At 53.0% G+C, this 68,642-nt stretch overlaps 4 protein-coding genes across 10 annotated transcripts; 2 read left to right on the forward strand and 2 right to left on the reverse strand.

Moving 5' to 3' along the window:
- The first annotated feature begins 4,798 nt into the window (after positions 1–4,798).
- SMTN (smoothelin) lies at positions 4,799–27,572 on the forward strand. 7 transcript variants are annotated; one of them, XM_084797348.1, is made up of 21 exons: positions 4,800–4,973; positions 6,675–6,791; positions 11,436–11,584; positions 11,844–11,937; positions 12,044–12,122; positions 12,224–12,321; positions 13,291–13,614; positions 13,698–13,770; positions 14,376–14,444; positions 14,525–15,064; positions 15,221–15,393; positions 18,418–18,570; positions 18,658–18,733; positions 19,910–20,077; positions 20,174–20,236; positions 20,408–20,492; positions 22,213–22,386; positions 22,617–22,734; positions 23,156–23,307; positions 24,263–24,331; positions 27,265–27,572. In XM_084797348.1, the coding sequence occupies exons 2-21, from the start codon at positions 6,741–6,743 to the stop codon at positions 27,413–27,415; spliced, it is 2,859 nt and encodes a 952-aa protein (XP_084653474.1). In that variant the 5' UTR covers positions 4,800–4,973; positions 6,675–6,740; the 3' UTR covers positions 27,416–27,572. The 7 variants fall into 7 exon arrangements, with proteins under 7 accessions (XP_084653469.1, XP_084653471.1, XP_084653474.1 ...); XM_084797344.1 differs by having other exon boundaries at positions 4,802–4,973; positions 24,263–24,427; positions 27,265–27,404; XM_084797343.1 differs by lacking the exon at positions 24,263–24,331 and having other exon boundaries at positions 4,799–4,973; positions 22,620–22,734.
- SELENOM (selenoprotein M) lies at positions 27,546–30,714 on the reverse strand. The gene is made up of 5 exons (XM_084797350.1): positions 30,416–30,714; positions 29,079–29,114; positions 28,862–28,896; positions 28,159–28,237; positions 27,546–28,084 (listed from the first exon to the last, which is right to left on the reverse strand). Exons 1-5 carry the CDS (start codon positions 30,545–30,547, stop codon positions 27,926–27,928), a joined length of 441 nt encoding a protein of 146 aa, XP_084653476.1. The 5' UTR covers positions 30,548–30,714; the 3' UTR covers positions 27,546–27,925.
- Positions 30,715–40,935: 10,221 nt separating this feature from the next.
- INPP5J (inositol polyphosphate-5-phosphatase J) lies at positions 40,936–53,115 on the forward strand. Its single transcript, XM_084797651.1, has 13 exons — positions 40,936–41,099; positions 42,919–44,066; positions 44,416–44,529; positions 44,673–44,781; positions 44,989–45,105; positions 45,364–45,539; positions 45,933–46,044; positions 46,189–46,298; positions 46,417–46,600; positions 51,610–51,747; positions 51,837–51,914; positions 52,024–52,128; positions 52,302–53,115. Exons 1-13 carry the CDS (start codon positions 40,995–40,997, stop codon positions 52,806–52,808), a joined length of 3,003 nt encoding a protein of 1,000 aa, XP_084653777.1. The 5' UTR covers positions 40,936–40,994; the 3' UTR covers positions 52,809–53,115.
- A 103-nt stretch (positions 53,116–53,218) lies between these two features.
- Positions 53,219–59,590, reverse strand: PLA2G3 (phospholipase A2 group III). The gene is made up of 7 exons (XM_084797652.1): positions 58,934–59,590; positions 57,688–57,820; positions 57,131–57,265; positions 56,558–56,832; positions 55,698–55,827; positions 55,477–55,593; positions 53,219–54,584 (listed from the first exon to the last, which is right to left on the reverse strand). Exons 1-7 carry the CDS (start codon positions 59,445–59,447, stop codon positions 54,371–54,373), a joined length of 1,518 nt encoding a protein of 505 aa, XP_084653778.1. The 5' UTR covers positions 59,448–59,590; the 3' UTR covers positions 53,219–54,370.
- Between the last annotated feature and the right edge of the window lie 9,052 nt (positions 59,591–68,642).

Consider the following 68,642-nt stretch of genomic DNA (forward strand, 5'->3'; position numbering starts at 1 on the left):
TGCTGAGGGAGAAGGGCCCACACATCTGGGTTCAAATGCTAGCCCTACCATCAGCACCTTGTGTCAACTTGGATGAGGATCTCTTGATCTCTGAACTTCAGTTGTTTTTAATCCTGTAAAATGGATATATCCTAGTACCTACTTGACAGAGCTGTGTCCAGGCTTAAACAACTAAAGTATACACACAAGGTGCTCAGCATGTGTCATATACACTAGGTGTTCGATGTGTGCCAGGATTGATGCTATTTCATGCTTAGATGCACTGAACCCTGAAAAAAAAAAAAAGAAGGTATTTTGGGTTTGTGTGACTTGAGGCCTGTTCCTTGTCCTCTCTGGGACTCAGTTTTCCTGTCTGTACCATGAAGTAGACTTTAGAGTGGCAAGGACCAGGTCCTGAATTCATGAGTAGTAAAATAATTAGTTTAAACAATCTGACAAAGTGCTTTTAATCCCAGCACTCGGGAAGCAGAGGCAGGCAAATCTCCGTGAGTTCGAGGCCAGCCTGGTCTCCAAAGCAAGCCCAGAACAGCCAGGACTTCAAGAGAAACCCTGTGTGGAAAAACCAATCCAAACCAAACCAAACCAAACCAAACCAAACTCTGACAAAGTGTCAGGTGGACCAAGCTCCCAAAGGGCAGCAGCTTAGTTAGGAACAAGGGAACTGAGCTAAGTGCAGTGGTGGCACCACATACCTGTAATCCCAACACTTAGGGAGGCAGAGGCAGGCAGATCACTGTGAGTTTGAGGCCAGCCTGGTCTACAAAGTGAGTCCAGGACATCTCAGGCTACACTGAGAAACTCTTTCTCAAGAAAACAAAAAACAAACAAACAAACCAAAAACCCTAAAAAACATTTAAAAAAAAAAGGGGGGGCGCTGCAGGTGAGGAGTCAGGTGACTTAGCCTCACTGGGTTTGCCTTATCTCTGTAGAGGTGACATCTCACAGGATTCAAGCTTCAAGGATCCTTATGATGTAACTGCTACATGTGTATTGGGAACCACGGTCCAAATCGTCAGATGTATCCCCACGGGCCAGGCCTTCCTTCTCCCAGCACCAATAGCGCCTTAAAAGGCCCAGCTTGGCCTACATGGAGCCCTCCCCTTTGTCTCGGGGGCTGTTCTTCTGATGTCTCCTCTGTCCAGTAAGTATTCTTTCTCTCTCCTCCAAGAAATTTGTCAAGCACAATTGCCCAGAGACTCAACAGCTAGAGGACATGACATCACGGACGTGATAGCCTGGCCCAACTGGTTTGAGAAACAGGTCATTAATGCTGCTCCTCAAGCTGCTGGCTGTGACTATGGCGACCTCCAGCTCTGCCCATGAAGAGGAAGGGCCCAGCCGGCCCCATCAAGAACCAGTTCTCGCCGGGCGTGGTGACGCACGTCTTTAATCTCAGCTCTCGGGAGGCAGAGGCAGGCGGATCGCTGTGAGTTCGAGGCCAGCCTGGTCTACAAAAGTGAGTCCAGGACAGCCAAGGCTACACAGAGAAACTCTGTCTCAAAAAACTAAACAACAACAACAACAACAACAAAAAACCAGTTCTCTCTCAGAACCTTGGTGCATCCTTTTTTGCCTGACTGCTCCCTTTCAGTGCTGTTGCTTTCATCCACTACCTGCTGCTCTTGTTCTTCCTTTCCTGCGGCCTCTTGAACACCAATCTAAGCTTTCCAATCAGCAGCTGTTTTGTTTTGTTCTGTTTTTTTTGAGACAGCGTCTCTCTGTGTTAACCTTGGCTGTCCTGGACTCCCTTTGTAGACCAGGGTGGCCTTGAATACACAGCGATCCACCTGCCTCTGCCTCCCAAGTGCTGGGATTAAAGGCGTGCGCCACCACGCCTGGCTCAGCAGCTTTTATTTTTATTTTTTATTTATTTATTTATTTATTTATTTATTTATTTTGGTTTTTTGAGACAGTGTTTCTCTGTGTAGCCTTGGTTGTCCTGGACTCACTTTGTAAACCAGGCTGGCCTCGAACTCACAGCGATCCGCCTGCCTCTGCCTCCCGAGTGCTGAGATAACAGACGTGTGCCACCAAGCCCGGCTCTCAGCAGCTTTTAGAAGCTACATCTCTTCTCTCCTCCTGCTTCTGCTGCTCCATCAGCCCGCAAATCACCTCTCATTCCCCGATTCTTTCTGTTGCTCAACAGCCTCCTAGACCACATCACACTCCAAGGGTCAGACCTCGGCTAGCCTTGTAGCCACTCACAGGCAGGGCCTAAGGCTAAGATCTTTCTGAAAGGCTTATCGCTTTATGCTGTGCAGACAGGGTGAGATGCTTAGAAAAGCGCCTCCACTTTGCAGGGAAGGAAACTGAGGCTCTGAGAAGCCTTGCAAAGAATAGAACCAGGACCAAGAAAACATCACCTTTCTTGCCACTTGCTTGGCCCCAGGTGTGGGTTAGGACATAGCAGGGTGGGGGTGGGGGTGGGGGTAGGGGTGGGACGGAGGGGTGGAGGCAGGGTAGCCAGAGTGACTCAGGGAACCAATGCTGCCAGCTTGGTAAAAATCATCATTTTTGGACTTGAGCTTTGGAGCAAAATATTACCCTTGGCCCATGAGCTGCGTCAGCCACTCCTCCCTAACTCAGTCAGTACAGGGTTGGATGTGGACGAATCCAGAGCCTTCCTGTTTTAGCCCCTTGGAGGACTGGAAGCCAGTCAGTCAGTCCTGCAGTTTTTACAGATGAACAGATGGAAACTCAGGTTTCCAGGTGCCTTCAAAATTCATTCATCCTTCTAATCCGGCCCTCGGGGCTCTTCACAGATAGCACCACCCCCTGTTCCCTACTCTACCCACAATCCCTTCACCTCTTTTTCTCACTCATGAGCCTCCCAGGCCTTGGCTTACACACTCTCTCCCCATCTGATGAGTTTCTTTGTATACATCTTCAATAATGGTTAGCACATCACCACCTCTGGGAGGCCCTCCAAGATTTCTCCCATCTTAGACTCAACAAGGGAAGGAAAGGTGCTCTAGCACCGGACAGAATTCCACTATGATGGCGCCATTGCCTCCCTGGGTCTCAGCCTCCTCCTGGTAGAATCCAGCTGTCTGTCCTTGCACAGTGGTTAGTTACACTGGTGATCTGACATTTAGTGGCTGCTGTGGGTCGCCTAGGTTAGAAAGTTCTCACCACCTGCACGGGGTTGCCCTTTGATGCCCAGGTCGCCACCACCACCACTAGACAGCTCTTTGCGCCGCACCATCCCTTTTAAGAAAGAAGAAAAGGAGGCAAGGTAGGTCAGTCTGGAGGCCAGGCCTACGTGGCACCACCAGGGTGAGGGCGCAGAAGCACTCAACAGTCCGGGCCTCAGGTACCTAGGCCAATCTTGGATGGAAGCTAGTGTTAAGCAGGCTGTTCAATGGAGCAAACGGCTCCCGGGACTCAGAAAGGGCTTGGGTGTGTCCAAGGGAAGGGTGGGTCCCTAGGGATGCAAGGGTTTCAGTACTCCAAATTTGGCCTTGGAGAGCCTTCAACTTCGGCCAGAGAAGAAGCTGGTACCTAGGCCAGGTAGCGAGGACTAGGAACTGTAGGCTCAACTCTGGGTTTCGCTGTTCTGGCGCTTCTTCTACCGCGGCCCCCCTCGCCCCTCCCCCCTCCGCCCCAGCAAGCGGCTTCCTTCTCTAAATCTTATTTCCCAATCTATAAGATGAGAGGACCACCTCTTGGGGAATGTGGTAGGCAATTAAATGACACATAGAAATGGCTCTGGAATGGACACAGGTCCTCCTCTCTTTAGGTGTGTACAGGTTGGTCTTGGGGGGAATCTAAACTGCAGCTCTCTGAGACAACAGGACCCACCTCAGTCCCCACAGTCCCACGTCACAGTGGTTAGAAGCACAGGTCAGAACGAGGCTAGGAGTATGACCCTCAGCTCCGTTACCTACCGATAGGCTTTTGTCTTCATCTGTATAAGGGGACAATTCAAATCTCATTTAGTTGTTACGGATATTATAATCGACTACATAACAGACACAAAATAAAAAAAAAATCACTGTTTTTATTTGACTTACAAGCGGGACTCTATCTGACCAGGCTCCACCCTACTTTTTGTCTCCATCAAGACCGGTAGGGCGGCTCCACAGCCTCCAGGGCCTGACACGGAGTGACTTTCCCTACTGGGTCTGACCTCTTGGATCTTCTGGCTGACTCTTTGCTTCGGGAGTATTGGCTCTTTGGTACCTTCAGTTTCCCCCATTTGTTTAGGCTCGTGAGGTTCATACTTCCTGTTTAGGACTACGGGGCTCTCAAAGGCAGACTTTAAAGGGTACAGGAGAACATGCTGTATGAGCAAGAGAAGACGAAAGGTATGCCGACCCTGTTCCATCTTAGATGGTCCTGAGCGACTCCAGATACTGCTGGTCTCCTACTCCTTGCCCTGAGGTGGCACAGACCAGGTGACCCAAAAGCGCTCTGTGAACGTTGGAGGAGCAAGTCTGTACTGAGGCCAGTAGTGGGTGGAGTCCGGAGAAAGGATGTAGTCTCAGGAACAAAGAGGAGGGCAGGGAGGGGCTATCCGGACCTCTCTGGACTTACACGGTCCCAAGCCCTTATTTGCCCGGCTCGTGGCACATTTTGGCCTTTGGCTTAGAGCCTGCATCCTGCCGAAGTCCGCCCGAGGATGTCAAAGACATCGCGGCGGCAGCCCCAAAGACTACAAAACCCAACATCCTTACACAGGGAGGGGCAGGAGTTTAGCGGGGGCGGGGCCTAAAAATTGAATTCTCCCAATAGGACCCAAGCAGGGGCGGAACCCAACGGAGAATTGGCCGAGACGGTTTGGCAGGGCGGGGCCAGCCAGCTGGCTGGCGCCGCGGGACAGGAGTCTGCAGCAGAGTCCAGGGGACGTTGCTGAACCGGCCTGGGATCCCGGACTGTGACGCCTCCCGCCCGTTTGTAGTATCTACTGCATCTGCGGGGTCCAGAGCAAACGAACACGAAACTGCACCGGAAAGGCGGGCCCGGACTGAGAGGTGGGTGTGAGGATCTCGGGGCGACCCGAGGAGCCGAGAAGAGTCCGGGGGAGGGGGTGTGAAACCTGGATGTCTGGACAGGGATTCTGGAACTCCCAGGATCGGGAGCCCCAACCAAATCATGGGAGCTCCAAGAGACAGGACTAAAGTTCGGAGACCCTGGGAGAAGGCACCTACGGACCTCAAAGAGGCTCCGCGATCCCCAAGACTAATCTGTGCGGCGCTGATACCTTGAGGAAGCTTTCCCAGATCCTGCCGCCCCCCGTCCCCCGCCCCTTTCCTCACCTCAGGGCCTTACCATTCTCCAGGACCTAAAAAACAAAACAAAACAAAACCGTGTAGCATGAAGCCATGGGAATGGTGTCAAGCAGTGGCAGGAATTTCGGAGCAGACAGTCCTGGGTATCACCTAGGTTTGGAACTAGGAACACCCTTGTCCAACATGAGGAAGTACAGCGCGTCAACAATCCTTTAGACTGGTGATCATTAAATGACGCTGGGGAGGGGGAGTTACCTCAGACAGGGTCGCTAGATTTGGAGGCAAAGACCCTAAGAATGGTTGGCAAGCTCAAGTAGTGACTTGAGCGTTAGGACTCCCCCAGACCCATCCACCGGATAGGGTGACTCACACCAAGTGACTGTTGTAGGGAGAGAGAGAAGGGATGATTTCGTGATGAATCAATGGAAGTGGGGGTCCTGAGGCCATTTCAGTCACCATATTAAGCAAGCATCTAGGTGTGCTTAGACCATGGATTCACAAATTCGGGAGACATGGGGTGCGGGGGGGGGGGTCTCCAGGAAGGAGAGAGTTGTTCGGCTAGAGACTGGCACCAGATTTAGGGATCCATTTTGAGGAGCAGAGGTTGGACAAAAAACAAACATCCAGGAGCCTTGGCTGCATTTTGGAAGGGGACTTCAGAAGGCAGAGGCAACCATTTGTGTTAGCTCCTTCCTGCCCTTTGAGTCTGCGTGGTTTTGACCCGCTGTGGTGACTCTTTGGCCCTTTCCCATCCTCTCAGTCTGCCTGAAGTCGAGAGGTTGGGTGGGTCAGCGTCCCAAGGGCCTTCCAGTTGGGAAGTGGACTGTAGGTGATTCCTAAGTGCGTGAACTGACAGGGAGAGCTGGCCACCTGGCCCCACAAGGTCAGGCCAGTTGACTTCACAGGGAGGAAAGGAGTTAAGACTGGATATGTACCGAAGGCGGGCTCCACAGACTGATAGACGCATGGAGCTCCCAAACCTATGGCAGTGAGGGACAGCAGCAGCAAGGCTGGGATGTGGAGCTGAGGGCGAGCAGAAGGGTAGAGATGAGTGGGTGTGTGACAGGGAACCAGAGAACAGGCTTGCACCCCCTGGTGGTCAGTACAGCCTGGGTGGGCCCTTCTGAGGTCCATGCCCTCCTTGTTTGGGGCTTAGTCAAGAGGCCAGCCTAGACCACATGGCAGACTGGCAGCCAAGCTGGTAAGGCTGGAAGGAACACTTACCCATGCTTGGCTTGCTGAATTTGTGGGGTTTTTTTTTTAACCACCCTTTTGCCAACCACCCTAGGGCAAAAGACAGTTCCCAGCCAGGAGCCACATCTCAGAGTAGGATAGGACAGAAATAAATGCTCTTGGTCTAGAGAGGGAAACAGAGGAATAAAAACCCTACGGACTGAGGTTCCTACAAGCCCCAGCAGCCTAACTCATGTCTGCCTCTTGCAGAATTTCCCCGAGTGCCAGCAGGGTCTCAGCAGGAGCCGACACACTTAAGGAGCTAGGAGCAGCAAGATGGCAGATGAGACCTTAGCTGGGCTGGATGAAGCAGCCCTCCGGAAACTGGTAAGCAGCCCTACTGCTGTGCAACGGGGTGGGTAAGAGCCAACTTGGGGGTGTAGGGCCACTGCGTATGTGCTTGTCGGTACATAAGGAGAGGGAGGGATTTGGAGGAGAGGTTCAGGGAACAGTGCCAGGTCCGTTCCATTTGGCTGATCCACAGGCCCTTGCGGCATGTGCCTATCCGTGTCCAGTGCTGAGACCTGGTCCCTACCCACCCCCAACTGTCATCTCCTGTTTAAACAGTAACTGCTGGGGACTCACCCATGGGTTGCTACAGGTGTGGGAAGGCTGGATCTGCCTCTCCCCAGCAGCCTGGGCACTGCCCACTCCTGGAAGCCTGCCCAATGATAATGGTAGCGCAGATGATTAATAAACAACAGATGGTGCTGAGTACACCACCTTACAGAGTGCCCACATATGCTCCAAGAGCCTAAAATCACCTGCCCAGATACTTCTGGGTAAAAGCTTTACCAGGGTCCAAACTCCAGAGGGGATCTTGGGATACCCAGAGTCGTGGGAAAGTCTGGGAGAACCATGACAAAGAGACTGTGGCCCTTATGGGTTCTGGGATGTCTAGTCTGTCGTTTTCTACTTTAAACCCCGGCTTCTTTACTTGTAAAAAGGGGTGAGGGAGGCCGGGGGGGGGGGCCGTAAACACAATATATATATAGGTTGCCAGTGTTAACAGAGAGATGAGATAGAGACTGCATTGGGCCACTCCATACTTGTCGGCCACCTTCTTCCTATTCCCGTGTACAGAGAGGCAGTGGGACAACACAACAGCGCAGCAATGTGTCCACCAGCAAGGCCTTCATGAAGCAGGCTGTGGCTGTAGGGAAGAGGGGCCACAGCCCCACCACCAAAACCCCAATCTCTGTCCAGGGCCAAAGAGTAAAGATTTTACTTTCTCTTCTAGTGTCCCACACCACCACCAATCCTTTACCCTAGAGGCAGAGGCTTGAGCCTCTTGGCCTAGTTGCCTTGACCTGTAGGCAGTTGCCCTGCGTGTCCTGGGGCAAGCACCTTAACCCCATCTGTGTACACCACCGCCAGAGGCCGACAGAGCCGGGAGATGGGGTCTCCAAAGATGCCCACCAGTCAAGAGTCCTCAGGAGGGTCGCAGACTCAGATAATTTTCCAGGGGGAAAGCCAGGCTGGGTGTCCAGGCACTCCCAGGGGATTCTCCAGCCATCAGACTCCCATTCTAACAAGGTTTGGGAGCTGGGAAAAAAGCGTTATAGAGAAGAGACAGAAGCAGTGATTGACGGACGCACTTCCTCCCAGCCCCGGGCTTAGGAGGAAAGGAAACGGAGACTCGATCCGGTCTCGGCTCCGCTGCCCCAGGCCCACCCCAGCCCTGCGGCTTCACCGTCCCGCGCGCGCCATTGCTATGCCCGGAGCTGTGAGGGTCCCACCCTCCAGCCTCGTGGCAGGAACGGGGGCGTCCCGAGCCGGGCTCCTCCCCGCGGGGCCCGGCCTTATATGGGAAAGCTGTGCCCAGCTGACTCGGGGAGCCACAGCTGCTTCCGGCCCGCTCCCGCACATTCCTGAGGACGGGGTGGTGGGCTGCGCGGGACGGGAGCACCCGAGGACAAGCACGCTGCGTGTGCCCCCTGCCACGTGTCTGCACGCCTTCCACCTCCCGGCCGAGTGACTTAGGTTAGCAGCTTAGGTGCTGTGAACCTCCCTTCCTTTACAGATGGGATGTTAAAGCTGACGATGGCCGGGGGCTTCCTGCCTGGTTCCTAGCCTCGGCGCCTGGCTGGAGACTGGGTGGGTGGGGCGTGGGCGAGCCCCGCGTTGGTGGCCACAGCCTGCGGGCCTTCAGCGCCCCCTGGCGAGGAGTTCCCTCAATTCCCCTCAACACTGCAGGTGGCTCTGGCTTTGGGATTGAGTGAGGAGGACCTGGAGGAAAATTGCTTCCTGTGCAGGTGGAGAAACTGTAAAGCTAGGGACGCTGCTTGGTCGGTCAGACGACCCCCAGCAGCGAAAATAGAAAGCACCGGAGCCCCAGTCGATCCCCCCCATCCTCCCACAGGAGGAGGAAGCACCCTCTTTCCTCCCAGGAGAATTTCACTAGGCAGTTTCGGAAACCATCCCCTTCCCCCTGGTGGACAATGGGTCTTTGTATTTCCTTCCCTCCCTCCCACAGTCCCCTCTGCGCAGTGGGGGTGACTTGAGAGGGTGGAGGATTCTGGACACAGTAGAAACACTGTGGTCTGACCTTTGGCATTTGAGAGGGTTGGGAACACAGGGCACACAGCAGAGACATTGGTCAAGGCTTTGCCCACAGTCCCAAAAGGAAAGATGCCAGGGGGAGTGGCCAGCAGAGTGAGGTCCACCTCTCAGCCACCCGCATTCACTGAGGGTATCCAGTGGGAAGATTCCAACTTCCAGATTGAGGTGCCGAGGTACCTTTTCCAGGGGTTGGAAATGGGGACCCACGAGATAAAGGTTAAGATTGGTCATTCTGTCTCTGGGCCTTTACCCTCTGGATCAGCTGTCCCCTAAGGCCACCAATCGCCAAATGTTCTGGGGAAGTGAGCATCATTCTCTTGGTTGTAGTAAGGTCTCCTTAGACTTTGACATTTCTGGACCACGCTAGAGGGGTCTCCGGTATAGGACCTCAGAGTTCCTCACCATAACAAGGAGACCCGAGCATCACAGCTATCTTCAGCCTTAGGCAAGCCTTGTAGTCAGAGAGACCTAGGCTTAAACTCTCAAGTTATTTGGCCATAAACAAAACACTCAAAGAGTAGTAGATAAGGGGGCTGGATGGACCCAGCAGTTAAGAGCATTTGCTCCTCTTCCGGGAGACCATAAATTGGTTCCCAGCACCCACATCAGGTGGCTCACAGTGGCGTTGTAACTCCAGCTCTAGCGGATCTGATATCCTCTTCTGACCGCCACAGGCACCCATACACGTGCGGCATCCTCTTCACAGATGCATGCATGCACATAAATAAAAATAAGTCCTTTTTTTTTTTTTTTAAGGAGTCAACCTGGGCACGATCATGGATCCCTTTACTCTCAGTGCTCAGGAGGCAGAGGCAGAGGCAGAGGCAGGCAGATCTCTGTGAGTTCGAGGCCAGCCTAGTCTATAGAGTGAGTTCCACAACAGCCAGGGCTACGCAGAGAAGCCCTGCCTCAAAGAAACAAACAAACAAAAATGACAAGTGGGCCTTTAGAGAGAGAGAGAGTCTGACACAGTTTGGGTCTCAGTAAATCGTCAATATGCCTTGTCTTTCCTGCTTCCTGTGCCTTCAATTCCTGGCTGACTAGAAGCAAGAGGAGACCACCCCCCTGAGTCACAGCTTCCTTCCAATCTTTGCTGTGTCCCTAGGGCTAGTGTCCCACCTAGTAAATTAGGAAGCAGTGACAGAAAGTTTAAGGACTATGCCCTGAGTGTAGAGCCAGGACTGGGACCTGATGGGGCTCTGGCTCTCCACAGCTCCTCAGGAATGTGGGCCTTGGCGGGGGGTGGGGGGTGGGACAGGGGGGAGCCTGCCCCCCGAGGCTTTCCCTGCTCTCTTCAGATTTAGACAAGCTGGCTAGTGGCTAAATTGAGCCAGCTCATACTCCCTCCTGAAACTTATCTCTGCTCACCCTCTACCTCCCAGCTCCCCAACTGAGAAGGAAAGGCCAACTAGGAAGAGGATTGAAAGAGAGCTAGTCACCAGGCCCTCACTTGTTCCTGTTCGCCTATCAGACCCACAATGGAGGCTTAGCTCTGCCACCACCTGCTGGCCAGCCCTGAGCCAGCCCTCTTCCTTAAGATCCCTTTGAGGAGGCACTCTGCCAGGGGATGGGGGGAAGGCACCAGGACTGCCTGCACAGCACAGAGAAAGTGCACTCTTCAAACCTGTTTCTTCCCAGTCCCCAGTTGCCCATGAACTACAGGGCTGAGATGCTTATGGGAGCTCGTGGGAGTGGGCCGGGGCTGGGGGGGGGGGGGGTGAGGGGGGGGAGCTCTAGGTAGACTCTGATGCTAGCTGCCTTCTCCTTATCTCTCTAGAGGACCAGCCCTTCCCACTCTAGGTCTTGACTTCTTCCATGGTGGCTAGGACTAGACCATCATCAGTAAAAGGGAAAAAAGTAACCTTCAGCCAAGCAGGGAGCTAGGACTCTGCAGTACTTGCCTCTGCCTCAGTTTCCCTATCTGACATCTTTCCCAGCAGGGCCCTGCTATCCTGGGACTAGATCACCAGGAGTCTTTAGGTACCTGAGTCACCCTTCCATTTCCAGGGGCCCTGTTGGTAGCTCAGGGGGTTGAGCACACTCTTCCTGCTGTGTACTCTTCCCCCACTAAAAAAAGATTAATGAAATACCTGGGAAAGCAAGTCACAGAAAGGAGTGTCTGACTGCTTGGCACTTGGCTTGGATCAGTGGTTGCTGGCTCTCACTCACAGAAAGGTGGTCTCGGCACCGCAGTGCACAGTGGGCTCCTCAGGAACTTTGGCATTTTATGAGAAAGGTCTCCCCCTAAAGACCCTGAGTGGGAAGCAGGCACGTGGAAGGCTTAGGGTGGGGAGAGACTGGAGACAAGCCGCTCCTTGTGCCCCAGGCTGAACCGTGGGCAGCTGGTGCCAGTCCTTTGTCCCTGACAGAATGCCCCACCCCACCCCCTCACTCCCACCTGCCTTGCAGCTGGAGGTCACAGCAGATCTGGCTGAGCGTCGACGGATCCGCTCAGCCATCCGGGAGCTACAGCGGCAGGAGCTCGAACGAGAGGAGGAGGCTCTGGCGTCCAAACGGTTCCGTGCCGAGCGGCAAGACAACAAGGAGAACTGGCTACAGTGAGTGGCAGGGCAGAAGCGGGGGTTTTTTTCGGGTGCAAATGATTGTGGTTGTGCAGTGTGGGTAGCATGTGGCATTGGTACCTCTGTCCAGGTGTGTGTGTGTGTGTGTGTGTATTGATGCTTGCTCAGAGGTTCTACCCAGGTGGTTCTGTCTCTCTGCCAAGGTTCAGGCCTCCGACACTGACCCCTTTCCCTGATCCCACGCCCCCCCAGACCCCATCATGCAATTGTGCTTACGCTCCCAATGTCTCTGCAGCTCTCAACAGCGGGAAGCTGAGCAGCAGGCTGCCCTGGAGCGCTTGGCGGGGCGCCTGGAGTCCATGAATGACGTAGAAGAGTTGACCACACTGGTGAGGCCCAAGGCAGGCAGGGGATAGGGGAAGGGTCAGTGAAGACCTGGATTCTACAGTCCAACTCCCCCACCACCACCCCCCGTGGCCTGCCTGTCACCCACAGCTGCGGAGCGCCGGTGAATACGAGGAACGCAAGCTGATCCGGGCGGCCATCCGACGGGTACGCGCGCAGGAGATTGAGGGTAGGTGCCCTGCCCTAGGCCCACCCTTGCCCTGCAAGCTGCTGCCCACAGAATCTCAGTCGCTTCCTGACACTTGCGCCCACCCCCACTCCCCCTTCTAGCTGCCACCTTGGCTGGGAGACTTTGCAGTAGACTTCCCAGGAGTGGCTCCCAAGAGGACAGCAGGAGGCCACCAGTGCACAGATTGGACCCTGGTAAGGTAAGGAGGATGGGTGTGGAGGGAGGGTGAGCCAAGTGTCTTGTGCCTCCTGACGCCAAGAGTACGGGGCGTAGTACCTGTGTGCCTTTGCTATACTGTCATTTGACTGGGAGATGGCCCTCGGCCAGTGTTTGAGGAAACTCCAGAGCTCATTTCTTATACTCTCAGGCAACTCCAGCCATATGCCTTCCACTCCAGACCTTGAACTCAGGCTTTTCCTCTCAAAGCCAGCCTGTCTACACAACTCCAAGTTGTTATTTCTTCCCCAGTGCTACCCTCATGGACAGACACACTGGCACCTCTCCTGCTTCCACACCTACCCACTTCCCACCCCTGCCTCTACCACCCAGCCTGTGCTCAGCAGCCAGAAGGAGCTCCTAGAAATGAAAGTCTAGTAGCCGGGCATGGTAGTGCACGCCTTGAATCCCAGCACTCGGGAGGCAGAGGCAGGCGGATCTCTGTGAGTTCGAGGCCAGCCTGGTCTACAAAGTGAGTCCAGGACAGCCAAGGCTACACAGAGAAACCCTGTCTCGAAAAACCCAAACCAAAAACCAACAACAAAATGGGCAGCCCACATCCTTACCTTGGCTGTCCAAGGCCTGCATGTCAGGATCCCTGCTAATCAGTACTCAGTGTCAAGACATACAGTTCCTACTCATGGCCAGCAGAGGATGCTAGCTGCACAGTCTGGCACTACTGGGCTTTTCTCCCTGATTAGCCAGACTGAGGCTAGCGTCCTCCTCAAGGGGTCCTTTAGGAATAGGAGTCCCCAACCACTGGCATTAGGATCTGGTCCTTGTCAACCCACCTTTGGCACTGACCAGCCTTCCTTACGCAGGTGTGCATTCAGGAAGCCACGCCCAGCCCCTCTGCTTTGCATGGCCTGCTCTGTCTGCTCGGCCCTCCACGGGTGGGGGTTGCCCTCGGAGTCAGAGAAAGCTTGGTTGCTTCCTGTGGGGTCCGCTGCAGGGGTCAGAACAAGAGCAACAGGAACAGCCACAGACAGAAGCGCCACAGCCAACCGCAAGCCCTGAGGATGCCACCCAGGATGTGACCACAGTGACAGTCCTGCTGAGGGCCCCGCCTGGGGGCACACCCAGCTCACCTGCCTCACCTGACAGCTCGCCCACCACTGCTTCTCCTGAACCTCTACTAGAGCCTTCTGGAGCTCAGAGTCCTGCTTCCGAGGTTCCAGACAGCTCGGAGCCACTTCCTCCTGCTTCAGGAGCCCCTGGCCCTGAGCCCCCCATGTCACCAGCATCCCCCAGCCCTCAGGGCCAGGTCATCAGCAAGGTGAGTTTGATGAAAGGCGGGAGTGCCAGACAGGTGATTTTCTTGGTCTGAGAGCTCTTTCCGATGTGGTGCCTCCCTTACAGGCCCTGCCTGGCCCCACAGAGCCCTCTAATACCTTGGGCCCTGCCAGAGGCTCCTCCGACACTGAGAGAGCAGGTGAGGACCCCTGGACAGGTTACTGTTGCCCTGTCCTGTCTCGCCCGTCACTCCCCTTCCCTTTCCCTGACTGTAGGGTGGGTTCTGATGCTTCCTTCAGAAGCTCTAGCTTTCTCAGGTTCAGGCAGTCCCTGACACCTCCCCCCCCCCCACTGCCCCTGAGGTGTTCCCGCCCCTGGCCAGGCCCACCCCTACCACCCATGGCTAGAGGCCTCCTTACAGCCTTGAAAGGCAACAGGCCTCCGGCACATTCTTCTCCCCAATAAGGGAGTACACCCATCACCCAGCAGCATCTATGGGCAGTACTGGGGTGGGGGCTGGGCTGTCCCTGAGTCCCTTTAGTATGGAGAATCTGGATATCTTCCTTGGGCCATAACTTACCCCTGGCCCTTTAAGAGTGCCCACGTCACCCTGGGGGTCAGTGCAGGAGAGAAAAGGGGGTGCCAGTAGGAAAGGAGGCAGGCCTCAGCAGTGGGTATGCTGACTATGGTAAGGAGGTGTTAAGGAGAGGAATGTGTGAACAGCACCCCACCATCCACTTTCCTTCCCCCCCACCACCACCCCCCGCCCCGAATATGGCTGCCGCGTACTCACCGACCTATCAGACTTGGCTGACCGACAACCCTGCCAACGCGCCCTCTCTGTGCTCACCCAACAGCCAACCCCAAATCGAGGTACTACCCATATTTACCATCCCTAGGGTCTGGGCAGTCCTATCCTACCCTGCCACTGACAGCTTTCTGGTCTCTTCTAGAGCCAACCCCGCTCAGAGGACCGGCCCAGTTCCGTCAGGCTAGCTCTGTGAGAGACCGAGCCCGCAAGTTCACATCTGATTCTCCTGCGGTTGCCAGGCTCCAGGATGGCCCGTCCCGAACAGCCCTCACTTCGCTGACCCCCACAAGGCTCCCAGGCTCTTCCCTCATCAGCACCACCCCTGCCTCCTCCTCCTCCTCCTCCTCCTCCTCCTCCTCCAGCAACTCCTCCTCTCGAGGGCCCAGGGACACTTCCTCCCACAAGAAGCAAGGAGAACTTACTCATTCTCTGGCCCAGCTTCAGAGCTGCCCTCAAGAGGAAGGCCCTGTGGGGCGGGGCTTGGCTCCCAAGCCCCTTGAAAACAGAGCAGGGGCACCCAGGCCCTGCTCAGAAGAGCCCAGTACCCCACTGCCTGTGGCCATCGGCACTGGGGAGCCAGGGGCCAGTATGAAGACTACATTTACCATTGAGATCAAGGATGGCCGTGGTCAGACCTCCACAGGCCGGCGAGTGCTGCTGCCCACGGGCAACCAGAGAGCAGGTAGGCTCCTCACCGCTGGGGTGGGCTACTTGCAGCCCCTCACTCTCAGGTCTGCATGTAACCGAGGCCGTGGCCAGAGCCCAGGGTGCCACTCACCTTGACTGGCACTGTCCTCACTCCACCTGGCCCCAACAGCAGTCCTTCCTCCCCAACCAGAACTGACACTGGGATTGCGGGCTCCTCCGACCCTTCTCAGCACCAGCACTGGAGGCAAGAGCACCATTACCCACATCAACAGCCCTGGGACTGTGACCCGGCTAGGCAGTGTCACGCACGTCACCACCTTCAGCCATGCCTCCCCTGGTAACCGAGGAGGCTGCAACTTTAAGGTGAGCATTCCACCAGCCTCACCATTCACCACCTCCAGAGACTGCTCATGGTAGCTAGCAGCCTTTCTCTGTTCCACTCCTCCGCTACTATGGACAAAGAGACACTGAGGCCAGAAAAGGAGCATCGCTGCTAACAGTCCACAGTTAGTTAGTGGCATGGCTAAGACCGAACCATACTTTATCACCCAAAGGCATATCTGAAGTCATTTTTCCCATATGATGATCTTCTGTTGTTTAGTTTTATTTGACATGGAATCTCTTGCACCCTGGGTTGGCATTGATCTTAGTGTATAGGCAAAGCTGACCTTGACCTCAGTGATCTTTCTGCCTCTACCTCCCGAGTGCTGGCATAAGAGACCTGCGCCACCATGCCTGGATCCACTTGCTGATCTTTGATTCTTGTACCTGAAGGGATCCGTCTGTTCTTAATGAACAGATGTGAAGGCTGAGGCTCACGGAAGGTGGCGGAGAGTGTTCGCCTTCTTTCTGTGGCAGCCTCTCTCTCCCCCCCCCCCCCCCCCCCCCCCCGTTCTCACCCGTCACTAAACATCAGCTCCAACGACGTGTGGATCAGATCACAGGCTAATCTAAGCTCAGCCTAGTCCATTAGGAGATTGTTGATTAGCATCTCTGCCGTGGGGGGGGGGGGGCTGGGCAGAGACACTGATGAAGACAGGCAGGCTGGGGGCGGGGGGGGGGGGCGCACCAGGCAAGTGGGGCGTCAGCCCAGCAGGTGCCTCGGGAACCGAATACCGGTGTGCCCCTTCTATTATTCATCCTAAGCCCCAGGCTCAACAGGCTGGGAGCTCAGCTGGGGAGTACATTCCTGGTGGGCTGCCCAGGTAATGGCCTCTGTGCTGTATGAAAGACTGACCGGGGACTTTGACTGAGGTGAGGCGGTCAGATGGAGCTAGCTTTGGGCCTTGTGAGAGGGGTAGCAGGGAGCCTTCTTGAAACAGATAGATTGGGGTGGCTGTCGTGAGGGCTGGTTACAGATGAGGCTCATGTGGTGAGTGAAGACTGACTTGGGCCCGGCACTAGCAACTCACCTGTCTCCCCATCCGAGGAGTACGGTTGATGTGTCTGCAATGCGCTTGTGCAGAGCCAGGGGTTGGATCTGAGCATCATGGCTGGGCCGGGGGGAGGGGGGGGGCAGGGGCATGTCTCTCAGTGCCAAGCCCCCATTCCAGTGGATTGCTTAAAACCCCATCTTCCTGTGCCTCAGTTCCCCTGACTTGTTCAAGGCTTTTTAAAACAATGTGGCATGTGTGTCCCGCAGGATACACAAGAGTCCAGCAAATAGACGTCTCACAGCTAATAGACATAGTGTCTCAGTTCGCGCCCTGCGCCCTGCCTCTGTTTTTCCACCTATGGTCATGGGCTCTGGTTTGGGTAATCCTTGAGACGTGCAGCAGGCTCTCTGCCTGTTTGAGCAGGCTACCCATCCCCCGCCATCCCCTCCATAGAGGATCCCAGAATAGGTTTCTATTTGGGCAGTTGCTCCAGCTGGCTGGTGGCAGGTTGGGAGGCCAGGAGGGGCGGGGCAGACTCACTGCCCTTGCCTTTGCCCTCAGACCAGCTGCAAAGACTCTGACAGTCCCTGCTGCTGTCCCACCATTGTACCCCAGAGTCCCTGCTTAGCGCTATGCCGGGAGTACCAGGGCCTGGGCCTGAGATGGCTGTGGCCTTTGAGGAACGGTTGAGCCAGGCATTACAGGAGCTGCAGGCGGTGGCTGCAGCGGGCCGGTCAGCAGTGACCCAGGCAGCTGAAGCTGCCCTAGCTACTGTAGAGCCAGTGGCTCAGGCAGCTGAAGAGCTTCGAGCAGAGACGGCAGCCCTGAGCCGGCGACTTGGCGCACTGACCAGGCAGGTGGAGGTGCTGAGCCTGCGGCTGGGTGTACCGCTTGTGCCGGACCTGGAGTCTGAGCTAGAGCCCAGTGAGCTCTTTCTGGCTGCTGCCGACCCCGAGGCCCTCTTCCAGGCAGCTGAGGATGCTGGGACCCCTGTGGCCCACCCGCCTGCCTTTAGCACCCGCCGCCGCAGCTCTTCTGCGGGTCCCTCTCGCACCAGCAGTCTCGTAAGTCGGCCTGTGGGAGGGAATGGCTTCGAGCCCCAGCTCTGCTGAGTGTCTGTGGATGTGCCAAGACTGCCTCAGCCTTAGTTTACCTCACTGTACAGAGTGGTGCAGTGTACAGTGAGGTGCCTCTAAGATTGTCCCTCTAAGATTGGGACAAGAAGGTGCCAGGCTCTTGCCCTGGCAGCTGTCCTGCTGCCCTCTCCAGAACAGCTGCCACCTCAGCTCTCCTTACCCTCATGACAGACAGAGGCCCTGCTGGGCGGGGAGGGCTGTGGTGGCTGGGCCTTGGCTTCAAGGGGCGAGATGGGAAGGAGATCCCCTGGGGGAGATAGGCCAGTGATGGATGCTCCTTAGATAATGGTTGCCAGCAAGGTAGGAAGAAGGGAAGTGGCATAGAGCTTCAAAGGGGTCTTGAAGAGCTTGGGGTAGCTCCAGTCAGACACCTTGTTAGCTCTTGAGACCTGGTCCAGCGCCTCGGCAACCAAGACGTGCAATCTGTGCTGCCTGGGAAGAAGCTAGAAATGAAATGATGGAGAGAATTCAACTTCAGGATCTACCGCAGCTCAGCCCTCGGGCCACATCACACTCCCAGAGGGCCTGTGCGCAAGTCATTCGGCTGCCCTAGCCTCAGTCTCCCCTCTGCCTAATGGGGACAACAAAATCCCCAGTGCTTGCTTACACGGATATTTTCTACTTGAATGGAAAACCATTGTTACTGATGCTACCGATTTGTATTAATGTGATTCTGGATGTGTGCAAAACTCTCCAGGGCTGCCAGGTTCACTGCAGTGGGTCTGAAACCAACACAGCCAACCTACATTAGCAGGCCTGGCAGGCTGCTGGGGTTATTTTTACTGCTGTGCCAGGGGCCCTAGGATCTAACCCTCTTCCACGCAGGTCGCGGCCACATCCCTGCGTAAACCCTACACCCTCTCCATACTCTGTAGATGGACCCAGATCTAGCAGAGCCCGCCTCTGTGACTGTGGAAGCAGCTAATGGCTCAGAGCAGACTCGAGTGGACAAACCCCCAGAGGGGCGGAGCCCCCTGAGCGCAGAGGAGCTAATGGCCATCGAGGATGAAGGGGTCCTGGACAAGATGGTATGTCAGCTCTGGTAGGCTGGGGGCTGGCAGAGGGTAGGGATGGGCACGCCTCAGGTGTGCGACAGCTGCTTTCTCTACCACAAGCTGGACCAGACAACAAACTTTGAGGAACGGAAGCTCATCCGGGCCGCTCTCCGAGAACTCCGACAAAGAAAGAGAGGTAGAGAGCGAGCGAGCGAGCGAGTCACCCCAACTAAGACCTAGCCATTCCCTCCCTTCCTCAGCTGCTCCCCTCAATCTGGAGTCCTTCCATGGACACTTCCAGCTCAGAAGTTTCCCTCCCCCATGTCCCCTTCCCCAGAGCCACCTGCTCCCTGGCTTCCTTTCCCTGTGCCCAGCTGTTCGGTCCCTGTCACTCCGCTCAGCCCTTCTCACCTTGCATCTAATTGCTAGCCACTGTTGAGTGCGCCTTGCTTGAGTCCAAGTAATCCTCCAGTTGCTCCCCCACCCCCATCTCCCCACCCCATAGCCCCCCCATATCCCCCCTCCCCCCGCCAGGATGCTCTTAGCCTCTCTGCCCCTGGATGTGGCTATTTCCTTTTCCTACAGCTCTTCCCTAGATTTAGCACCTCTCTCCCTCATACTCTAGGTTTACTTCCGAACAGCTGTTCTCTGAGAACAATTACTTCCCCACCCCCTACTCCCCTCCACCCCCCCCCCCACCTCCTCCCCATGGGCAGCCAAATGCCTCACGCAAGCATTACCCCTGCTGTGCTAGGTGTGCCTGCTGTGCTAGGTGTGCCCTCGGTCCGTCCGGACCCCCACCTACTTACTTTTTCTGCAGACCCAGTTAACCCTGTCACCTGTCAGCTTCTTTCTCAATTGTCCTTTTACCTGGCTCTGATGGCTTCTCCCATACCTCCACCCACCCACCCACTCCCTGGGTGTAGGGGGTGTTTGCTCCCCTCCTTCCTAAGACTAGTCTGAAGGTCCACCGCTCAACCGCTGTGCCCGCCCAGCTCTCTCTGGATGTCAACTCTTCCTTCCTGGCTCAGCTGCTGATTCCCATAGAAACTCATCTTTGATCCCAACACCCCTTTGACATCAGCTGCTCTACATTCCCTCTTCCAGTGGCAGGAACCATCCCCCCCCTGCCCCACCCACCTCCCATCCCCCCACCCACCTCCCCTCCTCCCCCGCAGCACACACTCAGTTCTGTACCAAGCTGCGGTTGTCCCCACCACATCTACCCCTAGAGAGGCACTGGTTTCCGGCCTCACTGGTGTTTCTAACGAGCTGCCTCCACTCCATCCCATGTGCCCCTTGTGTCTGTGCATGGTGTGCCGTGTGGCGTTGGGCGACCCTTCCGGGCATGCATGGGGCATCCCCTGCCCAGACCAGAGGGACAAGGAGCGAGAACAGCGGCTACGGGAGGCACGGGCCCGGCCAGGAGAGAACAGAAGCAATATGGCTACTACACAGACGACCACGAGGCACAGTCAGCGGGCAGCTGATGGGTCAGCTGTCAGCACCGTCACCAAAACTGAGCGACTCGTCCACTCTAGTAAGAGGCTGAGCAGGGGCTTGGGGCTCAGGGTGAGCTCAGAATGCCTCCCTTCGTCTCTTACACACTTCTCTGTCCCATTTCCTGCCCACCCAGATGACGGCACGCAGACAGCCCGCACCACCACGGTGGAGTCAAGTTTTGTGAGGCGATCGGAGAGTAAGGCCACCTGCTCTCTCCTGTGCCTGCCGCCTGCTCACCTCCTCAAGCTCCTCCTTAAACATTCTCTATGCTGTCACGGACGTCTTCATTTCTCTACTCTGTGACTATTATCACTCTTGTATTTTCCTTTTGTCCCGCCCAAGCCCTCACCGGCTCTCTTTTCCACAGATGGCAGCAGCAGCAGCAGCACTACAGTTCAAACCAAGACCTTCTCCTCCTCCTCCTCCTCTTCTTCATCCAAAAAAATGGGCAGGTGAGTGTGGGGCAGTGCCTCTGGGGACCTCACTGCATTACCCATTCTGCCGAGTGGCAGGCAGCTACCGAGCGTGTCCTGATGGCTTTGTGATCTCTCGTAACCCTCAGTCACACCCGAGGGTAGGGATGGGAGAAGCTGGTGGAGGCCACACACCTGCTGAGGCTCTCACACTGAGCCTTAGAGAGGCCCGCCCGCCACTGCTTGCTGGCACTTCCGACATCTGGAAAGTCACTCCTGGGGGTCCCAGAGCATGCTGACGTCTTGAGGCACTCGTGATGGAGGGGTACACCCCACAGTACAGAGGATAGATAGTGGGGCTGCTAGAAAGCACACCACTAGTGGTTCCAAGACCCCTCACTTGGTGACCTGCATAAGCAATCCAGCCCTGCAGTTGTGTCCTCTGGAATCCTATAAAGAGGCCTTGATGTCCTCATTGTCAGTGGAGGGAGTAGGGGTCCCTCGCTCCCCTCGTAAAGTTCGTTAGTTTACGTGTTTACTCATTGTGTCTGGATCTTTTGTTTTGTTTTGCTTGTTTGTGCTGCTGGGTATTAGAACCTGGGGCCTCGTGTGTGCTGAGCCAGCACTGCACCACTGCCTACATCCCCAGCCCTCTTTTCGCTTTTGAACTTTGAGGCAGGGTCTCTCCCTAAATCACCTATACTGGCATTAAATTCCCTCTGTGGTCCAGTATGCTTTGGACTTGCCCCAGCTACCTAAGTGTCTGGAATTACAGGCCTGCGTTTATTTTTATTATTTTTATATTTTATTTTTTTTATTATTGGCAGTATGGAGAGAAGTGGGCACATGATGGAGTCGTACTGTGAGTCTCAGGCTGGTTTTGAACTTGTGATCCCCTAGCCTCAGCCTCCAGAGTTCTGGGATTACGGGAGCACACCGGGGTCCCTTGTAGTCGTTATGTAGCACAGTGGGAGGACTGGGGTTGTAGCTCAGTTGTAAAGCATTTGCTTAGCACACAGGGGACCCCGAATTCCTTCCCCAGCACTAGAAGTAATACCAGGACACACAGTGAAGTTTTAAGAGGCATGAGATACTACTGTAAGCATTTTGTGCTGTTCATTTTATGACTTTTTATTGGTTTGGTTTGGTTTGTTTAGGTACTGGGGATTGAACCTAGGGCCTTGTGCTTTCTAGGCAAGTTCTTTACCAATAAGCTGCCTTTTATTTTTTATTTTGAGTCGGAGTTTGCCTACGGTATCCAGTCTATAGCTCAGTGGCTCTCGAACTTGCCACTTTTTTTTTTTTTTTTTTTGGTGCAGCCTTCCCAGTAGCTGGGATTACCAGCCCATGGCACAAAGTCTGAAATTTGGCACTGTAACACACCCCTTTCGAAAAGCCCTGGGCACCAAGCCTGATCAAATAAGCTTGGCTGCCGATATCCTGTGTTTGTGCCTCTATGTACTCCTCCAGAAGATGGGTGTGACACGACACCCACCCCCCACTTTTACGGCCACCATAACCCTTTTCGTTTGTTAGTGGAAGTTGCTGGTGATGTTCTGAGGTTGAGGTCAAGGTCATATAAGGCTGACCTTTCCCTCCTCATAAGCACCCATAGCGGCCCAGGAGGACCTGTCCGCGCAGCTGTGCAGAGCTCCATCAGTTTCAGTGCTCCCAACACCAACACCATTAAACTAGTGATCCTGCCAAGAGAATGGACCCACTCTTCCTCCAACCTAACATTCCTTTCATCGCCTTTCAGCATCTTTGACCGAGAGGACCAAGCCAGCTCACGTCCAGGCAGCCTGGCAGCCCTCGAGAAACGCCAGGCAGAGAAGAAGCGAGAGCTAATGAAGGCACAGAGCCTGCCCAAGACGTCAGCATCCCAAGCGCGCAAGGCCATGATTGAGAAGCTGGAGAAGGAAGGCCCTGCAGGGTAAGTGGTACAGGGTGTGGGCTGGCCAGTAGGATGCTCTTGGCATAGAGGACAGCCCGGAGCTCAGTGGGTGGAGCCAGGGAGGGGAGAAGGGGGCGGTCCAGTCGTGAGAGAAAGGCTGCAGGTCATGGAAGACTAGACCAGCGATCCACAGGGTAGGCTGGCCCAAGAGTGGAGTCTTGTGACCTTCCTTCTCCCCACACTACCCCTCCCCGCCCCCGCCCCCGCAGCAGTCCTGGAACACCCCGTACAGCCGTGCAGCGTTCTACCAGCTTCGGAGTCCCCAACGCCAATAGCATCAAGCAGATGTTGCTGGACTGGTGCCGAGCCAAGACCCGCGGCTACGAGGTGAGCCCTGTGGAAGTCCTCGGCTCGGTACCACGTGCCCTGCTCCGAGTCCCAGGAAGGCCTACTGAAGACCCGTGGGTTGATGAGCATGATTCAAAGACAGATCCTTGGGGGAGGGGGGTCCCTTCCGTGTTACACTGGGTAAATTTCTGTACTTGCAGTGAGGAGTGCCTGGAACATGCCAGTTGAGTGGCCCTGGGCTTCTCGGTAGCCCCTTACCCCTAAGGATCACAGCACACAGGGGTAATAAGCCGAAATGGAAGAAACTCATGTTTTAACTCCCCGCCTTGAACAAGTTACAGGGCCTCTCTATCTTTCTCTGAGCCACATTGGCCTAGGGCTGGGATGCCACAGAGCAGATAGCAAGCACGGGAAAGCTGCCCCTCAGACTCCTCCTGACCAGTGCTCCCACCTCCCGTAGCACGTGGACATCCAGAACTTCTCCTCCAGCTGGAGTGATGGCATGGCCTTCTGTGCCCTGGTGCACAACTTCTTCCCTGAGGCTTTCGACTATGGGCAGCTTAGCCCACAAAACCGGCGCCAGAACTTTGAAATGGCCTTCTCCTCTGCCGAGTAAGTATGGGCCCCCCTCTCCGACTATGGGTGTCAGCTGGGCTCAGCAGCCCCGAGACCCCACCGAAGTGGCCAGTTGTGCAGTGGGTCTGCAGGCGAGACCCTCCCCCCCACCCGCCCCTTCCCCAGAGTGTCCATCCTCCTCCACCCATGCCCACCTGTTGCTGAGTGTGCCAGGGGCCCACCGGAAGGAAGGAGCGTCAGGCCCGCCTACCAGCCCAGGCTAAATAAAGCCCACCAGGTGGCCCCGTTCATAACCCCGCCCTCCTCCCTCTACCCCGGTCCTCTTCTCTCCACCTCTCTGTCCTGCTCTCTTCCCACTATCACCAGAGCTTCCTGCTCCCACGGGATCCCAGCTGGAGATTCCAAAAGGAGGCTCCTGGCCCAGGCACCATGCCCGAGTGACCTATATAGGCTTATATAGGACATCGAAAGCCCTCCACTTTGGAATCGTTGCCCCCTGTCTGCACACTGCACCCAAGCACCCTCCTCCATTTCTTTCTTATGCTCCCCTTCCCTTTCTGGCTCCCGCCAGGATTTTTCCTTCTCCTCCTCCTCCTCCTCCCCCACTCCTCTCACGCCTCCCTCACTACCCCCCCCCTCCCTGGGGCACAGCCCTCCTCTCCAACCTCGGCACCACCGATGCCGTTGCCCCCCCCCCCCCCCCGCGTTCCCGCTTGCCCCAAGAGTTCTCTGCACCTGTGACTGGTTTGGCGTCCCACCCTTGTCTGCACTGCGCACCATTAGTGACGGGTAGTGAGCGGCACGTCCACCATTGGGAGGGGGCATGCGGGAGGCTGACGGGCTGCGGCACCGAGAACATAACTGAACTCATGTCTCTGTATTGTGTATGTGTGTGTGTCTCTGCCCTCCCTTTTCTCTTGGCCTCTCTCCCTCCCTCCTTCCTCCACCGGGTCCTGCCCCCTGCCCCTTCCTGGCCCCCTACCCTCCCCAGGACCCATGCGGACTGCCCGCAGCTCCTGGATACAGAGGACATGGTGCGGCTTCGAGAGCCTGACTGGAAGTGCGTGTACACGTACCTCCAGGAGTTCTACCGCTGTCTGGTCCAGAAGGGGCTGGTAAAAACCAAAAAGTCCTAACCCCTGCTCGGGGCCCCACGGTGAGAAATGTCGCCGCCCCCACCTGTCCCATTTCACCGGACTCTGCTCATCAGTGCACAGAGAGGGATGAGGGGGGAGGGCTCTGACAATTCGGACTGGAGGAGGAGAAGGAGCTGCGGGCACGGGACAGGCCCAACAAGTGGCAAGAGACATGGACAGTATAGCCTAGCCGGGAAGGAAAAATCTTGATGAGGGGCTGTGAAGGGAGGGACCGTAGTTTGAGTTTGAGCTTCCTTGTGAGGACCAGGGAGTCTGAGGTATCCAAATAGGAGAGATGTGCTCAGGCCAGCATTCTAGAACAGTCCTCGGGTGAAACTTGAGATGTGTAAGATGGACCAGCATCAGCAGAGGGAAGGTAGAGAGCCAGCTGTGGTACTACATGCTTGCAATCCCAGAATGCCGCAGCTCTAAGCTTGAGGATCACAGTTTAAGGCTAGCCTGGGCAACATAGTAAGACCTTGTCTTTACAAAAAAAAAAAAAAAAAAAAAAAGTAAAAAGACAGGCTCCGGAATCTGGTTTGGAGAAAGGGAGGGTCAAGCTTGTAGTGTGCCATATGGGGAGTTGGTGGTGTCCTCCTCCAAAGTGGGGAGCCTGGTAACAGGGCCAGTTAGTTCAACAGGAAGATGTTGCTGGCTGGATTCCCCGAAACCATATGGCTTTCCTCTCTGGTCATCTCACCTCAGGGCCACCGTGAAGAATTCTGACTCAAGCTGGCTTTCCCATTACAGATAACGAATTCAGAAAGCAGGCTCGGGCCAGAGAGCAACGCCAGGTCCCACCGCTAAATTCCCACCGGTTCTGTAGACAGAAGTAGGTGGGAGGCGGGGCCAGGGGTCACAGAACAGGGCAGTCTTATCCAGCACGCATGAGTGGTCACAGGTAGAACCAGGATGGAAAGACAGAGGTCCAAAGGGAGCAAATGAATTGCGGGAAGACATATGACTCAGAAATGGCGTTAACAAGGATGCCCTGGGGGTGCCCTCCTGGGTCAGGGTCCTTGGGGGGGAAGGAACACATGTGCACACACACCCGGAGGTTCAGGTATGGAAAGCCAGGCTTGGTACTGCCTCTAGGTCATATATGGACTTTGCTGCTCCGCAGCCCACTGTAAAGAAAAAGCAGCTTTAGTGCAGCTCTGAACCCGTAGGAAAGTATGACTCAGCTACGTGCTGTTGCTTTAGTTGCCTGGTGTTTGCTTTGTCACTTGGGTAGCCTGAACTGTGTACCCCAGTATAAACAATGGCTTTATAAGGTCTCCAGGGAAGGCACCACGGGCAGGAGAGTGCTCCAGGCTTGGGGGAGGGAGGCTGGGATCTCTGAGAAGATAGCTGCAGTTGGAAGATGCTCCGGAGAGAGGCTGTCTCTTCACCATGGTACTGCTGGGTAAACAAGCCAAATGTGGGGTGGGGATGACCCCAAGGGCACATAGCCCATCATCAGTAGAGCCAGGTGCCTGTCACTTATCCTGAGTACCTCCAAGGTCTCAAGTGAGGTCGGGAATGACTAATGGGGGGGAGGGGGGGCCACAGAACAGGGCAGGGTCTTACCCAGCATCCGTGAGCAATCAGAGTTAGAACCAGGACTGAGAATTTTTTTTCTGCGTCCCAGCATCTTTGTAAAAGAACTGGTGAGGATCTGGGCTGTGATCCCAACTACGCCAGAGGCTGAGGTAGGAGGCTCACAAGTTCAAGGCTTGCCTGGGCCACAGAGTGATTTCAAGACTAGCCCCAGCAATTAATTTATTGAGACCTTCATCTCAAAAAGTAAAGAGCTAGGGTGGTAACTCAGTGGGTGAGAGCTTGTATCTCAAGCTTGAGGCCCTGGATTTAATATCTTCAGTACCACAAAATGCAAAAATAGTCTAGGTGAGCTGGGAGTAGACCTCAGTTCTACCACAACCCCGGGTTGGGCCAAATGGGAGGTGGTCTTGGGTTATGCCATGTCTGGGGACCAGCAGCAATCTGCTTTTTAAAAAACTTTTTTTGGTCTTCCCTGCCGAAGTAAACTTTGAACAACGGTGACTATGTGAGCCAGTGCAAACAGGCAAGACAGAAGAGATCTTAGTTAGAGACAGGAGGGAAACCAAAGCTGAGTTTGTACCCCATCTTAAAGCTGTGTGTAGGGGTCACAGTTCCTTCTGTAGGGAAAGAAAAGCTCCAGATGGTTGCAAATCCCAGGGTTGAAGGCCTGTGTCTCATACCAGGCCCACCCAGATACCTTCTGAACGTGCAGCTTTACGCAAGCAGCCCAGTTGGCTTCCTGAGTGAAGTGCAGCTCTCTGAAGGCACCACTGAGCTCAGCATAGGGTGCGGACAGTCCAGCTGATATGGCTGCCTCCCTAGCTCCCTAGCTCCACCCGATGCAGATGATAAGGCTTAAAGAAACACCCCTGAAATAGCCCCTGACCTCCATTCCCAGGAGGTGACCTGTCCCCTCACAGAAAGTGGGTCCCCGGGGAATCCTGGCAGGTAGACACTAGCCAAAGAGGAAGCCGCCTAGGGTATAGTGGCCTAGCTGAGACTCTACCAACCAGTGCATGACCAGGAGATGGAACCCCAGAGAGGGGTTGGGGTCCAGAGCCAGCACCTGCCTGCCTAGGTGGGGGCATGGCTCACTCCCCAACCCAACCCCAAGTTCTACACACTCAGCCTTTGGCCAGACTGGCCCCTAGGTTTGGTTGTGGGTTTCCCGTCCTAGAAAGCCTTTCCAACCGATGGACAGTCTGGAAGGTTTATGGAAAGAAAAGCAGGCAGCGACAAAGACCTCAGGGTAGAGGGACACACAGCACGGAGCAGGCTGGCACTGACGACAACTCCTGTGCCCCTTCCTCTGCAGGATGCTGGTGGATTGTGTGCCCTTGGTGGAGGTGGAGGACATGATGATTATGGGTAAAAAGCCCGACCCCAAGTGCGTCTTCACCTATGTGCAATCGCTCTACAACCACCTGAGGCGCCATGAGCTGCGCCTGCGCGGCAAGAATGTGTAGCCACTCTGCTCTCACCGCCCGCCGCTGCAGGCTGCTGTCCCCACGGCCCCCAGCACCGACCCCTCCCAGTGAGCCTGCGCACCGCTGCCCAGTCTCTCGAGACACCCCTCCCCCTTATACACACGCAGCGTTTTGATAAATTATTGGTTTTCAAGGATTCTGACTTCTCTCTGCTGTCTCTGTGGTGAATTATCCCCAAGGGACCCCCATCTCCCGCAGTTAGGCAGTAAGAGTCAATCGAGGGTGTTCAGGAAGTCCTATTTGCTTTCTCACGTCATCTACTCGTAGCAAGTAAGGAGAAGAGCCTCAGGAACTGCGGACAGGGATTTAGTAGAGCTGGGGAGGGGAAACCAAGGATTGAGAGGAATCCCCCCCAACCCCACCCCATTTCCGTTGCTTTGGAGACAAGTGTCGGCCCTCAGCAAGAGAGATGCTCCCGGGATACTGAGCGCTTCATTCTGTCTCCGGGGCGCTGGAAGGGGAAGGTCCCAGCTCCACCGCGACTCGTAGCTACAGGTCGGCGTGCTCTGAAGCATCCTCAGGGGGCTTAGCGGGCGCCGATAGGTACTCGGCGGGCACCTGCGCTTCCGGCGCCGACTTGCGGTAAAAGCCGAGCTCCTGTACCAGCGCGTTGATCTCGTCCCGGGTCATTTGGCTGAGTGGGATTCGCTGAGATGGAGAGAGAGAGGGCGGGATTGAGCAATTGGCCATTTGTCGTGGGGTCCCTCCCGCCAATGCCTCACCTCTAGTTCCTGGTAATTTCGGCTTAACAGCACGAGTTCGGGGTCTGCGCCGGGGAGGTGCTTCATCACCAGGTTGTGGCTGGAGGAGATGTTAAGGAGGTGGGGGGCAAGGTAGTGGTGCTCCTGGGTGATCACTGACTTTTGAGCGTAGGTAGGGACCCGATCTTCATTCACTATGAGATCAGGGTTCAGAGAAGTAGAGGGCCCTTCTCTCTGCTAGTAAGCTCAAGATCCTCTGGACAGTCAATATCAGCCTCTTTGGCAGAGAAAAAGAATTTTCTTTCTGTGTGAAAACCGGAAGCTAGGGCTGGAGAGATGGCTCAGTGGTTAAGAGCACTGCCTGCTTTTCCAAGGACCTGGGTTCAATTCCCAGCACCTACATGGCAGCTCACAACTGTCTGTAACTCCAAGATCTGATATCCTCACACCAACGCACATAAATTAAAATTATTTTTGTTTTGTTTTGTTTTTTTGAGACAGGGTTTCTCTTGTAGTCCTGGCTGTCCTAGGCTCACTTTGTAGACCAGGCTAGCCTCGAACTCACAGCGATCGGTCTGCCTCAGCCTCCCGAGTGCTGGGATTAAAGGCGTGTGCCACCACCACCCGCCGTAAATTAAAATTAAATAAAATGTAAAGAAAGAAAGAAAACCGGAAGCTACTCCTAGGTGCCCCGCCCCTCTTCCCCAGAACAGGAGAAGGATACTACAGTGGAAGGTCTTGTGTGACAAAGCCCTTCACCTGGAAAGGAACCACAGCATTAGAAAAGGGGACCTCAGAGCCCTCTAGACATGGCAAACGAAGCCCAAGGGAGGCCACGTATTGTCAGGTCTGGTCTCCTGATTCACAGGGCAGAGACCCCCTTCCTGGTCCCCACTTAGTGTTGCGTATTCCCTAATGGGGACACTTTCCTTCATTCTCACCTCCTTTAGGCGATTCAACTGTCATCCTCCACAGGTCTGGAGAGAGAGAGAGAGAGAAAATGGGACAAGTCAGGAGTCCTTCATATGCCAGCTATGCAGACGCAACTTTGCTATCCTTGACCCTGAGTCGGGTCAGGCTGTGGGCTGGAAGAGCATCATCCAGGTGTGGAGGCAAAGGTCCTGTGGGCAGGACCTCTGTACAGGTCGGGAAACTTGGGGCCTAGAGCCACAGAGGAAAGGATGAGACACAGGGACCAGTCGCGGGTCCCTGCCTGCTGGTGACTGATAGCTGACCAATGCCCAGGAGACGTGCATTACAGCATCCTCCCCCTGTCAACAGAGGTCTAACCATGGCCTTTGGCCCTTGAAACCTCATGGGAGAATCAGACTAGAAGGAAACAGTTCAGAACTGCCCTGAGGGCCCTATTAGAGGCACCTGCCATCTGGTCCCTACCCCACCCCATGCAGAGCTAGCCCTGCCCGCCACCTGTGGTCCAGCTCCACAAACCATCTGGTTGTTCTTCCCTATCTTGGGAGGATGGGTGGGATCTGTCCTCCCAGATCCTGACAGGAAGTCCAGACCTCACAACCACCTATTTCAGACCTCCCTTACATTCCCGTTTGTAAAAAAAATCAAACAAACAAACAAAAAAACAAACCAAAACACACACACACACACACACACAAAAAAAAAAAAAAAAAACTCCCCCCACAAAAAAAAAACAACAACAACACCACAAAACTAAGGCCCTCTGAAGAGTCTGTAAGCATCCCCATCACTTAGGAAGACTCCAAGGGAATTCCTTAGCCCGTGGGATGATGGGGGAGGTGGTCCAGGGCAGCTGTAGAGTGTTGGTTTCTCATTTCCCTGGCTGCTCCTCTGACTCCAGCACAGTGAAGGGAGGAGCTTAGAAGGTCTTTTCTCCCCCAGAAGAAGAAAGATCGTGGAACGCAGGGCACCAAATTGGGGTGGAAGTAGGAATAACAGGGGGAAAGTGGGGTAATCAATGGGGGGGGGAGCTAATTGGAGTCTAAGGAGCGATTTTGGAGAATTATAGCCTAGAAAAGAGGATGTCCAGACACCCACGATAGAGCCAAGCCTGGAGCAGAGGAAGGGTTCAGAGGGCCAGGCCGCAAGGACGACGTCTCTTGCTCCCCACAGTGCATCCTGCGCAGCCTGCGGCTGAGAAATAGAGGAGATGATTCCGGCGCCATGCAGGAGGGGAAGAGGGGGAATTCAGGAATTCCTCTAATACCAGAATTCCTGAAGGCCAAAGTGGTCTTCAGGGTTTTGTGGGTCTGTCTGTCTCACCAAGGATAGGGAAAAGCGCACTCACCTCCACCCGCCCCCTGGCCAGGCCTCGAAGACGGTTCCAGTCGGGTCGGTAGGTGATGGCGGGGGTGGCTGGAGCCACTAGGGCCGCGAGAAGCAGCAGCAGCAGCGGCGGCGACAACAGTAGAATGCTCATCTGTGCCTAAGCAGGAGAGGTTCCGCAGGCTGCACCCAAACTCGGCCGCTGCGCCACGTCTGGCTCCCGAGCTGGTCCCGCCTCAGTCAAAGGCTCCACCCAGCTACAAGCCACGCCCACTCCCACCCCGGAGCCACCCAGGCTTGCATGGGTGCCTCCCACTAGCCCCCAAGGCCTGTCCCAGATACTCTATGACCCTCTAGATTTCGGGTTCCCAGGCCTCACAATTTCCAAGCTGTATTTGCCTGCACAGTGAGTGTGGACACTGCCGCAAGATGCCAGGAGACAGCGCCACTTCGTGCCACTAGAGGGCGCCGGCGGGTCGCAGTTGGACACGAAGATTTCTGGGTCAGACTTTAAGGAAGCAGGAACCTAGGAAATCTTGACACGCCTTTGATGTCTTTGAACGAAATTCCGATCAAAGCTTCAGTTTCCCAAAGCCCATGTTGTAGAGAGGACCATTACCTATGCCCCAGCGCGAGAAGGCTCAGAGGGTTAAAGCCCTGTCATGCGAACCTGACACCGGAGTTTGATCCCCCAAACCAGCAAAAAATAAAGTGAAAGGAAAACACTAGCTCCCACAAGTTGTGCTCTGTCCGCCCTGCGAGCCCCGAATTGTGCACCATGGCATATAATCATGATGATGATGATGATGATAAATAATAATAATAATAAATATAAATTCTTACACCAGAATATTACCTAGTCTTTTTACCTAGAAAGGGTAAAAAGGGTTAATAATACAAAATACATCTCACTAGAACAGTATCTGGCCAGAGATAGGAGAGGGGTGTGGGGAGAGGGAAAGAGGCTGCTTCACTTTGTACAGACCCCCCCCACACACACACACACACTACCATCCCCTACTGTCCTTAAACTCAAAGCAATGCTCCTGTCTCAACCTCCTGAGGCTGGGGTTATTAGGGCAGTCGCCAGCTTTGTGAGCCCTCCATTATCAGCTCTTCCCTTTCCTCATCAAAACTCCCCCTCTGCCAGTGAACTCCATTTTGCGGGTTAGAAACTGTTTCAGAAATGTAAACTAGACCAAGTCATAGGTTTGGGTTTGCGCCCCAAACACCTCCCCCCCACCCCAAGTCATCCGCCCAGACCAAAGAGGATGCAGGTGCCACTTCACCTCCTCACGCCTTCGGCAGACACAGCAAGAACAGTCAGCTCTCTGTTACCCTGGATTCAACCAGTCTGGAGTTGGAAATATTAGGAAGTGAAAACTGCCTCTGTACTGAACGCGTGCTCTCTTTTCTTGTCATCATTCCAACCAATGGAGTGTGACAAGTATTTATAGCATTTGCATTGTATTAGGTGTTATAAATTCTCTAGAGATGATGAGGTTTTAGGGAAAGATTAAGCTACTTTATCTATGGGTTTGAGTATCCTAATATTTTGAGTTTGGGTATGGAAGGGTGCCCTGGAACCAATCCCTGGCAGACAGCAAGAACGCACTGTGCCCTTTCCCACTGAATCCAGAGAACCTTGTCAACATGGAGCCAAGGCTGCTTTGTGATCCGAGGTATTTTTACCTTCCTCAGCTTACTCCACCCCTTCAAAATGCATATTAAAAATGGGACTGGGGGCCGGGTGTGGTGGCGCACGCCTTTAATCCCAGAACTCAGGAAGCAGAGGCAGGCGGATCGCTGTGGATTCAAGGCCAACCTGGTCTACAAAGCACGTCCAGGACAGTCAAGGCTACACAGAGAAATCCTGTCTCGAAAAACCAAAAAAAAAAAAAAAAAACCAAAAAAGGGGGGGGGGTGACTTTGGGGTCGGCAAGATGGTTCAGTGATTATAGGCGCTTGCTGCTAAGCTAGATGTGCTGAGTTCAATTCCCAAAACCTGTGAGACAAAAGGAGAGACGAGCCTCCCACAGATTGTCCTCTGACTTCATAGGTATGTGGTGTCACACACTCAAAGACACACACAGATAGATAGATAGATAGATAGATAGATAGATAGATAGATAGGTTTTTTGTATTATTTATTTTTATGCATATGAGTGTTCTATCTGCATGGCCAGCTTTTCGCACTGGTGTGGGGATCCAAACTCAGATCTTCATGCTAATGCAACAATTGATCCTACATGCTAAGCTATCTCTTAAACTCTAAAATCCTTTTAAAAAGATACCTATCTAGGGCTGGAGAGATGGCTCAGAGATTAAGAGCACTGTCTGCTCTTCCAGAGGTCCTGAGTTCAATTCCCAGCAACCACATGATGGCTCACAAGCATCTATAATGTGATCTGATGCCCTCTTCTGTCCTCTGCAGGCACTGGGGGAATGCACGTAATACACAGATATGCTAGCAGGCAAGACATCCATATACAGGAAATACAAATAAAAAATTTAAAAAGTCATCCTCAGCATCATAGTGAGGTCAAAGCCAGCCTAACCTATGAGAGCCTGACTCAAAAATATCTCTCTCTCCATCGCTCTCTCTGTCTCTCTCTGTGTCTCTGTGTCTCTGTGTCTGTCTCTCTCTCTCTCTCTCTCTCTCTCTCTCTCTCTCTCTCTCTCTCTCTCTCTCTCTCTCTCTAGCTGTAGGGTTAAGAGCATGGGATGGCAGGACCAGGGTTCAAATCCCAGCACCCACTTGGTGGCTGACAACCATCTCTGTCTAACTCCAGTTCCAATGCCCCCTTCTGGCCTCTGTAAGCACTGCACACATGTGGTGCACAGACATACAGACAAAACATCAACACATATCAAATAAAACAAATCTAAAAGAATGCCACACACACACACACACACACACACACACACACACACACGTACACAATTTTAACCTTGTGTGATGGTGCACACTTACTCAGGAGGCAGAGGCAAGACAATTGCCTCAAACTCAGGGCCAGCTTACAGAGTAAGACCCTCCTACATCTCCCTCCCAACTGCTTGATTGTTAGGAGCTTGAAAGAAGCATAGAGCTGCAGAGAGGGCTCAGGGGGCTAAGGCCTTGCTGGGCAGACATAGGGGCCTGAGCTCTGCTCCCTAGAACGCCGAGAAGCCAAGCGCACCAGGAGACAGGAAGGTGCTGGGGGCTGGCTAGCCAGCCAGTCCAGCCAAATCATTGAGCTGATTTGAGCTCAGTGTCCAGAGAGACAGCATAAACAAACAAACAAACAAACCAATAACGCAGAGGGCTGGCTAGGTGGCTCGGAAAGTGAAGGTGCTTGCCGCAAAGCGGGACAACCTGAGTTTGACTTGAATGCCTTGAGCTCACAAAGTAGTTGAAAACCAACTCCTGGCTGGGCGGTGATGGCGCACGCCTTTAATCCCAGCACTCAGAGGCAGAGGCAGCCTGATCGCTCTGAGTTCAAGGCCAGCCTGGCCTACAAAGAGAGTCCAGAACAGCCAAGGCTACACAGAGGGGGGGAGAAAAAAAGAAAAGAAAAGAAAACCAACTCCTGGGAGCTGCGTCTGACTTCCACCAGCAAGCTGTGGCATGCCCACACCCAAACCCAAACACACACACTCTCTCTCTCTCTCCCTCTCTCTCTCTCTCCCTCTCCCTCTCTCTCTCTCTCTCTCTCTCTCTCTCTCTCTCACACACACACACACACACACACACACACACACACACACAAATAAATACAGGCAAAAAACAAAGCAAAACAAAACCTCAAAGCTGAGTGTAGTAGAACACACCTGTAACCTCAGCACTCAGGAGGCAGAGGTAGGTGGATCTTCAGGCCAGCCAGAAGGACATAGTGAGACGCCAGCTTTAAAGGGGGTGGGGAGGGGCGTGGCTGGGGAGGAGCGTTTCTGAGGGAGGGAAGGGTGAGCTTTCTTTCTTTCTTTCTTTCTTTCTTTCTTTCTTTCTTTCTTTCTTTCTTTCTCATTCTTTCTAAGTTGCCAGGACAGAACATAAGTTCTTTTTTTCAAATTTTCTTCAAGAGCCCACTAACTTTGTATGATCCAATGAGATGCCCCTAGAGTGTGTCGTTGGAATAACCAGTTTTGACCCATTCCTAAGGCTGGAGGCAAGACCAAGCACATTCCTGCTCCTGCTGAGGGCGCAGATGGTAATGGATGCGATGGCCCACATAGCAGCCAACCAGTCTTATAAAATATGTATACTCAAATATATTTGATTAGATCAAAACAATCTAAAAGAAAAAGTCCAAAAATAAAAATGGCTATCTCTTGGAGGTTAAAATTATAGGTAATTTTTCATTCTTTGTGCCTTTTCTGATATTTCCTGTAAGTATATGTCAGCTAAACACAAGTAGTAAATTTTGTTTCCAAAACGATGGAATACAATGTGCTGGCTCCTCCCCCCCCATCCCCCAGGCTCTATCTCTCCTAAAAAGGGTCCCATGGTGACTGAAGCCAAAGGTCCCACAGAGCCCATGGCTTTTCTGCTGACACACCCAAGCCCCAGTTCCCCCGTGGGTCCTTGGTGTTCACTGGACAGACGCCACCAAACCACTCTCATTGCATTAACCTGGACGCTGTGGCTGTTGGACCACAGCTTGCTCTTCCAAGGCTTGACCACCAGCTAGAGGATCCAGCAAGGGAAACTATGGCTGCAGCAGCACCAGAAAGATCCTGGCCTCAGCAGCACAAGGCCTCCCGGGACAGACCCTGCTCACAACCCATACTCCTTGGGTGGCAGTGTACAGTCTAAGCCCCCAGCTTTCCTTGGGTAGGCTGGTACTGAAGCCTAGACTGTCATGAGTTTAGGCTCATCAGCGTCAGAGTCAGCTCTTAGTTAAATGAAGATTTAAGAAGGGAGGCAGGACTGGAGAGATGCCTCAGAGGTTAAGAGCACTTGCTGCTCTTCCAGAGGTCCTGAGTTCAATTCCCAGCAATCACATGGTGGCTCACAACCATCTGTAATACAACTCAGTGCCCTCTTCTGGTGTGCATGAAGACAGCGTACTCATATACACAAAACAAATAAATCTTTTTTTAAAAAGTGGGGGGGGAGGGTAGGGAAGCAAGAGGATCACAAGTTCAAGACCAGACTAGGCTACATCTATCTGTCTGTCTGTCTGTCTGTCTGTCTGCCTGCCTGCCTGCCTGCCTGCGTGTCTCTCTCTCTCTCTCTCTCTCTCTCTCTCTCTCTCTCTCTCTCTTTCTCTCTCTCTCTTTCTCACACACACACACACACACACACAAACACACACACACACACACACACATATCAATTACAATAGCAATAACAAGATCCCTGTAGGTTTACAAGTAAACCTGGGATGAAGTCAAGATTTAGTTTTTGGCTGGTATTAAGGCTGAGTATACAAGTATATGACCAGGGTCATAAGCTCAGGATTGGACTTTGACAAGATTCAGGGCTCCATTTATGACTGAAGTAAACAGAATTTTCACAATACATAATGAAAATTCATTATGAGGCCAAGGACCAGTCAATGACTAAGCTCAGGGCTCTGTGACTAAAACCAGTTCTATTTTATATCGGAGCCGGGATTTAGTCTCAAGCAATAGCTAAGCCTGGCTGAAGTTAGTGGTCGCTCTGACTAGGGTTCAGTCTTTAGGCTAGGATCAGGGCTGAGTCTAGGTCCAGGATGACGGTCTCAGGTTGGGACCAGCCTTTTATCAGGCATAGATCAGGGTTCTGTAAGTGACTAGTCAAAGAGTATTTCTAAAGTGATGGTCAGGGCTCTTTGGCGACCTAAAGCAGAGGCTTGGTCTTGGTATGGGATCAAGGCTCTGTCAGTTTCAAGATTAGAGTTCAAGCTGGATTCAGGATGAGGGCCGCGAACACAGCTTACTCTGATTCTTTGCTCTTTTCTGACCTCCAATGAAGAACTGTTTGGAGACCCAGCCCAGGACAGAGCAGTCTTCAAGGAACAAGAGTCCCCCAGGGGAGCTTAGCAGGGTCTTGTTCATACGCTGAGCTTTTCCTTGCTTGCTGGTGTCCTAGAGTCTTCTAACCTACATGGCTCTGCTGTTCCAGGTCCCTCGCACCAGAATAAAAATAGCCACTCACTTCAGAGCAGCTGACATCGGGTGCCTGGCTGCCTGGGAGGAGGGGGAGCCCAGGAGAGGGAGGAGGGACGTCTGAGCTCAGCCCCAGCTGTGTGACCTTGGGAAAGTCACTCCTCCTCCTCCTCCTCCTGAGTGGCAGCAAGTGAACAAGGAGGAAAGGGGGGAAGGGGGGCCTGCCCTATACCGTGACACTTGTTACCAATGAGGCCCCTCAGAGAAGGAGTGCTCCTTTGCCCGAGCTCTCTTCCCTGTTGCTTACCTCTGCCACCTTTCCAGACATCTCTGACATCTCTGAGCCACCTTTCCAGACATAGCGCCACGGCTATGTGACTTTATTCACCACGCGTCCCAGTCAGGCAGAAGGCAGAGAAGGAGATAAGAGGTAGAGCCAGAGGAATCAAGGAAGAGGAGAAGGGAAAGGAAGGGAAAACGGCTTCTCTTCTTCCCCAACCCATGTGTTATGTCTGCGTCACCAGGCCAAGAGGACACAGGACCAAATTAGAATCCTCTCTCCGGTGGGTCTTCTACACCCTAGCCTTCTTCACCTGGCTCCCAGGCATTTCTCCTCTTCTGCTTGTTACCTCAGACTCCTCGACCAAGCAAGGCTTCAACAATCACCTGACCTCTTTTGTCGAGTGTCCTGAGGAGCACTGTCCATTCTTGCCCTGCACTAAGTTTAAGCCTCAGTCACTGGGGACCTTCTGCCTGGCCTCGCAGGGTGATAAGGAAAGTGGCTGGCCCGCTCCCCGCCCTCCTCAGAGCTCTCCCTCTCCACCCATGAACACTCTGAAGGGGAGGGAAGCGTGAGAAGTTTCCAGAAAGGGGCAGGTTGAGCCGTAGCATCTGCCTGGCGCATTCCACAGAGTGAGACAAAACAAGGAGCTGGGAGGGGCCTCTGGAGACAGCCGTCTCCAGGGGGGCGGTTCTCCCTGGCAGCTGCCCCCGGCCTGCCTGCCGCCCTGAGCCCCAGAGCCTGTTATCAGCCTTCTTAGTCATCCTTCCAGAAGCTCAAATATAGCTCCTAGCAGCTCCCTCTTCAGCAGGGGTCCACCCCCTGCCACCCCCTTCCCCTTGCTTTCTCCTCCAAGAATACAACCACCCCAGGCCTCAGTTTCCACATCCACTAAATGGGTCTTCTGGAACTAGGTGGTGGTGATGATGATGATGATGACCATGGAGTGAGGTACCTTTACCAAGAGCTTGCTTGTGCCCTGCTCTCAGCTACCTTCTTCAGATGTATAGCTTGTTTGATCATCACAGCAAACCCAGGAAGCAGCTAGTGGTTTTGTGTCCCTTACACAGATCAGGACTCCTTGTGACCTCCCGAGTAAATCAGTGTCAGGGACAGAAGCAAGTCCCCAGCAGCAGTGAGCTCGGTGGGCAGGGATAATGGGAAATCCTGGATCACGTCCCTGGGGCACAGGAGCAACCTGCACGTTCATTTTTGTTACGTCTGTATGGCTTTCAAGGGGCTTAGGTGCCCCTTCCTCAGCCCTGGGATTAGTCCCGGGGGCCTGAGTTTGCACCCTTAAACTCCTCAGAAGCTGGCATGACTGAGCTGGAGGACTGGACCAGTGAGCAGTTCCGGGCGTCCCTGCCCTCTTGATGACTGTGGCTGGCCTCACCTTCTCCCTCACACACACACCACCGTCTTCACCTCCCATTCTCCCAGCACCCTTTGCACTAGTGTCACACTCACTCCCATCATCGCTCCATCGCTCCTCCCCCTCAGCCCCTCATCACCACTGCCAGTACCACCCCTCCCTTCGCTCCATGGCTTTCCCCACCACCTGTGCCATCAGCACCTCCCCCACCGGCACCACCATCATCCTCATCACCATGGCCTCCACCTCTGCCATCCGTCCCTTCCACTTGTCACTACTATTCCTGTCAGCCCCTTGCTTCCACCATCATAGTCAGGGGTGTTAACACAGCCACCAGTACTGTTATCTCCGCTGCCCTCAGGTTACCTTTCTATCCCATGCTTTACGCGGGCCCCAGTCTTTGCCCCTCCACATTTCAGCCTTACTTACAAAGATGCTAATCCAGGGACTCAGATTGAGTGCAGCAAAGCAGGCATAGCCAGGAAAAGGCTTGTAGTGTCTGTTCCCAAGAACGTCTCAAAGGACCAGTGAAGATGCAGAGATGGTCGCTGACCTACAAGGACTCTGGCCACAGAACTCTGAACATTTGGGGCTGGGAGATGGCTCAGTGGATCAGAGCACTTGCTGTGCAAGCATGAGGACCTGAGTTCAAATCCCCAGAACCCGTGTAAACAGTTGGGCATGCTGTGTGCCCCTGAAACCCTACTGTGGAGCTAGGGCCGGGCAGAGACAGAAGGCGTGCTGGGACTGGCCGCCTGCCAGCCTTGTTCCAGATCCAGTGAGAGACCCTGTCTCAAAGGGAAAAGGCCAGAGAGTGACAGCGCAGAGCACCTGGGTTTCTACTCCTGGCTTCCACGTGCAGCTGGCCACATGCTCCTGCACACACATGGGCACACACCCCCGAGTACATACACCACACACACAATTAATTAACATACATCCACACAAACAAGCAAGCAAAAGAGCTTTGACTATTTCCCACCTGAGCTGGGTGTAGCTCATCTTTGGGTACAGTCTAGTAACCCTAGAAGAACTGGGACTCTAGGGTTAACTAAGCAGAGAGGAGTTGGAGCAGAGCAAAAACCTACAGCCCACATTCACCTGTGGCCGAATCTAACCTTTCCAGGCATTCTCTCTTCTCTTTTGTATGTATGTATGTATGTATGTATGTATGTATGTATGTATGTATGCATGCGTGTGTGTGTATGTATGTATGTATGCATGCATGTATGTATGTGTGTATGTATGTATGTACATATGTATTTATTTTTACTGAGATGGGGTCTCACATAGGACAGAGGCCCTCAGTGTCTATACAAAAGATGGCCCTGAACTTTTAATTACTTTTTTCCCCCGCCCAGTGTACGGTTGTGAGTCATCTGACATGGATTCTAGGAGTTGAACTTGGGGCTCCCTGGGAATAATCCCACTCTTAACCGTTGATCCGCCTCTCCAGCCTCATGACACTGAAGCCTTGATCCTCTTGTTCCCACCTCCCACGTGCTGGGATTACAGGCCAACTTTTCTCACTTCATTCATTCATTCATTCATTCAGTCATTCATTACACGTACCCTTGTACCTAATGGGCATCAGGACCTATTCTGGGTCCTGTTCTATAAGGTTTGAATGCCTAGTAGACTTTTGGTTTGGCTTTGGTTTGGGCCTTTTGAGACAAGTCTCTCTAGGTATCCCTAACTGGCCTGGCCTTGAGCTCACTCTATAGCCCAGGCTAGCCTCAACTCTTGGCAAGCCTCCTACCTTGGCCCCTCTGGCGCTGGGATTACACTATATGTCACCACCCTAAGCTTTGCAGGGTTATTTTTTAACTGACCTGCCAAGTCCCTCTCCCACTGCTGGACCCTTCTCCCCCCCCCTCCCCCATATCCCCCACTTGTTCAAGTTGGTTGGATCGCTGGGATAAGCCACTGAAACTCATGGGGTGACCTTGACAAGTGTCTTCCAGAGCCACTGCCAGTGAGTGAGTGCTAAACAAAGAGGCCGAGGCTGGACTGGGACAGGCTTGTGTGGGGGGACAGCTGAGGGCAGTGCACTGTCTGCAGAAGAGGAGGAGCTGGGGCGGACAGGGAGGAGACTCCGGTGGAAGGAGTCTGGCTGTCTGGTTTGAGTATGGAAAGAATAGTGCCAGGCAAAGATGGGGTGGAGGAGTGGGAGCTGGCCCAAGGCTTAAAAATGGGGCCAAGACCAAGAAGAGACTTGATACCCTATGAGCATATACAGGGGGAGGAGGTCCCCCTCAGTCACAGTCATAGGGGAGGGGAGTAAGGGGAAAATGGGAGGGAGGAAGGAATGGGAGGATACAAGGGATGGGATAACCATTGAGATGTAATAGGAATAAATTAATAAAAGAAAAATTAGAAAAAAAAAGAAAGAGAAAAAAATGGGGCCAGGGTGGGGGCCGAGACAAGGCCTGAGCTAAACAGAAAGGCAGGAAAATGACAGGGCAAGGCAGGTGTCCCCAAGGCCCTGGAGGAGAGGCTGCTGACCTCTGAACTACCTGTCCAGGTATTATCTGCAGGTGTGCCTGTGCTCCTCCCTGGAGCAAGGGTGGGTCTAGCCTATTATCTGGAGGGTGGATCAGATGGGGGAGTTGGGGGGGGGTCTCCTCCAGCATCCAGCAGGGACTAGGGCCAGGCTGATGAGTGCTTCTATTGCCCTGGATGTTCTGGCATCAGCAGCCAGCTTCAAGTGTTCCTAGGGGGTAGCCACTTAACCCTGGCCACCTTACTATGGGAAGTGGGTGCCTGCGCCTTTAAATTCTCAGCAGGTTGAAATGGTTGATGACATCACTGGTTCCCGGGAGCTGAGGAGCTGGAGCCAGAACCCAAGGGAGCCAGGCTGGGCTGCCGGGGGCTGCAGACATGGAGGGCCAGAGCAGCAGTGGTAGTGCCAGGCCAGGGACCAGGACTGGTCTGGGACCCTTGCCTGGGACCCATGGGGTTTTGCAAACTGGGGCACCTTCAAAGGTAAGAGATCCCGAACCCTAGTCCCTGGATTCCTCATCCCTAGTCTCACACTTCCCCATCACACAGATGGGGCACACAGAGCCTGGTGCCCCCTGGCTAAAGGACTGGCACTTTTCTGTGCCCACCAAGCAGAGGCTGGGCCAAAAAAAAAAAGGTCACCCTGGAGGGGCAGTGATGGGATGCCCATGGAGAAATGGAATCAGCCATGGCCAGGAGCTCCCCTCGAGAAACACTCTGGATGGTTGTCAGGGGACCCAGCTGTTTTCCAGCTTTGCTGTGTGACCTTGGGCAAGTTGCTTGTCTTCTCTGAGCCAATGCAAAATGACGGGGCTTGCATGGGAAGACTGGAGCTGTGACATCTGGGATGTCTAAGTTGTTAGCGCTGGAGGCGGTGTGGTGGTTGAGGGGGAGGGGGCACACAGTGGGACTCTCGGAGACAAGGAGAGCGTTCAAAATGCAGCCCCTCAAGAGCGGAGTTCGAGGGGGGAGCGGGGCAGAGGGGAGGGGGGAGGGGGAGGTAGAGTTTCAGGTTCTCTGAACCGAGAAGGACGAGGACAGAGATAGAACTGCGGCTCCCGAGCAGGATGGGGCCACCCTGGGGCGCGCACAGACCTTCTCCTGTCCTACCTGGCAAAGGACACTTTCTCATGGCCTCTGGAGACTGGGGACTTCATAAACAGGATGGACAAGGCGGGTGTCCTTCCACCTGCCAGGTATAAAGGGTTGCCTATTTGCCTGTCCTCACAGATGGGGAGAAGACAGGCAAGATAAGAGCCGTAGTGCCTGGGCACAGAGAGGCGTGGCGTCAGACCACACGGCTGGCTGAGGGTGGGCTCGCTTCCCAGTGCTCAGGGAATTTCAGGAAGTGGAAGGCTCAAAGTATGGGCCCCTTGCCCAGGACACACACACACACACACACACACACACACACACACACACACACACACACCCCTACCTTAGGGTGTAGTATGGTCAGGGACTCTTCCAAAGTCCTTTTGTTTTACAGATGGAAAACAGGCTGTGGGCCGTGGGACATTTGCCTAAAATCGCACAGCTGGCATGGGACTACATATGACAGCCTCAGTTGCCAGCTCTTGACCCCGCATGGTGCACAGGGACCATATCAGCACAGTCAGGGCTATGACCAAGGGATCTGGGTGGTGGTGTGTGCTGTGTGAGGGGCATCTAAGGACTATTGACGCTGGGGGGGGGGGGACATGCTTTCAGCAGACCGGACCCTGTATTCCCACAGCCACATGGACAGACTTGGGGTGCGGAGTCTGCAGCCCTCTGTAAGAGGAGCTGCGGGGGCTACAGAGAGCACTGCTCTGGGAGCTTGTCAGAGTAGAGAGAGAGTAGGTGGTAGCCAGGAAGACCAGGCGAGCCCTCAGGCTCAAACTCATGTTTCACTCACTCCCTTTGGGGATGCAGTCTGTCCATTTGTGAAAAAAAAAAAAGTGTTTTCAAGCCGGGTGTGGTAGTGCACGCCTTTAATCCCAGCACTTGGGAGGCAGAGGTAAGCGGATGGATCATTGTGAGTTCCAGGCCAGCCTGGTCTACAAAGTGAGTCCAGGACAGCCAAGGCCACACAGAGAAACCCTGTCTCAAAAAAAAAAAAAAAAAAAAAAAAAGATTTTCAAGTTTAACATGGAAACATGGTTTTTGTACCCTGGCTCTACTGAGAAAGAAACTGCTGTGGGTTTGAAGCGAGCTCAACAGTGTTCTTCTTAGCTGTATGGGTCTCCTGGGCTCTAAATGGAAGTGGAGACTCAAACCCTTGGTAGAAGTCATTCTGAGTCATTGATTTGTCCTCTACAAGGTGAACTCAAGTTTTCAGCTTCCAGCAAAGAACACAGGCCCAGTACCCTCGGAACCAAGGTTGGCTCTGGCACCCGTGGGACCGCGAGCAGCTGTGTCACCTCCCTCAGAGAGGCCGAGACTGGCTTTATCATGTCCCCGACCCAGCCTAGCGCCACTCACCACCCCTGGAGAGCAGAAAAGACCTCCAGGCCATCGCAGCTCCAACCTGGCTTCCACGTCTGTGGGCCAGCTGGTGGTATCCGCGTCTGCAGGACCAAAGCCTCCACCAGCCAGTTCAGTCTCAATCCTGGCTCCAAAGTCTCTGGGGCAGCTAGTAATATCTGCCTCCGCCATGCCAAGGCCTCCTCCGGTTCCCCTAAGCCCCATCCTATCTCCAACTTCCAGGGACCAGAAACAGTTGTCACCCACCTCTGTGGGACCTACGCCAGCTCTGGCAGCTTCGAGCCTGAGCCTGTCCCTGGCCTCTCAGGAGCAGCCGTTGCAGTCCCCTTCCAGTCCTTCCCCGGTGCCCAGCCCTGTTCTGTCACCCTCTCAGGAACAGATTCTGGCTCCAGCATCTGTGACATCTGCCCCAGCTTCTGAGAGACAGTTGCCAGACAGACAGAAGGATGCCTCAGTCCCCAGGCCTATTCCCCCTGTCGAGGGGTGTCTCCATACTCCAAAGCAGGCAGCTGGCCCTGCCGCCTCTCCGCCCAAAGCACAAGCTTCCTCAGATCCCAGGCTTTCCCCCTCCTTCCGCGCCCGACCAGAGGCTCCGCGCCACAGCCCGGAGGATTCTGTCCTGCCTCCGCCACCACAGACCCTACCCTTGGATGTAAGCCCAGGCCTTCCAGAGCCTGGCAGCCGCTCCCCTGGACTTCTGTCCCCTACCTTTCGGCCAGGAACCCTTTCAAGCCAGACTGTGCCACCACCTCTGCCCAAGCCACCTCGGTCTCCGAGCCGCTCCCCAAGTCGTTCCCGAAACCGCTCTCCCTGTGTGCCCCCAGCCCCTGAGATGGCACACTCAAAACCTGTCACCCAGGGTGCAGGGCCTGGCAGGTGCCCAAGCCCTAACCTACAGGCACAAGAAAGCCCAGCCTCTGTCACCACCTCACCAACCTCCTCTTGGTCAGCTCAGCCTACCTGCAAGAACGACCCCGGATTCCGGTAAGAGGCTCTCCCTCGTGAAAAGTTCCTGGGGCTTGAAAGCAGAGACTGACCATTCTTCCAGGGTGATGGGGCATTTAACTTGGTTTATGTCTCTGAGAATTTATCCCCGGGGGTGGGGTGCTGCTAGGACCCTAAAATTGCTAAGAGATTTGTTTCTCCTTCGGTTTATCTCTCCGGGGAGGTAGTTAGAGATGTTAGGCCCACTTTGGGTCTGTTCTAAGGGTCCTTACATCTTTACCTGCCTAGGTTTACCTCCCGCAGAGAGAGCCGTGTGAGAGAGAGAAAACGGGGTGGGCGGGGCAGAAATGGTACCCAGCAGTAAAGCCTCCTATGTGCCTGCCTCCAGGATCACTGTGGTTACATGGAATGTGGGGACTGCCATGCCCCCTGACGATGTCACCACGCTCCTTCACCTGGGTGGTGGCCACGACAGTGATGGTGCAGATATGATTGCCATAGGGTGAGGAGCGGTGTGGGCGGGCGGACCCCTTCCGGAGCGGTGTTTTTTTTTTTTTTTTTTTTTTTTTTTGGCCCGTAGAAGGGATTTCTCTAAAGTAGCCCCTCCAATCCCGCTGCTCTTCCGCTTCCTCCTCACCTTCCCAGATTACAAGAAGTCAACTCCATGATCAACAAGCGGCTCAAGGACGCTCTCTTCACGGATCAGTGGAGCGAGCTCTTCATGGACACGCTGGGGCCCTTCAATTTCGTGCTGGTAACAACACCCAACACCCTTCGTGAGCAGCAGGGATGCTTTCGGATCTCCTGCTCCCGTCTCTGGGAGCGATTGCTGGGTCTACTCTCTTCTGCCCGGTTACGGAGATGGTTGGAAGGAGGCAGAGACAGAGGATGGGGGGGGGGGAGCTGTGCGTGGAGCACCCCCAGCAGGCCTCCCCTCCACCCCCACCCCCACCCACTACAGGTGAGCACCGTGAGGATGCAGGGTGTTATCCTGCTGCTGTTTGCCAAGTACTACCACCTGCCTTTCCTGCGCGATGTGCAGACAGACTGTACTCGGACTGGCCTGGGTGGCTACTGGGTGAGCGTGGGAGTGGACCTCATGCTTGCATCCTTTACCCCGAGACCTGCCCCAACCCAAACACCATCCATCACTGCACCCCATTCCTTTAGACCGTCCCCCGCTCCCGCTCCTCCCTGTCCCAGCATGCCATTTCTTTCCTTAGAACCCAACCCTCGCTGAAGCATAAGCTTCCTCTTTTCCCCACCTGCCTGTATTATGCTCGGCCTGACCTTCTGGCCCGGGTTGGGCCCGTGACCTGTCAAACCTCGCCCCTAGGGTAACAAGGGTGGAGTGAGTGTGCGCCTAGCAGCCTTTGGGCACATGCTGTGCTTCCTAAACTGCCACTTGCCCGCACACATGGACAAGGCGGAGCAGCGCAAGGATAACTTTCAAACTATCCTCAGCCTCCAGCAATTCCAGGGACCCGGTGCACATGGCATCCTGGATCATGAGTAAGTGGTGGGGTGCAAAGTGCCGGGCTGGGTGGGTGGTACGGAGAGGTGGGCCTACTGACTGGTGTGAGTGACCCATTCGTACTAATGATAGGAAAACCAAAGCAGAGAGCAGGTTAGTGGGGGAGGGGTGGATCCTGCAAGGTGGAGATTTGCTGAGAGGTCTCCCCCTTCTTGCTGAGGGTCCTAACCTAATTTCTCTAGACCCTATTACGCCTCCATCTCATTTTCTTCCATTCCCTTGGCTGTCTGAAGGCTCCGGCAGCCCCTACCCATTGGCAACTCAAGAGGTCCCATGCTATGGGGGTTGGATGGGTGCCAGGAAGAATCTAGATTGAGCCTTTGCACCCATGGACCCACTGACACCTTCCTCCCCCTCCCCTCCTGGAGCAGCCTTGTGTTCTGGTTTGGGGACCTGAACTTCCGTATTGAAAGCTACGACCTACACTTCGTCAAGTTTGCCATAGACAGCGACCAGCTCCACCAACTCTGGGAGAAGGACCAGGTAGGAACCCTACCTACTCCCCCCCCCCCAACCCTGAACTCAAGCCGCACCTCATCTGTTTCCACCCTGGCCCTCATCTGTCCCACCCCGTCTCTGGACGCTGCAAGGCCCACACTGTCCTTCTGCCTTTCTGGATTCCCACAGCTCAACATGGCCAAGAGCACTTGGCCTATCTTGAAAGGTTTCCAGGAAGGGCCCCTTAACTTTGCTCCCACTTTCAAGTTTGATGTGGGTACCAACAAATATGATACCAGGTAAGCCATGAGATGGGGTGGGCTGAGGGGGAGGGGGCCTCGGGGCATTGGGGCAGAAGACAAAGCTCAGGCTGTGCTTTGACACCCCCCCCAACCCCTCCTCACTCTCTTATTGCAGTGCCAAGAAGCGGAAGCCAGCCTGGACAGACCGTATTCTGTGGAAGGTCAAGGCTCCGAGTGGAGGTCCCAGCCCCTCAGGACGAGAGAGTCACCAGCTCCAGGTGACCCAGCACAGCTACCGTAGCCACATGGAATACACTGTCAGTGACCACAAGCCTGTGGTTGCCCAGTTCACGCTGCAGGTGAGTCCTGGCCTCATTCTCCTCTCGTGATGTTCCTTGGCCCGGTCTCTGCCCATCAGTGACCTTTTCCAGCTGTCCTTAACAGCATCCTTTTTATTATTTTTTTCAAACAAGGAGGGAGTGGGGTTATAAATCCCCATTTTTCAGATGAGATTGTCACACAGCCTCCCTGGCCCAGGGCCGCACAGTTAGTAAGAGGAAAAAGATGGATTTGAACCCAAGACAGTTTGATTGAAGAACTCATATCTTTCCAACATCTACAGCTGACTTCCTCTTTCCAAGAAATGTTCAGGGCAACAAGTTAAAATTTGAATTTGGAAGCCGGAGAATCAAGAGTTCAAGACCAGGCTGTAGTGAGTCTGAGGCCCAGTCTGTGTTATATGAAACCCTGTCTCAAAAAGAAAAAAAAAATCACATATGTAATTAGACGAGCAAAGTCAAAATATTTACTCAAAGACCAGGTGAAATGCATTCATTATTAATTTATTGAACATTTAGCACATTATGATATGGAAGGCATTATGAAATGGGGACAGTGATGAGAAAGAGGAGAAAGATTAAAAAAAAAAAACCAAAATAAAGCCAGGCTGTGCACATACCAGTTGGCAGACCGCTTGCCCATATACGCCAGCACGTGTACAAGGTCCTGGGTCCTCTCACAGCACCAAACTCAAAATAGTTGCTTTAGCTTTAGTGTCAAGTCTCCATGTCTGGGGACCAGAGAGACGGTTCAGCAGCTAACAGAACTTATTGCTCTTGTAGAAGACTGAGGTTTCCGACACCCATAGGTGGCATCGTACAATCAACTCTAATTCCAGATCCAGGAGATCTGATGCCTCCAGCCCCTGTGGGCACCCACACCCATGCACATACACCCACTACACACACACACATACACACACACACACACATACACACACACACACACACACACACAGAATTATAAAAATAATTGTAAAATTATTTTTTTTAATGTGTCTGGCTAGGCAGTGGTGGCACATGCCTTTAATCCCAACACTTGGGAGGCAGAAGCAGGCAGATCTCTGTGAGTCTGAGGCCAGCCTGGACTACAGAGCAAGTTCCAGGACAGCCACAGCTGCTACACAGAGAAACCCTGTCTCAAAAAACTAAAAGAAAAAGAAAAAAAAAAAGAAAAAAACAAACAAACAAAAAAACAGAAACAAAAACAAAATGTGCCTGTATTGATTATATATAGACTTTTTTCTTGTCATTCTCCTTAGACAGTACAGTATAGCAGTTACTTTCATGACATTTGCACTATATTAAGTATCATGAGTAATCTAGAAATGAGTTAAAATACATAGAGGGATATACATTACATACACATACTATGTACTGTTTTACATGAGGGACTTGAACATCCTTGGGTTTAATGTCTACCAGGAGAATCAAACACACCTGGGATGCTCAGGGGTCCCTTCAATGTATTCGGAACTGAGGTTCTTACTTGCCAAACACAGGAAGGCAGCTCTCGAGTGCCAGAGCCTATTTGGGGGACAATATAATCTCACTCTCTGGTTTACTATGGGTAATCTCAGGGTTCTACTGAGGTGGCCGTGTGCCCCAAGTCACATAAAGGTCCCGTGGCAGAAGCAGAACAGGGTGGACCCCATGCTCCTGACCTTGAAACCTAAGCTGTGTTTCCTGGATCTCTTGGTCTGATAAGAAGGAGCCCTGTAGGCCAAAGAATGTGTCTCATAGTAGCTTTGTCACGTGGCCTGTCTATGGGACTTAAGCCAATATTCAGCTGGGGATGGAGGCTGGAGGCTGGCCTCCTGGGAACTCTGGGACAGGGACCCTGTGGGAGCTTTTGTCATTGTTGCCTTTAGATTGCCCTTTGCTGTGTCCTAGATTCCTTCAAGCTCATGATCCCCCTGCCTCAGCTTCCCAAGTGTTAGGGTTTTAGGCATGTGCTACCACACCCTGGCCCTTAATCAGGGACCTCACCTTGCCACTGTCCTGTCCTTCCTGTGGTGGACAGGAAAGTGTGTCCCTGGGGCTTCCCAAGCATGGGCAAGACACTGGGTTAAGCCCCAGCATTGAGAAAAAAAAATAAACAAATGAAAGCTATGAGGAAAAGAAAATAACTTTTAAAAAAGTCACTAGACGCTGAGGCTGGTGGCCTACCCCATGTAATTCCAGGATGCAGAATGGTGAAGCCAATGGTTCAAAAGTTCAAGTCTAGCCAGGGCCACAGGATGAGACTTCGGGTCAAAAAAAAAATTTTTTTTTTGAGACAGGGTTTCTCTGTGTAGCCTGGGCTGTCCTGGACTTGGTTTGTAGGCCAGGCTGGCCTCGAACTCACAGCAATCCACCTGCCTCTGCCTCCCGAGTGCTGGGATTAAAGGCATGCGCCACCACACCCGGCCAAAAAAAAATTTTTTTTAATTACTTACTAAACTAAATATGTTAGCGCATCTCTCTAATTGCAGCACGTTGGAGGCTAAGGCGGGAGAATTCCAACTTAAGATCTAGTCTGAATGATGCAGTGAGTTCCAGGCCTCCCTGGAGTACACGGAGACTCTGTCTCTAAAACCGCAGATCACTTACTTGATTTCTACCACACATCGGGCCGCGTGCAGGACCCTTTACATACACTGTCGCCTTGACTGCCTGGGGCCTCACACGTCTCCTCCCTACTTTACTGGTGGGAGAAACTCAGGCTGTTTATCTTGTGCATATAGGCCTTTTGTTTCTGTGTACCTCGAGCCTGTGGAGGCCAGGAGAGGGCATTAGAGCCTCTGAAACTGGACGGGTGTGAGCCACCGTGTGTGTTCTGGGAATGGATCCTGTGCCCTCAGGAGGAGCAGCCAGTGCTCTTTAACCACTGAGCCATCTCTCAGCCCCTTTGCCCTTGTTCTTCATATATATGTATGTGTGTGTGTGTGTGTGTGCGTGTGCGCGTGTGCGCGTGTGCGTGTGCGTGTGCGTGTGTGTGTGTGTGTGTGTGTGTATATATATATATATATATATCTTTTGGGAGGGTAGGGAGGAGTTTAGTTTTCAGTTTTTCTTTTTTTAGTTTTTAGTTTTTCCAGATAGGGTTTCTCTGTGTAGCCTGGGCTGTCCTGGACTCACTTTGTAGACCAAGCTGGCCTCGAAGTCACAGATATCCTCCTGCCTCTGTCTCTCTGAGTGCTGGGATTACAGGCATGTGCCACTGCGCCTGGCACTTTTTGTTTTGTTTTCTTTTTTTTTTTTTAATTATATTTACTTATATGCACAGGTTATATGAAAGAATTTAGAGGCCAACTTTTGGGAGTTGGTTCTCTCTTTCCAAATGTAGATTCCAGGGATTAAACTGAGGTTATCCTGAGGGTTAACCTCTTTACCCACGGAGCCATCTCATGGGCTTTATTTTTTGGTTGATTGGGCATCTTTTTTGTTCGTTTTGGTTTCTCTTGCCTTTTTGAGAACAGAGTCCCTTGTAACCTGGTTAGCCATCCAACAAAAGACCATTCTAGAATCCGATCCTCCAGCCTGTACTTGAGGACTATGGTTGTGTACCATATGACCATGCCTCAACAGGGATTTTGACCTTGAAAAGCCTTGCAGCACATTACAACGCACCCTTCTGTTAGGAACCTAGGACAGGGAAAGAATGTACTGGTTTGTTCTGGAACAGGCAGGTTCAGAAGCCGAGGGAAAGAAACCTGAAACCAGATCAACAGGGATCAGACAAAGGCCTGAGCCTGGCACCACCTGAGCGCCTCCTTAGGGACACAGGTGGCCAGGACTCTGGCTGCTTGCCACTGCAGAAACTCCATCTATCCAGGTGACTCCCTGCTTGTCCCAGCTGGTCCCCCGGGGAAAACACTCGAGATTATAATTCATCTCCATGGACTGACGACAAGGTAGTTATTAGTGGCCTTTAAAAGTAAGATGCAGGGGCTGGAGAGATGGCTCAGGGGTTATGAGCGCTGACTGCTCTTCTAGAGGTCCTGAGTTCAATTCCCAGCAACCACATGGTGGCTCACAGCCATCTATAATGTCATCTGATGTCCTCTTCTGGCCTGCGGGTGTACAAACAGGCAGGACACTGTATACATATACAATAAATAAATAAATATTTTTTTTTTTAAAAAAAAGTAAGATTCAGATGGGGGAACTGAGTTTGGGGATGTCCCAGGTCACACACAGCAATGTAACAACTAGAAAATGAATTGAGATTTCCAGCCACCCGTTTCTGGACTCTTGTTGGCTCTAGGAAATTGAACTTAACCCAGAGCCCTGTGCACCACACGGCTTTACCTATCTCCCTTGCTATTGTTTTAGGCAAACTATTTTGTGAGCACCTAAGGTGGGAAGTTGGTGAAATACGTTACAAATTACATTTCAGGGAACCAGTAGTATAGTCCTAGGCGTAAAACAAGAGCCTTAAAGCACTGGAGAGATGGCTCAGAGGTTAAGAGCATTAACTGGCTGCTCTTCCAGAGGTCCTGAGTTCAAATCCCCAGCATCCACATGGCAGCTGACAACCACCTGTAGCTCCAGGCCCAGGCTCCAGGCACACACATAATGCACAGACACATTCAGGCAAAACACTTATACACATAAAGCAAAAAAATTTATTTAAATTAAAACTAAACAAGCGCCTCCGAGTTTACAGACAAGGGGCCTGCTGTGCAGAAAAAGCCAAGGAAGTTGTCCATTTTATAACCTGACAGTGGCTAAGCCAAGGCCAAATCTAAGCCTGGCTGGCTTCAGAGACGTGTTCCAATGACGTCCTAAGGAGGAGAGCCCAGATTGGAGGCAGGAACTTCTGTTGGTTGGGTTTTTACCATGTTTTTGGAACAATGTTTCACTATATAGCCCATACTGGCCTAGACCTTGCTGTGTTGCCTAAGGCTATACTCAAATGATCAATCCCCCTGCCTCAGCCTCTAGTCTTACAAGCATGGGTCATTACCCAAGAGCCCCCTAGGTATGTGGGATGCCCGAGGGTCTCCTCTGACAGATCGTCCTCTGTCCCTGCCTTGCTTGGGCAGTTTGCCTTCAGGGATGATGTGCCTCTGGTGCGGCTGGAGGTAGCTGACGAGTGGGTCCGGCCGGAGCAGGCTGTGGTGAGGTACCGCGTGGAGACAGTGTTTGCCCGAAGCTCCTGGGACTGGATCGGCTTGTACCGGGTGAGAAGGGCAAGAATCTTGGGGCTCACAAGGAAGGAGTACCACGAGCTAGTATTGGGGTACCACAACCCCGGTTCCTCTTTCCCTAGGTGGGTTTCCGCCACTGCAAGGACTACGTGGCTTATGTCTGGGCCAAACATGAAGAAGCAGATGGGACTGTTTACCAGGTACTTACATGAAGGGGAGGGGCACCAGGATTCTGCTTCCGGGGTGGGGGGGAGTCCTGAGGCTGCCCCCCTGGCCCCAGCTTGGGCCTCTACCCCTGTGTCCACCCAGGTGACCTTCAGTGAAGAATCACTGCCCAAAGGCCATGGAGACTTCATCTTAGGTTACTATAGCCACCACCACAGCATCCTCATCGGCGTCACCGAACCCTTTCAGGTAAATGGATCAGACCCTAGGGCCAAAGCAGGCCAAGAAGTCCCAGCCAAATGTCACATCATCCACATTCAGACCTCTGAGCCCCGCCCCCCTCACTGCGTCTGCCAACATGACAGGGAGGGAGTGGGCAGGCTAGATCCTGGGGTTGCTCCAGCGGCCAGTGTTCCCTCTAGATCTCGCTGCCTACCTCAGAATCGGCCAGCAGCAGCACAGACAGCTCAGGCACCAGCTCCGAGGGGGAGGATGACAGCACCCTGGAGCTTCTGGCACCCAAGTCCCGCAGCCCCAGCCCTGGCAAGTCCAAGCGACACCGTAGCCGCAGCCCGGGCCTAGCCCGCTTCCCAAGTCTGGCTCTCCGTCCCTCATCCCGTGAACGTCGTGGTGGCAGCCGTAGTCCCTCCCCCCAGAGCCGCCAGCTGCCTCGCGTAGCCCCTGACAGGGGTCACAGTAGTGGCAGCCGAGGTAGTAGTGAGGAGGGACCCTCTGGGCTGCCTGGCCCCTGGGCCTTCCCACCAGCCGTGCCTCAAAGCCTGGGCTTGCTTCCAGCCTTGCGCCTGGAGACTGTAGACCCCGGTGGTGGAGGCTCCTGGGGCCCTGACCAGGAGGCCCTTGACCCTAACAGCCTGTCTCCCAGCCCCCAGGGCCGACTTGGGCTAGAGGAAGGGGGACTGGGGCCCTGATGTGGGTAGGCAGATAGGCGCCCCCCAGGGGAACAGCCTCCTTTTGCCTCTCTTTCACAAACCTGCCTGCCTCTCTCTCTTGCTGCTGCTCCAGCCGTTAACCACACCTGCCACTCTGTCTTGGCCAGGAGTGGCCAACCGGGGTTCCCCAAACTCAGTCCTGGCACCACCTCAACTGTGACAATCAGCAAAGCCTCGCCTGGGCCCTCACCCCCACCCCCCCGGTCTGGGACGTTGGGGGTGGGGGAAGTGACTGTTCCAATCCTGGAGGTCATCCATCCATTAGGAATTAAACTCTCCAGCTTTACTCCCGGCTCCTTCCTGACTTGTTAGCAGCCTGCGGACGGGGATGCTAGGAATTAAAGATGTGAGGGACTGATAGAACTGACATATATTAGGCACCAGCTGTATACGGAAACATGCCGTCTCCTTTAATCTCCACTGCAATCCCGTGTGTCCAGTGCCATTCTTAGAACCATTTTTCAGATAGGCAAACTGAAAGCCCCCCTAAGAGGTTCCGCCAGCGCCTCCAGAGCAGAGCCAGCAAAGCTCAGTCTGGCTGTGTATCAGAGGGTGTGTGTGTGGAGGCGGGGTTATTAATTCGTTTACTCCTCAGCATCCCTATGAGGTAGTTCCTGTCTACAGCCCCCCTTTTCAAGCTGGGGAAGGGGGGCGTGGGGTATAACTTAGTCAGTAACGTGCTTGCCTAGGAACCCCAGGCTGAAGGGTTGAAGCCCTGCTTTCCATCCCCAGTTACCACACGAAGCTGAGAGTGATGGCCTATGCCTGCAATCCCAGCACTTGGCAGCAGAGGGCGGTAGATTAAAAAGTTCAAGGGCTATACTTGCGTACATAGCAGAAGCTAGCCTGGGCTGCAATGAACTGGCTCAGAGAGACAACAAAAATCTCCTCTGAGAGAGGAGAGAACTAAGGCTCACAGTGGAGGAGGGAGGTCCCCTGCCCTAACTCCTCAAGGGCACAGAAAAGATTTGCAATTTAGTTATAACGGAAAGATTAGTTCAGGCCGGGAAGGGCACGGAAGCTATTAAAAGAAGGGGTTCTCCCGTGAGGAGACTTGGGAACGTGCTCCCCATCCCTGCATTCAGACACCAGCATTTCTGTTGTACCCCTAGTTTTCCACCTGCAGCCTTAGGTCTCACAGCCAAGTCCCAGAACTCCCAGAAGAGGCAGGTCTTGAGACCTGCTAAGTTTGCCACAGGGAGGGTCAGGCACCTGCTTCCAGCACCTCCTGGGACCCCTGCAGTGAGCTAATCCTCATTTCCATCTGTGTATAAAGTTACCTGGCTAGGTCTAAGCCGCCCGAGGTGTCAGAATAGCCTCCCAAACACCACATCCCAGCAGAGAGGGGTTGTGCCACCAGTTCAGGGTCGTCCAGGACAGCGGGAGATGTGGTCCAGCATTGGGGCCTTGAGGTTAGTTCCATGAAGCCTCCTGGCGTCCTTGAGAAGCATGCTCATCCATGAAGAAGAAGCCAAGTCTCTCAGGACATAGCAACGCCAGGAAGGAGGTCCAGGCTGGTGCCTAAGCTGCTGGGCCTGAGGTCAGGAGCTCCGGAGTTTCTTCTGTCCACTGGGTCTCCAGATGGTTTGGGTGAGTTGCAGACACTGACTGTACAAGGACATGGGGGTCCCCGGGGGCTCCAGAGGCTGTGCCAGAACCCCACTTGTGCCTTTATCCCAGAAATGGCGTCGGTTCTGCTGAAGCCTCCGCAAGTGTGGAGCTGACACCCTGATGGCCTTGTGGTCCCTGGAACAGCTGTGGGGAGACAAGGGGTCAAAGCCAGAAGAATCCCACCCTATCTTAAAGAGTAGAGAAGAGCAGGTGTGAGGCCAGGGTCGGCAGCGAGGCAGAGAGGGTAAGGCTAGACCCAGATGAGGCAGAATTAACGAAGGCTAGTATCCAGCGGCCTAGGTTCCCCTACTGGATGGTTGTCAGTTTCCCTATCTCTGTGTCCAGCAGATCTTGGGCTATGTACAGCATATCTGCTATTTCTTTGGCTCCTACAATCTTTTTTTTTTTCCTTGTCATCTGATTTTTTTGAGATAGGATCTTCCTGTGTATCCTAGTCTGGCCTTAAAATTGCTCTCTCTCTCTCCCAGCTGGGCTTCAAGGTACAGTCTCAGTTTCCCAAGTACTGGGATTATAGGCACGTGCCTTACTCCTGGCTTTCCTATAGCCATTCTACAGATGAGGAAGAAGAGGGTCGGAAGAGCGAATCCACTTATCCAGGACATACAAGAATGAAATCTCAGCCAGGCGTAGTGGCGCAGGCCTGTACTCCCAGCACTCTGGGAGGCAGAGACAGGCCGACTCTGTGAGTTCGAGGCCAGCCTGGTCTACAAATTGAGTCTAGGACAGTCAGGGTTGTTACACAGTATGCAGAGAAAACTCTGTCTCGAAAATACTAAAAACACAAAAGACAACAAACAAACAAACAAAAGGAATTAAATTTCACAGCCCCGGCACATATATCCCCTCCCCCAAGGCCTGCTGCAGAGCTGGGCCCAGGGCAGCATGGGTTAGAGGGAAAATGACAAATGGAGCTTGAGCCCCCCTGACGTTTGTCCCACGAGCACAATTAGTTTCTATGTAGGCAAACCCAGGCCTTGGCAAAGTCCCCAGCCCTCCTGGCTCTGCCATCACTCACCCTTTGCCCTCCGCACAGTTGAGTTGGGGGGCCAGCTCAAAGCAGGTGATACCCAGGAGCTCCCAGACTTTGTTGGTGCCTGCAGGTGGGCTGTGGAGCCTCAGGAAACGTGCCAGACTGAGGGCAGATGCAGTCTCAGGCTGTGCCAGGACCTTGCCAGTTGCCCCTGCACAGTTCTGGCAGCAGGCAGCCCATCCCCAAGCCCACCCAGCGGGTCTCACCGGCGGGTGCAATTGCAATGGAAAAGGGGCGTGTGGGCACTGTTGGGCAGGTGGAACTTGGTCTCCTGCGGCTTGATCTGATGCTCACACTGGTCCAGGTGGCGAAGGCTTCGACAGACGCGGTGGGCATCTGGGGGGCAGATGCGGTAGTTAAGTAAGCCTAGTCCACCAGGGAGGCCTCAACTGGGCCTGCCACCATGCAGGAGACACACCAGTACAGGGGCTTAGTTACACCACTATCCTCTTCTGTCTCACAGAATGTCCCCCACATAGAATGAACTCCTCCTCGTCTGCCCCTCCCCACCTGCAGTCACAGTCCGGGGATCCCAAAGAAGGCTTCCTGGACTCAGAGACTACCAAGCTGAGTCTGGGAGAGAGTGGGCTCCAGACAGGAAAACAACAAGTGCAAAAAGCCCCATGCCGAGAGTAGATTGTGAGGGCTTCGTTGTTTGTTTCTAGGTGTGAGTATGGAACCTGGGACCATGTGTGTTGTGGACAAATGTTGTACTACGGGGTGCGTCCAGCCAGGTACATCTAGCCCTGGCAGTCGGCATTTGAGGAAACAAAGTGAAGCTTGTGAGCTGGGGGTTCAGCTGGAGGGCAGAGTGGATAGGGCCTGACAGTTCTCTGGGTGGTGACTTTATCAGCTGATGTCATGAGAGGTGAAAAACTCCACAGGGCATGACACTGCCCAATTTACAAAATGCAGAAGCCCCTTGGTATCATAGGATCTGATTAAGAAAGTTGGGGTGCTCTGGGAGGTGTTTAGATCCCCCCAAAGAGGTAACACCTACATTTGCACACAGAGGCAAGAACATCCACTCACCCTACCCCTTAAAGAAGCTCTGGCTTAAGCTCACCTTGATGTTTTGGGCCATCCCGGAGGCCTGGCTGGGGGACTCCTCCTGGCTGGGCTCTTCTGGGCATCGTCTCAGGCCTAGAGGAGCGGGCAGGGGTCTGGAGGGTAGTGGTGGTGGTTGAGCTATGGTGTCTGGCTTGTGTCTGCTGGAGGTGTTTGCTGGGGGCTGGGCTCGGGGGACTGGGTGTAAGTGAGGTGGCCGCAGCTTTCCAGGAGGCGTTATAGTAGGTCCTGGGCTGAAGTTGAGCAAGAGGCACTGAGCCATATGCCCTGCACCTGAAGGGAGACATTTGAGGCAATTAATGACCCAGAATTCCTGTTCCCAAAGCCCCCAGAGTCATCTCTACAGACTAAATCTCTGCCAGTCCCATCCCTCATTCTACTGGGTTGTGGGATACACCCCAGAAAGGTCCCAACCCCGCCCCCCTCCCGCCACCTGGCCCTGCCCTAAGGAAAGGACACGCATGACAATGTATGGTTCCAAGGGGACAAACAGACTTCTCTCCCTCCCTGGTCTAAGGGGCCCAAGTTGACCTGCTGGCTGGGCAAGGCCGTAGGTGGAGAAGCCACATACCCGCCCCACCAGTGCCAGGCCACACAGGCCTCCTGCTCCTTCAGCACAAAGCAGGGGATCTCCAGCAGGTTGAAGAAGGCCACGCCCATGATGTCGGAGATAGAGTCCTGCTGGCTCCTCAGGCATTGTTGAAACCTGCCCCCCCAGAACCAGGATTCAGGTCCTAGGACCCCAGAGAGCCTTCTGGCATCTTCTTTTTTGTCCGAGACAAGGTTTCTCTGTGTAGCCTTGGCTGTCCTGGACTAACTTTGTAGACCAGGCTGGCCTCGAACTTACAGCGATCCGCCTGCCTCTGCCTCCCGAGTGCTGGGATTAAAGGTGTGCACCACCATGCCCGGCTCCTTCTGGCATCTTCTGCATCCCTCCCTACCAGATGGATGACCATTCACTTTTCTCCAAAGCCTCCGGTTTGCCCACCTGCACCGTGGGTGCCAGGAGAAGATGGGGCCCCCAGCTTCTGATCTCTAGAACTCTCTGGGTTCCTAATGCCTACACCCAAGAACCGGGGTAGCTCTGCTCTATCCCTGAGCCCCAGGCACTCTCTGACTGCTGCCAACCTGGCGTCACATTCGCAGTGAGAGATGGTGTGGAATCGGAAGTTCCGGATGCCGTAGTTATATTGCAAGGGTGAGATGGTTTGTGGGCATTGGTCGTGTTCCCGGCAGCAGAGGTCGGGGCCATGGAACATACCTGCAAGGAGAGGAAAGGAAATAAACTAGGGCAGGGTCCCGGAGACCGTGCACCGCCTAAGCCTCCCCAGCACGACAAATGCACATTCTCAGCCCGGCCCACGGATGGCCTCAGGCCAGTTGTCTCCTGGGTACAGGACCCTTACAGTTCCAAAGTTTTCAGAGAAGACCATCCAGGCTTGCGGCCTCCTTTGCCTACTCCTAGTGCCGAAGAGCCTGCCCACCGGCACGTGGACAAGTTTTCAGAACTAGAGCTGACTCACAGAGCTCCCAAGCTCACACCCAAAGGAAACTCGAGGTTATGAAAGCCCGTGTAATGCAATGACAGGCAAGTGGGGTACAATCTTTTCTCTGGTACAGGGAGGCACTGGGTAGCCAAGGTGCCATCCTGGCCTACTCAGGCCAGGTTCTTCCACCAGCATTCCTTACAGACACACAGAAGTCAACCACAGCCCTTTATGGCTGTTTCCCACAAGCTCACAGAAGCCCCTCCCCCCCCCCCCAAAAAAAGGAAGTGGCCCTTCATTTTACAGATAAAGAACTTGGAGCTGCAAGAAGCTGCACACTTGAATGTGCTGAGCTGCGATCTGAAGCCAGGTCTCTGGGGCTCTTTCCACTAACATACCCCATGCTTCTTAGAACAACAGAACCTGGATTCTCCCCAGCTCGTCCCTCTCAGATGCTGATTCTTTTTTTTTTTTTTTTTTAATTATTTATTTATTATGATACAATATTCTTCCAGGGTGTATGCCTGTATGCCAGCAGATGGCATGGCACCAGATCTCATTATAGATGGTTGTGAGCCACCATTGTGGTTGCTGGGAATTAAACTCAGGACCTTTGGAAGAGCAGCCGGTGCTCTTAACCTCTGAGCCATCTCTCCAGCTCCAGATGCTGATTCTTAAGGACTCTGGGTTTGAGTAAGACCTTTCCCATCTGCGACACCACTTAAGTGTCCGTGCTCACTCCCATTTTACAGATTAAAAAGTTGAGGTTCAAAGTATCTAAGTCACTTCTCCAAGGACACAGCTCCGGAGAATGGAGTTGAGACTGGAGCCCAAACCTTGGCCCCATATACACACACCAGACACCCACCCATACCCCTGTGGCTCACCCAGTTCTGAGGAATTCCCAGCAGAGTTCCCAACTCCACACCACAGCGTGCCAGGAATGGTCCAGCCTCTCCTCCTTCGAAGATGCTCCCTGTCAGGTGCTCCACTCGGTCCCGTCTCTCTCTTCTTCCTGGCTCCTGTTGGATTGTCCTCAGACCCTTGACAGGCCTCCCACTGGCTTTGCAGGGTGGCCAGTGCTCTCTGAAGCTGAGGTCCAGGAATGTGGATGAAGAATTGCTGTGCCGGCTGACCAGCACAGAGGGCCCTGAAAGCTGTGATGAGGTCGGGTTCATCCTGCCTGATACATACCCGCAGCCTGTGGTGCGCGTCCCAGAGAGCCTGGAATAGCGCCAGGCCTTGGTCATCTCTGCCTAAGAAGCTCAGGGAACCCAGCGGGCTACCAGGGATGGGCCTGACCAAGTGACAGGAGGTACTGTCCCAGTGAAGGGTGCGGGAGTCCCCTGGAGCAACCTTTAGGAAAGCCAGCACCCCCAGCAGAACCCCCAGTACCCCCATTCTGTCCTAGTCCAGCCTGATCAGACAAAGCCCCCTGGATGCCTGCCTTTGGCTGCCCACGAGGCAGCTGCTGAGGCAGGAGCAGAGCGGAAGCGATGCCCAGCAGGCCCTGGGTGCCGGGCCAATGAATGGAGCTGCGGGAGGAGGAGGAAGGCTGGTGTATGGGGTGATATCGGGCTTGTAACCAAATCCACCGGCCGGGCAGGCTGCTGATTGGCTGAGAGATGCATGGCTGGGCCCACGCCTCCACTCATCCTGCCCTCAGCGCTCTCCAGACACCTGCCCCAGGCCAGCCTGGAAAGATGGGTCTGTGGGAGCCAAAGCCTTTTTGGCCAGTGAGGATGGAGGGTAGAGGAGGGAAGTCAAGGGTGAGCTGTGTCTCCTTTGGAGCAAGAAAAGAGCGCAGGGACTTAGAGGAGAACCCCAGAACCTGTCCTTGTCCTCCCAACCCAGTTACAGCGACCACACCCAAGTCTGAGATTGGCAAGAGGCCACGGATGTCAGCCTGGGCTGGTGAAAGAGGTGAGGACAGGGCTGGGGCGCCCGGGCCCACCCTGGGAGTTCCCAAGTCTTCTCGGAAAGAAAGATTGATTCTGGTACTCTTCCCAAGTCCTGGTTCTCGGAAAGACACTTGGCACACTCCAAAGAGAGTACTCAGGACCCCTGGGACCCTTGGGGCTTCAAGCACAGATCTGGCCCAGCACCAATACTCCTGATTGATGGGTGGGGCACACAGCCAGAGTAGGGCCTGCGAACACTCTGGAGCAGGATGTGAGAGACAGGGTCCCCAAATAAGCAGAAAATGGCTCAGGGGGCCAGGTCTGCAATCCCTTTTATTCTTGGAGTATGGTCTCTTGGGGACCCAGAAGGTATCATATGTCCCCCACAAGACATGGGTCTCTTTATTGTGGAGGGGGCTATATTCAGCCCTGTCCATGTCTCCAAGCTGATGTGTCATTCAGCTTTTAACCATCGGTGAAGTTAATACTTATACTCATCATATAGATTAAGAAATACAGCTGGGCGTTGCAACACACATCTTTAAACCCAGCACTTGGGAGGCAGAGGCAGCCAGATTTCTGAGTTCAAGGTCCGCCTGGTCTATAGAGTGAATTTCAGGACGGCCAGGGATATACAGAGAGACCGTGTGTGTGTGTGTGTGTGTGTGTGCGTGTGCGTGTGCGTGTGCGTGTGCGTGTGTGTGTGTGTGTGTGTGTTTAAAGATTTATTTATTAGTATGTATACAGTGCTCTGCCTGCATGTATGCCTGCAGGCCAGAAGAGGGCACTAGATCTCATTATAGATGGTTGTGAGCCACCATGTGGTTGCTGGGAATTGAACTCAGGACCTTTGGAAGAACAGACAGTGCTCTTAACCTCTGAGCGACCGCTCCAGCCCGAGACCTTGTTTTAAAAAATAGGAAAGAAGGGAGAGAGAGAGAGAGAGAGAGAGAGAGAGAGAGAGAGGAAAGAAGGAAGCTGAAGCCCCATAAGGATGGTAAAAATCCACATGGCACTCAAGCCCAGTGGGGCAGAATGAGTCTAAAGGCTGGGAATTGGAGCTGGCTGGGCCCAGAACCCCCTGAGCCCCCATCCCACTCTCCAGGAAGTCAAAGCAGAGGCAGAGCAGCGCTGGGAAGGGGAAGCTCAGTGGCTGCTTTAGGGGAGTGAGTGGTGACTACCACGTGTTATAAGACCCATCTCCGTAGCTTCCAAATTGGCCCTGACCTGGGGGATGGTAGCCTAACCCCTCTGCAGAGATGAGAAAGAAGGCGTGGAGTAAAGGAAGTGGTAGCGGCAGAAAGAGAAAAAAGGGGATAGGGACACGTCAAGCCAAGTCAGGAAGAATTTTGGCATTTGACTTAAATATATAGACAGATAGATAGATATAGTTGTGGTATTCTCTTTTGTCATAAGACCTGACATCGGGGGCTGGAGAGATGATGGCTCAGTGGTTAAGAGCACCGCCTGCTCTTCCAGAGGTCCAGAGTTCAATTCCCAGCAACCACATGGTGGCTCACAGCCATCTATAATGTGATCTGATACCCTCTTCTGCAGATCAAGCACTCATATGCAATAAATAAAATAAATAAATCTTAAAAAAAAAAAAAAAAAAAAAAGACCTGACATCAGCTCAGCTCCCTTTTCCACATGCCACACCTGAGATGTCCAGATGCTGGAGCCACTTTAGATTCAGGAAGGGCAGATCCTTGAAGGGCAGACCACCCTGCAGAGGAGGGCGATTGTCCATGGTGGTAGATAATCGGTCCAAGTTTCCACCTTGGAACATGAGTGATCTTCGCCTGAGAACTAGGTCTCAAACAAATAAGAGCATTTTTGGACCCCTGTGTGTGCCCAGAACTGCACAGTGAGCTGCCTCCCACACGGTGCGCAGGTCTGCTCAGACAGGTGGACCTTTAATCCCAGTTCTTCCTCAACGTAAACCTAAAGCCTGCGTCAGCACTCAAAGGTGAATTTAGGGGTAACTGAACCCCTTACCTGTTCTTCCCAATGTGTTGGTTATGTATCTTTTCTCTGCTACTCACTGTTACTTGCATCTTTCGGGCTTTTATTTTATTTTGTTTGAGAGATGGTTTAGAGTCGTATCTCACTGCTAGCCCCAGCTGGCTTGCAACCTGCATCAATCCTCCTGCCTCGGGCCCAAGTGCTGGAACCACAGTGCGCCACACCTGCCACGTGAAGGACCTGGAGATGCTTGCTGCGCTGTTCCCCCTCTCCCAACCCCAGTCTCCCCACCTCGGAATCTTCCTCTCCATCAGCCCGAATGCTGTCTCCCTCTGGCCTTCAAAGCTGGCGCTCCCGGCTTTTCCCAGAAGGCGCCACTGTGTGCTCTGCGCTCTGAGAATGGGACGGGCTGTGCCCAGCTTCAAAGCCTGCAATTCACTCAGAAACAAAAAGTCATTGCATTTCCTGTGTGCCAGGCACAGGATGAGAGCCTGGAGAGAGCATGCTTCTGAGAGCTGGAGGAAGGGAAGAGGAAGGGAGCACAAGGCCCGGGAGAATGGGCAAGTGGAAAAGGCCGCTGGAGCCGAGTGTTAGCCGGCTCCTCCGGGAAGCTACTGCCAAGACTGAGTTAGAAGCAAAAGAGATTTATTTGAGGACATACTTGGAAAAAGATAAAAGGAGAGGATGTGGCACTGGGCAGGGGAACCCTTCGGGCCATGTTTCAGCTCTGACATCTACGGGAAGTAAACAGAAGGACTTTGGTAAGAGGAGTATTATAGCAAGTCTAAGGCAGCCAACCGGGCGCTGGTGTGAAGATTCCCTGTAGAGGAGCCCCATGTGGAGCCAGCCAGCCCAGCCCCAGTGACCCAGTTCCTCTGTCAGTAGCTGGAGGCTTCCCAAGAAGACAGTGGTCCCGAAGGCGCTGCAGCTGTAGGCTGTCAGTCAACATCTCTCTCACAGTGACCAGATAGGACCGGTGAGAGGGACAGAGGCCTAAAGGACAATCTTCCCCAGGAGAGCTCAGGCTACAGAGAAAGGGATGCTGGGTACAGAACGCACTTGTAAAAATTCCAAGGTGGTGCTGGGCGGTGGTGGCGCACGCCTTTAATCCCAGCACTCAAGAGGCAGAAGCAGGAGGATCGCTGTGAGTTCGAGGCCAGCCTGGTCTACAAAGTGAGTCCAGGACAGCCAAGGCCACACAGAGAAACCCTGTCTCGAACAACAAGAGAGAAACAAAAAACAAAAACAAAACAAAAAAAGATTCTGAGGTGGAACTTTGTCCCTTGCACTTCTGACCACAAGTGTGCTCAGCTCCAAGTGTGAGGAAGGAAAGAATGAGACCCAGTGAGACAGCTCAGCAAACGGGACGAAACACATTAGGTCTGATGCCATCGCTTGCTTGTTAGGTGAAGGCAGGCTACTGTGGTGGCCGCACGTGCCTACAATCCCAGCACTTTGAAGGTGGGGGCAAGAGGGGCAGGATCTCACCCTCCTCGGCTACATTGAAAATTCAAGATCAACCTGGACTGCATGAGACCCTGTCTCAGAAATAAAGAAGAATTGACGCGCAGTAAGAGATTATAGAAACCACGTGACATCATCGAGCGACATTAGAAGCCACGATGGTTCAAAAATATGCACATGAATTCTTTGATATTCCTCCCTTCAAAGGAAGAGCTGAACATCCCTCCCTTGAGTAAAGGCTATACTTAGTGACTTGCTCTGACACATGTAATGCACTGGAAGTGACATAACTTCCAGCTTCTAAAAGGTATTGCTTTCCTCCTGGCTCTTTCTCTGGAACTGCCCCACAAGGAGGGAAGCGGATGTTGTCGTTGGTCACTGGGGCAGCACTATGAAAAGGATCCTGTGAGGAGAGATGAACAGGAGAGTCTCGGTGTCGGTCTGTGAGCAAACCATGCTGAAGCAATTCAGTTCTCTCTCTCTCTCTCTCTCTCTCTCTCTCTCTCTCTCTCTCTGTGTGTGTGTGTGTGTGTGTGTCTGTGAGCAGGCACTCATGTGCACGTGCGAGTGTGTGTGTAAATTCAAGTACCATTCAATCTGTCCACTTAAAATATACAATGACTTGTCAATCCTAGCACTCCAGAGGCTGAGGCAGGGGGATTGTGAGTTTGAAAGTCAGCCTAGACTATATAGTGAGACTCTGACTCAGGAAACAAAGCAAAATAAATAATAAAAATAAAATAAAATAAGGCATACAGTGTTTATAGCTGTGTGACTGTCACGACTAATCTCAGAATGTTTTTATAATCTCCATGAAAAAAAAAATCCTGTACCTAGTAATAGTTTTTCAGCCTCCTTCTAGCACGCAGTGACTGTGAGTTGAGATCGTGTCTCTGTGGAGTTATCTATTCCACACAGACCATGAGCAGTCACACTATATTAGCAACGAGGGGATGTTCTGGTTAGATGGCTTTGTCATTGAGCAAACACAACAGAGTGCGCTTACACAAACCAAGAGAATTGAGTCAGTCACTTGATGTGACTTCTGGACGCATGAAGAGACAAGCTAAATATGACGCTGCTATTCCTATAACAAGGCATACTGCTCTTACCCCAACGTTTTCCCCGTAAGTAGAAGGAGCAGACTCTAAAATAACAATAAAATAGTACAATAAATGTATAAGCCAGTGACATAGCCATGTGTCATTGACTAATGCTATTTACTATGCATAATTGTATATGCTATATTTCCATAACTTGTGGTGCGGTGGCTGTTGGTACCACTGTCACCACAAAACATGACTCATGCCCCGTTCTGCACTGTGAGTACAAAATCACTAGGCAGTTGGAATGTTCCAGCAGTTGGAATCTTTTTTATAAATGGTTTTATTTTTCTTTTTAATTATGTTTATGGGGGCGGGGAGGGGGGTAGGGTTGGGCACAAAAGTGCAGTTGCCCTTGGAGTTTAGATGAGGGTGTTGCATGCCAGGGAGCTGGAGGTACAGGCAGCTGCTGCCTGGGAACTGAGCTCAGGTCTTCCAGCAACAAGAGCTCTTAACCAGGAAGCCATATCTCTAGGCCCTCCACTCTCGTCTTACAGGACCACTGAGAAGTGCGCTGACTACCACTCTGATGCATGTGGAGAATGGCTGCATCAAGAAGCGTGACAGAGCCAGGCGTGGGGGCGCACGCCTTTAATCCCAGCACTCGGGAGGCAGAGGCAGGCGGATCACTGTGAGTTCGAGGCCAGCCTGGTCTACAAAGTGAGTCCAGGATGGCCAAGGCTACACAGAGAAACCCTGTCTTGAAAAACCAAAAAAAAAAAAACAACAACAACAACAACAACAAAACAAAACAAAAAACAAACAAAAAAAAGAAGCGTGACACCTTATTTCGATTGCAAGATTTTTGCTGTAACATAGTTTGCCTATGTTTTAGCATGCAAGAGCACTTCCTGCCTTTAAATTTAAACTATTTATTTATGTTTATGTATGGATGTTTTACATGAGAGTGCACACATGTGCGCTACATGGGTACCTGATGCCCACAAAAGCCATAAGAGAGCATTGGATCAGCGGGAGGTGGTGGCGCACGCCTGTAATCCCAGCACTCAGGAGGCAGAGGCAGTAGATCACTGTGAGTTCAAGGCCAGCCTGGTCTACAAAGTGAGTCTAGGACAGCCAAGGCTACACAGAGAAACCCTGTCTCAAAAAACCAAAACAAAACAAAAAAAAGCAGCCTGGTCTACAGAGTCCAGGACAGCCAAAGCTACACAAAGAAATCCTGTCTTGAGGGGCAGGGAGGAGTCCAAATACCATTTAACTCATCCACAAACTTGTGCTTGTTATTAAACACAAAATGGGATGTTTTTTAAAATTTATAATACATACACGCATGCATGCATACATATATACAGATTTATTTATTTATTTATTTATTTATTTATTTTTGTTTTCTGAGACAGGGTTTCTCTGTGTAGCCTTAGCTATCCTGGAACTAGCTCTGTAGATCAGGCTGGCCTCAACTCAGAGATTTGCCTGCCTCTGCCTCCTGAGTGTCGGGCCTAAAGGTGTGTGTCACCATGGCCATCTAAGAGAGATTTCTTATTTTTAACACAGCAACAGATAACTAACCCAAGCATTCTTTGAGATGAGGAACACAGGGTTGCAGAGATGGCTCTGTGATTAAGAGCACTGTCTGCTCTTCCAGAGGACCAGGATTTGACTCTCAGAACCCACATGGTGGCTCACTACCCTCTGTAACTCCATTTCCAGGAAATTCAAGACCTGTTTCTAGTCTCAGTGGGTACCAGGCATGCAAGTGGTACATAGGCACACATGCCAGTAAAACACCCATATGTGGGCCAGGCATGGTGGTGCATGCTTTTAACCCCAGATTTAGGGAGCCAGAAGCAGGAAGGATCTCTGTGAGTTTGGGACCAGCCCTGTCTATGAAGAGAGGCCAGGACAGCCAATGTGACACAGAGAAATCCTATCTTGAAAAAACAAAAACAAAACTAACCAACCAAACAAACAAAAACCCAAACCCATATTCATATAAATTAATAATAATAAAAATAAAATAAAATATAAATAGTAGTAGTAGTAATAATAATAATAATAATAATAATAATAATAATAATAATAATAATAATAATAGAACTTATCATGGATGCCTACAATAAGACTAATAAGGCAGAGACTTATCCAATGCAATGAGATTAGGGAAAACGTTTTAGGAGTTTTTAGTTGTTGCTTCTGTTTGTTTGTTTAAGATGTATTTGTTTTTTATTAAGTATACAGTGCTGTGCCTGCATACTCACCTGCAGGCCAGAAGAGGGCATTAGATCACATTATAGATAGTTGTGAGCCACACCATGTGATTGCTGGGATTTGAACTCAGGACCTCTGGAAGAACAGTCAGTGCTCTTAACCTCTGAACCATCTCTCCAGCCACCAGGAAAACGTTTTAATATAAATTTTGGAGTGGAAGAAACAAACTGTCATGTTTCTAGGTTGATTTTCTACCTGGAACCCCCTGAAACTTTGGAGCTGAAGAGATGGCTCAGCTGGCAAAGTGCCTTTCACACAGCATGAGGACATGAGTTGGGACCCCAGAACTCACGTAAAAAGCTAGGCATGGCAGCACATGACTGTAACCCCAGTACTGGGTGAGGATGAAGACCAGAGAGCGGTGGATCTCTGAAGCTGGTTGGTCAGCCAGCCTAGCCACATTAGTGAGCTTCCTGTTCAACAAAAGACCCTGTCTCTAAATACAGAAGTGGAGGGGCTGGAGAGAGAGGGCTCAGCCATGCAGAACACTTAACTGCTCTTTCAGAGGAGCCAGGTTCAAGTCCCAACTCCTCCATGATGCCTCACAGCTATCTGTAACTCCAGGTCCAAGGGATCTGGCACCCTCTTCTGGCCACTGAAAGCATTAGACATATATTTGCAATACATGCAAACAAAACACTCACACACATAAGATCTAAATCCCTGGGGGGTGCGGTGGGATGGGGTGGGGTAGGGGGTGGGAAAGCAGGGGGGTGGGGGAGCAGGGGGGTGGGGGAGCAGGGGGGTGGGGGAGCAGGGGGGTGGGGGGTGGGGGTCCTGGGGGGGCGGAGAAAGGTTGAGAGCAACTCAGGAAAGACACTCAGCATCAACACTGGCCTCCACACCCACGCAGACACATACGCACCTACACATACCACACTAGACCCACTACGTGCACACACTAACCCTCCAACCCTTAGGGTGTGTTGGGTGTTACGAGCCAGGCTTTCCCTAAGGCCCTGATAGGTGGAGAAGGAACACAGTCCCTAGTCTAAAGCCAGGAACCTAATTTGCAATACCAGTAACGTCCTGGGACCAGGGCCTTCGGAGAGCTGTGGTTTCAGGTTCTGGGAGCTCAACTTTTCTCCTGCTTGAAGGCCTGTGTGCCTATAAGTCCCAAGGCTGCTAAGTGTGCGACCTGTGACGCACTAGAGATTTCCTGTGTTCCCTTTGTGCAGTGTTGTTTGATTGGCCTCCTGTTGCTGACTTCGTTCCATTGATGGCTTTTCTGCTGACTCATTTTCCCCAGCAAGCCACATATAAGAGGAATACCTCTTCAGAAACTTTCTAGGGGCTGGAGAGATGGCTCAGTGGTTAAGAGCACTAACTGACTGCTCTTCCAGAGGTCCTGAGTTCAAGTCCCAGCAACCACATGGTGGCTCACAACCATCTATAATGTGATCTGATGCCCTCTTCTGGCCTGCAGGGGTACAAGCAGGCAGAACAATGTATACATAATTAATAAGTAAATAAATAAATCTTAAAAAAAAAAAAAAGAAAAGAAACTTGCTTAGCATAAGCTAGCAGCTTATGCAAGGCCTCCTGGTTCCAACTTACCTATATTCTTTATTTCTTCATCCCTAGTCCTCCTGCTAAGGATGCTGTCACTGAAACACAACCGGCTGGTCCAGGTCACCCAGGGTGTAAGGACAAACTATAGCAGGCTGAAATAAGCCCAAGATAGGCTTTCATCTGAGTGTCTGTGTGTGGGAGGAGGCACACAAGTGTGCCAGGACACACATGTGGAAGTCAGAGGACAACCTGAGAGAGTCTGTTCTCTCCTTCCAGTATGTGGATTCTGGGATCAAACGCAGGTCCTCAGGTCTATCGGCCTTTATCTGCTGAGCTAGCTCCCTGGCCTGAGTTCCGATTTTTTTCCCCCCTTGGCCTGTCTGTCTTTGTTCATAACAGTAGCCAAGCCTCGGGGACTGATG

The sequence above is a fragment of the Acomys minous genome (assembly GCF_964271855.1).
Source record: "Acomys minous genome assembly, chromosome: 10".
NCBI lineage: Eukaryota > Metazoa > Chordata > Mammalia > Rodentia > Muridae > Acomys > Acomys minous.

Coding starts and splice junctions, on each gene's coding strand:
- SMTN (XM_084797348.1), top strand. CDS start 6,741: ATGGCAGATGAGACCTTAGCTGGGCTGGATGAAGCAGCCCTCCGGAAA. Junction 14,445..14,524: donor ACAGCCAACCCCAAATCGAG/GTACTACCCATA, acceptor GGTCTCTTCTAG/AGCCAACCCCGCTCAGAGGA. Junction 22,387..22,616: donor GAGAAGGAAGGCCCTGCAGG/GTAAGTGGTACA, acceptor CCGCCCCCGCAG/CAGTCCTGGAACACCCCGTA.
- INPP5J (XM_084797651.1), top strand. CDS start 40,995: ATGGAGGGCCAGAGCAGCAGTGGTAGTGCCAGGCCAGGGACCAGGACT. Junction 44,067..44,415: donor AAGAACGACCCCGGATTCCG/GTAAGAGGCTCT, acceptor GCCTGCCTCCAG/GATCACTGTGGTTACATGGA. Junction 46,045..46,188: donor AACTCTGGGAGAAGGACCAG/GTAGGAACCCTA, acceptor GGATTCCCACAG/CTCAACATGGCCAAGAGCAC.
- PLA2G3 (XM_084797652.1), bottom strand. CDS start 59,447: ATGGGGGTACTGGGGGTTCTGCTGGGGGTGCTGGCTTTCCTAAAGGTT. Junction 57,821..58,933: donor TGGGAATTCCTCAGAACTGG/GTGAGCCACAGG, acceptor CTCTCCTTGCAG/GTATGTTCCATGGCCCCGAC. Junction 55,828..56,557: donor GGATGGCCCAAAACATCAAG/GTGAGCTTAAGC, acceptor TCTGCCCCCCAG/ATGCCCACCGCGTCTGTCGA.